The sequence below is a fragment of the Nelumbo lutea genome, chromosome 1, assembly GCF_056320005.1.
Source record: "Nelumbo lutea isolate HS-2025 chromosome 1, American lotus-T2T, whole genome shotgun sequence".
Classification (NCBI taxonomy): Eukaryota; Viridiplantae; Streptophyta; class Magnoliopsida; order Proteales; family Nelumbonaceae; genus Nelumbo; species Nelumbo lutea.
The window spans coordinates 30,821,129-30,893,217 of record NC_142684.1 but is presented as its reverse complement, the minus strand read 5'-3'; the positions used below and the strand labels follow the sequence as shown (position 1 = coordinate 30,893,217).

Sequence of the window (72,089 nt, the reverse complement as noted above, 5' to 3'; positions counted from 1 at the left end):
TCATCGTGAAGATATAACCAAATGTATACTTTCTATCATTTGGGTCTGACTGGAAATCGGCATCAGTATACCCTAGGATCTATACTGAACTATAATCGAATACTAGATAAAACTCTTTTGTCCTTTGAATGTATTTTAGTATGTTTTTCATAGCGGTCCAGTGCTCCTGCCCTATGTTAGATGGGTATCTACTTACCACACTTACTACTTGACCAATGTCAGGACAAGTGCACAGCAAGGCATACATGATGTTCCCAACGGCTGAGGCATAGGAAACCTCTTTCATGCCCTCAATCTCTTTGGGAGTCTTGGAAGACATACCCTTAGAGATAGTGACTTCATGCCTGAAAGGAACATTTCCTTTCTTGGAGTTCTCCATATTATATATTTTGATAATCTTGTCAATGTAAGTCGACTGGGATAATAATATTATCCTCTTCGGTCTATCTATATAGAGTCGAAGTCCTAAGATGTAGGAGGCTTCTCCAAGATCTTTCATGGAGAATTGCTGTGAAAGCCACACTTTCACCGTAGTAAGCATTCTTACATCATTCCCAATGAATAGAATGCCATCTACAAACAGAACAAAAAATATAATCTTATCCCCACTTGTCTTCCTATAAACATAAGGCCCATCCGGATTCTGCTCAAACCAGATGTTCCAACTCCTAGAATATTGCTTATGTCCATATATGGATCGACTCAGTTTATATACCATGTGTTCCCGACCTACAACAATGAATCATTGTGGTTGCTGCATGTAGATATCTTCAATAAGATTTCCATTCAGGAACGCAGTTTTGACATCCATTTGCGAAATTTCGTAGTCATGGTATGCTACTACAACTAGCAGGATCCTAATGGATTTAAGAATGGCCATGGGTGAAAAGGTTTCCTCATAGTCGATTCCCTCTTTTTGAATGTACCCTTTCACCACAAGATGAGCCTTGTAGGTCTCAACCTTACCATCGGGGTCCTTCTTCCTCTTATAGATCCATTTGCAACCAATTGTTTTTACCCCAGGGGGATCTAAAAGAGTCCAGACTCAAGTAGTCTTCATGGAGTCCATCTTGACTCTCATGGCATCTATCCACTTTAAGGAATCTATGTCCAACATAGCTTCTGTATAAGTCACGGGATTCTCCTCATTGGTCGTGGCTTCCACCAAGTAACTTTCTTGGTCATAATCGTAACGAACTGGATGCCTAGATACCCAGGTAGATCTTCTTGGTTGGTTATTTCTAGAGCTTGTGGGACATCACCCATTACCCATGGGCTCTTCTCATCAAGAACAACTTCCTGATGAAGATTATCCAAGATGTAATCTTTCTTTAGGAAGTAAGCATTTTGACCGCAAAACACCTTTTGCTCTTTTGGATCATAGAATAAGTAACCTACAAAGCCTTTTGGGTAACCTACAAATAGGCAACGGTTGGTCTTGGATTCCAATATTCAACACTAGTTCTTTTAACATGTGTTGGACAACCCCAAATCTTCAAGTGTCTTATACTTAGTTTCTTACCGGTCCCTAGCTCATATAGAGTCTTAGAAATGGATTTGGTTGGAACCCGATTTAGTACATAAATCACAATCTGTAGTGCATAACCCCAAAATGATATAGGTAACTCTGAGGGGACAAGAAGTGAATGGACCATATCTAATAGAGTCTGATTTCTCCTTTCCAATACACCGATTAGTTGTGGTATAGCAAGAGGAGCCAGTTGTGATATAATCCTGTTTTTCATTAAGTAGTCCCTGAATTCGTTGGAGAGATATTCGCCTCCTCGATCTGATTGAAGGGCCTTTATGTGTCTCCCCAACTGTTTATCGACCTCTTATCTGAACTCTTTGAACTTTTCAAATGATTTAAACTTATGTTTCATTAGGTACATGTAACCATACCATGAAAATCATCAGTGAATGTTATAAAATAAATGGGTTGGTTACGTGTCATAACATTCATGGGTGACGGGTTTGTCGAATCCCTCAAAATTAGTACTAGTCCCATAATAAAATATTTGCAGTAAAAGTGGTTCTAGGTCGAATCCCACAGGGAGCAAATCAGTAATCTATTAGCTGAATGGATAAAGTAATTGTGTGGGAAAATTAAATAACTAAAATTAAAAGAATAACAAACTAAACAAACAAGAGAAAATCAGTCTTACCGAATTCTGGTTCAAGGGTTTGGGTTGAATCGATTGGCCATCGATCCTAGGTACAATTCAACATTCTTGCAATTCAAGCATTTAACCTTAGATTTATTAGGATAGCCATAATAAACCTTGTGTTTTCCTAATTCAGTTGACCAAACCCAGCATTCGATCAACACTTATCACCACTCAACTAGGTACGATAGCGTTCCATGTTAAACAATGATAGCATTAAGGTTTGCGAAAACAGTTAAACCAAAATAACAATAATTGAGATAGCTGCAATTACTGAATTTTGTTCCATCGATTCTTTTAGGTTGAACCATGTTAAAACATTGGTCAAAGGCTGTCATGAACAATTGAACCAAAAAGATATCAACCTAATTGCTACTCGTACCATTATTCGTGACAATTACGGATCACCGAAATCATGGATAGCAGTAGGAAAATCAACATTAATTCAGTTTGTCAGATTAATTAACATTAACATCCAATAAAAATGTGCACAAGAACCAATGAATACTTGAATTAAAAAAAAAGAAAATAAAGTAACTACAAAACCTCACAATGACACAATCGAACCTCCCCCATTGAACCAGAAAAAGAAGCTTAGCTGCTCATGATCTGCGCAATCTCCATGCTTTGCTTCTCCATGGCCGAACTGATCTTCTTGAGTTGTTTGATGCTTGATTGCTGGATGATTGAGTGATTGTTAGAGATGGTTCGCCTCCCTCTTTATATAGCCAAAGGAGAGGCAGTTTCCTAACTCCTTCTAGGAGATCATCTTATCCTTAGGGAGTCTTGATCTTATCTTCTTTGAACTAATTCTATCATATCTCTTATCTAATGCTCTAATCTCAATCTTCTTATCTCTCTAGGATTACATTCAAGAATTTAGATATGATAAAACTCTCTCATTGGAGATTACATTCAAAATTCGGACTCTTAACCCTTGAGTTCGAGTTGGGCTGCTTTAAAACTTGGGCTGCTTAAAGGTACTTCTGCGAGTTGGGCTTAAATTGTGAAATGGGCCTGGCTGCGAACTTGCTCCGACTTCGGGCTCAATTTCGTATTTGATGCAAGCTGAATCTGTCAAAACCCGAAACATAAAAGTTGTGGGCCTTCCTTTCATCTTTCTAATGCTTCTTTAATTGTCCAATTCGGTGTCAGGAATTGAGAGTTAGGCCCAGATTACTGACTGTCGCCGAAACTGTGCAAAATCACCCGATTTGCCCTGTTTTCTTCAAATTGCCTTCTTTATTGCCCTGAATCGAAATACAAGAGTAATGAGTCCATTTAAGTGCTAAATAAATGTAAAAGAGTGAATATTAGGGGATAAAATTAGGGTTCATTTGGTCTCATCAAATCCCCCCACACTTAAACTTTGCCCGTTCTCGGGCAAGGCAAAAACTCAAGTAACACAAGAGAGACTAACTATTGATTTTTAATCTTTCTTTTTCTCTACATGAGGCCTGGTTCATTTCATGCTTTAGTTCAGACTTGGTAACCTTTCCCTTTTCATCTCTTTCTCCCCTATTTCTTGTCCAAGAGTGATCGCAAATCACTATTCCTCATGGTCCCAAGTTAAATCGATAGTCAAGGAGACAAGCCTTCCAGGGCTGAAACTCCTTGGACTGCACGGGTGCTCATTGCTTTTAACAAACCAATTCAGCCAGATGCAATTACTTTCATTTGAATCAAAACAAGGTGTGCTTATTGCCATAAGCTTGCTATGTATCACATCTTCACCACTTAGTGTGAATTCCTAGGATCTGAAGGTGAGAATGGGGTTGGGGTTCTAGGGTGAGTGCATTTTATGCTCCATCTCACCTTTGCCTTCTTTTCAAGATGTGAGTGCATTTTATGCTCCATCTCACCCTTGCCTTCTTTTCAAGATGTGAGTGCATTTTATGCTCCATCTGAAGGTGAGAATGTGGTGATGCATGATTCACTTTGTATCCCTCACTTGCTTAATACCAATCTAACGGCCCAGATGTTTCATATAGCTTCTTTATGTTATTTACCAATCAAATTCAAATCCAACTTTCAAAATTGTTCATATAACAATCCGGTTGCTCTGAAAAGCATCCTATTATTTCTAGGGGTTTTTATTATTCAGTTCATCCTTAAAAATCCGGTTGCTCTGAAAAGCATCCTATTATTCAGTTCGACCCCACAGTTGGGGTAGGTGTCAATTCAGAATTGATACCAACTTACGGGCAAGTGTAAATGTTATAGGTGGAGGTATTAATTATTTTGAATAATTATGGGTCTGCAATTGAACTCAGAATTCTGAAATAACATATAGTGACTTTTTGATGACGAATTTGTGCATTCTTAGCACTGCCATAGCCATTAAAGTTGCAGTCTTGAAGAAAACTTCATTCATATTTCCTATTCATTCTCTTAATCATCTCCTCCTTCAATCCCAACTTGTATGAATTTTTTACTGATACGAATGATGGTGTTTCTGAGTGTGTTCACTCCCCAAGAAAACCAAACCAATCCAAAACCGAACCCCACATGTTCAAGAACTTGGATGCACAAAAGGGAACTCTCCCTCCAACAACCTCATAGAAAACAGAGGAGAGAATAGCAAGACCAGTCCCAACAATTCCAATAGAAACCTGGTTCAGAAGCTGAGGTAGTTCAGGGCCAGATTTCTTGAGTGATTGGATTACCATCTTCCTCTGCCTTTTGTTTAGGATAAGGGATGGAAGGCTCTCACATACATAGAAATGGTGTCTCCTGTAGAGATCCCTTTCTCTCCCTGTCTTTCTACCTTGCTTTTTCTTTGGTGACGACTTCAGCTTGATTTTCTCACACTGGGAGCAATTACTTGTGACTCTCTTAATTGAAAAACTCATCATCCCTCATATCTACAGGAATCCGCCTAGGGTAAGTGAAGTGTGAAGTGGCTTCAATGTCTCAGGATAATTCTTCTAACTTGATGAGGCCCCTTACAAATGATGAGAGTTTTCCTTTCATATGATTAAATCAGTACAATGGATGGTGAAGATTGAAAAATGTCCAAATATCTAGTGGTTATAAACCTTTTGGAGTTCTTTATTCATCCATCCATGCTCATCCTTTAAAACTCCTTAGAAATTTTCCTCACAAGTGCTTTATAGAAACATTTTATTTATCTGTCCTAGCTATAAAGGGCCATAACAAACTATACTGCATTACTAATATTTTTGTAGCCTAGTTATGGTTCACAAACCTGACATTTGTATGAAACACATACAAATAATGTGCTAGGTAGAGGGGCATAGCTTTCTAGGTCTAGCAATCCCTGTGGGAGTTTTGTTTTGAACTTGGCTGTCGCATCTTGACAGTCCTTGTGCAAAAAAAAAATTATTGATTCAAATAGAAACTCTTCCTTTTAAAATTTAGTAGTTAAAATGACAGGTGGATCTTTGAACTAGAGGATTCCTGCTGTTAGTATTGCACACAAAATAGAAATCTTCTTGCTAAGGATGTAGAACCCAAGTAATCATAGAATGAACTCCATCTTGCTAAGGATGTACAAATGCATATTTGTATTTGTACAAATATGTACAATGCAAAACCTCTCTCGAATTTTTTTCTCTAGGAATCCATTTATTCTTTACTGTCAAGCTTGGCAAAATTATCTAGACCTCATTTAGATGATACTCTAGTCACCACAGACCATTTCCCTCCATTTGAGGCCATCTAAAAATGTTTCCCAATCTCATTATAAATAAGGGATTTTGGGTTTTAGTTAGCTATTAGTAATTCAAGATGGGCATAATATCAACCACCTAAATTTAATGCCTAACTAACCTAAGAATCCTTGTAACAAAGTATCCATTGGTACTTGCTTATGGATGGATTATTTTAAATTACATTTAATTTAATAGTTCTATGGTGCTTGTTGCTTGCAAATGACAAAATTTCAATAAACTACAGAGGTTTAAAATGCAAATCCAGAGGTCATAGAGGAGTGATTTAGAATCTAGAAATTTCATGGTAGAAAATGGAGGAATACAACGGTGTCAACAAGTATGCAGTAAGCTTACTAGGTTCAAGCTAGAAAGCCTTCTATGTTTTACTAAAGGAGGAAATGAAGGGATGGGAGATTCATCACTTTGATGGTCGATCTTTATAGGAAGATTGGGCGAAATTTCAAAAATTTCTTTCTCTCCCATCTAGGAATTGTATTCCCTAATTTAGAAAATTGCATTTTCAATGTTCATTCTTGAATGAAAATTAGACCAGATCTGAAACCAAAAGGGAAGAAAGGGATATACTTGATACAAAGTAGCAATAACTCCAAACATAGGTGTTCACACCCAAACAAAAGACCAAAACCCGCCTCCACTGAAGATAACATAGTGTATGGTGAGGCATGATCATCATGATGGTTCTTCAGCAAGAACCTGATTTCTTCAATAAGAATCGAACAAGGGTTGGTGAGCACGACTTCGGATTGTTCCTTCTAGCAAGAAACAATATCAAGAACCTTTCTTGATCAGCTCCACAGGTGGAAATCAAACTGGGTATGGGTGGCAAGAACTAGGGAGAATTTTGTAGGTTGCTAAATGTGTGTAAACTAAGGAATTCACTCCCTATTTATAGCATTCTTTGGATCAGATTCCTAATCCAATTAGGAGAGAGTTTCTTGATCCAAATCTGATATTTGAATCTACACTCTTAAATGGATAAGACTTATCTTATATTTCAACTAATCCTGATCAGGTTATAAATTAGATTTCGCCCCCTTTTAATTAACTAACTTAAGCCTAGTTTGAAATGGGCTTTAGGCCCATTAAATCATATAGCTCATTTACCCTTTAATATGCTAGCTAACATGGCTCTCTTTATATGGTATGGGACCCTGGCATTGATCTACACATCGGCCACATGGGTTTAACCCAACCCCTGTTACAAGGCCTGGCCGAATTCACTGTAGGACACAATGAACCCCTGAGTCCATTACCATGGGCTCTTAATGGGCCCAACATTTACACTAAATGGTCCTTGGGTGCAGTCATCTTATGAAGGCCCAAGGACTGTGGGCATATGCAAGATTAGCCCATCAAATATTGCCCTCAATGGTTTTACACTTAACCTCTCAGCCCTTAATGATCAAACACTGCCCGACAAGAGAGAACCTTTCCCTCAGCTGCAAGGTACAATATTGCACTCTCTACTTACATGAATCCCGGGAATTAAAACATTTTGCAAACAATTTGAAACCATAGCATACATATATATATATATATATATATATATATATATATATGTATGTATGTATGTATATGCATATATCTATATAAATATATTTTGCAAAAAACAAATTTCAAACACATTTGAAATCCACTACCAACAGTTTAGGTTTCCATTAGAGAGATTGCCCTGCCCGATCATTCACTTTGTCCGACAAAGGGGTTGATCATGTCACTATGATCACCCACTTAGGTGAATTCTCGAACCGTCCCAACATACCAAGGTTTTGACCCCCTCTAAGGATCTTATTGATTGGTATATCAAAAACAATCCAATCCGACACATAGTGCATTACCATAATCGAGTTTAGGGGTCGGGTGTAATATTTCAGTTTTGTCCATCTATCTCCAAGGTCCAGGGCAATAATAGAATTTGGTTCGGTTCAGGCTTTCAAGAAAACCCATACTGCATGTACCTCAGGTCTCACCCTGGTAGTTGAGACAAGCCACCCCAACTAATTTGGTGGCACATCAGTGTCAGCCTTGGTAGGATAAATCTCCCAAGATCTATCCAACGACTGTGAAGATTCTAAAATAACACGAGTCACATAAGTGTCAGGTTTAATGGTATTACATAGAAACACACCAAATCACATGAATCAATTATGCACTTTTATTCATTTATAATGAATGTTATCAAGTACATTATTCTGATTGAAGCTAAGGGAATACACTGTCTAACAGCTCCCACTTAGGTCCAATCAGGTACAAGCCGAAGTCCCAAGCTGTCAATGTGTTTCTCAAACACTTTCTTTGTCAGTGGCTTAGTCAATGGGTCTGCCACATTCTCCGCTGATGCTACCTTTTAACAACAACCTCATATAGATCTAGTGTTGCCACATAATAGTGCTATGAACCCCTGTTTGCTTATTTTCCAACTTACTGCACATGATCCCATCGTGAAGATATAACCAAATGTATACTTTCTATCATTTGGGTCTGATTGGAAATTGGCATCAGTATACCCTAGGATCTATACTGAACTATAATCAAATACTAGATAAAACTCTTTTGTCCTTTGAATGTATTTTAGTATGTTTTTCATAGCGGTCCAGTGCTCCTGCCCTATGTTAGATGGGAATCTACTTACCACACTTACTACTTGACCAATGTCAGGACAAGTGCACAGCAAGGCATACATGATGTTCCCAACGGTTGAGGCATAGGAAATCTCTTTCAAGCCCTCAATCTCTTTGGGAGTCTTGGGAGACATACCCTTAGAGATAGTGACTTCGTGCCTGAAATGAACATTTCCTTTCTTGGAGTTCTCCATATTATATATTTTGACAATCTTGTCAATGTAAGTCGACTGGGATAATCCTATTATCCTTTTCGGTCTATCTCTATAGAGTCGAAGTCCTAAGATGTAGGAGGCTTCTCCAAGATCTTTCATGGAGAATTGCTGCGAAAGCCACACTTTCACCATAGTAAGCATTCTTACATCATTCCCAATGAATATAATGCCATCTACATACAGAACAAAAAATATAACCTTATCCCCACTTGTCTTCCTATAAACATAAGGCCCATCTGGATTCTGCTCAAAGTTAAACTGTTTGATGGTAGAGTCAAACCAGATGTTCCAACTCCTAGAATATTGCTTATGTCCATATATGGATCGACTAAGTTTACATACCATGTGTTCCTGACCTACAACAATGAATCCTTGTGGTTGCTGCATGTAGATATTTTCAATAAGATTTCCATTCAAGAACGCAGTTTTGACATCCATTTGCGAAATTTCGTAGTCATGGTATGCTACTACAACTAGCAGGATCCTAATGGATTTAAGAATGGTCATGGGTGAAAAGGTTTCCTCATAGTCGATTCCCTCTTTTTGAATATACCCTTTCACCACAAGATGAGCCTTGTAGGTCTCAACCTTATAATCGGGGCCCTTCTTCCTCTTATAGATCCATTTGCAACCAATTGTTTTTACCCCAGGACGATCTACAAGAGTCTAGACTCCATTAGTCTTCGTGGAGTCCATCTTGACTCTCATGGCATCTACTCACTTTAAGGAATCTATGTCCAACATAGCTTCTGTATAAGTCACGGGATTCTCCTCATTGGTCGTGGCTTCCACCAAGTAAATTTCTTGGTCATAGCCGTAACGAACTGGAGGCCTGGATACCCGGGTAGATCTTCTAGGTTGGTTATTTTCTAAAGCTTGTGGGACATCACCCATTACCCATGGGATCTCCTCATCAAGAACAACTTCCTGATGAAGATTGTCCAAGATGTAATCTTCCTTTAAGAAGTAAGCATTTTGACCGCAAAACATCTTTTGCTCTTTTGGATCATAGAATAAGTAACCTACAAAGCCTTTTGGGTAACCTACAAATAGGCAACGGTTGGTCTTGGATTCCAATTTGTCAACACTAGTTCTTTTAACATGTGTTGGACAACCCCAAATCTTCAAGTGTCTTATATTTGGTTTCTTACCGGTCCATAGCTCATATGGAGTCTTAGAAATGGATTTGGTTGGAACCCGATTTAGCACATAAATCACAATCTCTAGTGCGTAACCCCAAAAGGATATAGGTAACTTTGAGAGGACAAGAAGTGAATGGACCATATCTAATAGAGTTTGATTTCTCCTTTCCAATACACCGATTAGTTGTGGTATAGCAAGAGGAGCCAGTTGTGATACAATCCTGTTTTTCATTAAGTAGTCCCTGAATTCGTTGGAAAGATATTCGCCTCCTCGATCTGATTGAAGGGCCTTAATGTGTCTCCCCAACTGTTTCTCGACCTCTTATCTGAACTCTTTGAACTTTTCAAATGATTCAAACTTATGTTTCATTAAGTACATGTAATCATACCATGAAAATCATCGGTGAATGTTATAAAATAAACGGGTTGGTTACGTGTCCTAACATTCATGGGACCTCATACATCAGTATGTATAAGGTCAAGCATGCCTATGGATCTTTTAGGCTTTCCTGTAAATGGCCATTTCGTAATCTTATACTGAAGGCAAGGTTCACAGGTTGGAAGATCGTTTACAGCTAGAAAATCAAAAGGACCATTCTTTACCAGCCTTGTGATAAGATCTATATTAATGTAGCCAAGTTAGTAAGGCCATAGGCACATGAGATTAATTGTATCACGATTTCTCTTATTGGGTATTATTTCCAACGTAGTTTTGGTTATGTTTGTTTCCAGAGAATGATGGAGAACATAGATACCGTTCTCAAGTTCTCCGTATGCGAGGAATTTGTTATTTCATTTAATAGTAATCATATTACTAAATAAGAAAGAATAACCATCCAAACACAATTTTGAGATAGAAATCAAATTTCTTCTTAAATTAGGTACAAAAATACAATGTTTAAGTACAATTGTTCCTTCTTTATAAACTAGTTTTATAGTACCTATAGCTGTGTTGCAACTAGTGTAGAAGTCCCCAAGTAGAGTGTTACTTCTCCATCACTCAATCTTCTACTTGTCTTGAATCCCTACAATGTGTTATATGCATGAGTTAAAGCCTCGGAGTCAATCCACCAAGAAGCAAAAGTGGCCAACAAATTGGTCTCTATGATAAAAGATTCAAAATTACCTTGCTTCTTAATCTCTAGATACTGATGACAATTCCTCTTCTAGTGGCCAGTCTACTTGCAAAAGCGATAGGCATCTAATGCTTTGTCCTTCTGTTTTCTTTAAGGCTTGCTAACATTTTTCTAAGGCTTTTTCTTTGCCCCCCCCCCCTTCTTCTTACCCAAATTGCTACCTTCAACAAGCATGACTATCGGTTTGTCATTCTCTATTAGTTTTAGCCCTCTACAACATATTGCTGAGTTCTTGAAGGCCAACATTTAGTTTATTCATATTGTAATTCATGATAAACTGATTAAAGGAGGGAGGCAAAGAGTTTATGATGGCATCAACTTTGGTGACATGATCTAGCCCTGGCCCGAGTGCCTCTAATTTATTAATGTAATCCATCATCTTAAGACAATGGTCATGAACCATCTGGCTCTCGGTCATTTTAGTAGTCATAAGCAGCTTTAAGACCTTTTTCCTAGTCGAACAATTATGCTCTTCGTACATGGTCCTCAGACTATCTAGGATATCCTTGGACACTTTTATCTGATCAAATTGTCTCTGTATCAGATTATCGATGGAGCTTATGATGTAGCACTGGGCAAGAGAGTTCTTCTCTTTCCATTATTGATACTCTTTCCTACATGCCTCAGAAGCCCTATCACCCAGACGACCTAGAGAGGGGTTCTTAGCAACCTTGTCCAATTTCTCGGACATTAATACCAACATAAGGTTACAGAACTAGTCAACATAGTTTGGGCCCTTAAGTTTGTTATTGTCCAACAGCTTGGCGAGTTGTTCATTTGCCATTTCTGATAAAAGGCAAGGCAGATTATTAGTCCACAACCTAAATTGATTCATGTTTACTACATAAATATGGCAATTAATCTATGTTCTATTTCCATTTGTTCATCTCTGAGATTTTCCTCCTATATCGGTGACGGAGACTACGAAATATGTCTCTGAAAATGTGAGAAATCACATACAGTGCATGGAGCCAACTGCTTCAGCTGTATAACCCCACAACTTTCTATGAATGATCATATCTACTCATCTTATGAGCTTTCCCTTTGGCCTCTATAAAACAAGGTTCATTGTCATTTTAGGTTAAACATTTCTATCCAACAAATGCTTACCCATCATATTTGTAAACACCAAGGTATCATGAGAAAGTCTTCCATTTTAGGATAGGCCCCTCCCACATCAGTCTATGATGCCCCTATCATCTTATGAAACAATCCAACAGACCCAACAACAAATGGATAGCCCAATTTTATGGTGCATCTCCTCATTACTGAAGGACTCATCTTCATGCTAATAATGAAAGGCCTTTAGAGAGTTCATCATATGAATCTCCCTATCACATTCACTTATATTTTGCTGGAGGGAATGAATAATTACGCCCTAGTTCTTATTTAGGTCAAACCAAAGTGGCTCCCACTTACTTTTTAAAATTAGATTCAGATGTGCCCTAAACGGCTAGGGTTCCGCACGGTTCCTCTTGGGGAGGAAGTTGAAGTGGGGCCCATCAAGAAGAAAGATCATCCAATGATCTTAAGGACACCATGGCAATGATGTGCAATCAGCCATGGTGTGTGTAAGAGCCACTGTTGAATTAACATAGGCCAAGTGCTTATGACCCATGTACATAGCACATCACACATCATACTTCATATGCATGAAATAAAACCACAATTGATCCAACCAATTTAATCATTTGCAAAACCCTAAAATAGTTAGGTTAAATTAGTATCAGCCAATTCGAGCCCATAACATTATCATATAACATTATCTAGGTACATAGGTTGAATTGCAAAAAACAATTCGGCCCATATAGTTGAATTAGGGCTGATGCAATTTTAACTTAACAATATTGGGTTTTATAGATTGGACCGAATTGCATCTTGCAATCAGCCATCAAACCCTTGGCCATATAAAATTTTTAGGGTTGTGAACAGTCCCTATTGAGCCACAAATTTGGTCCAACCATCTTGGTCAAATTTGGGTTGAATGGGTCTAGGTTTGGTGTCTAATTCAAGATCCAATTCAAGAAGATGATCTGAAATTAATCATGCTGATAAAAGACAATCACCAATCAGCAATTAAACATAACAGTGGGTTGTTTGTGTGGCTGCAAACATGCAAGAAAGAGGTTAGTTACAGTTTGTAGATTTGTTTTCTACAAATCGCAAATTGCATATTTTCTATCTGTGCAAATGTCTTCTTCTTCCCCATGTGAACCAGCTTCTCTTCCAATGAAAAAAATAGAAAAAGACTTAATTTCTCTATTAATTTACATCAGAATAAATCCTATACATTTCGTCTAAAAATAAAAAATATATATATATTTCTAGACTGAATTGAATAGAATGATACAACAAGATGCGTAAATTCTTAGCACCAATAAAGATTTTGATCTCTACCAAACGAACAACCCATAATTCAAGAAATAAATATAGAACATTTCTATAAATATTGCAAATAATTAAAAAATTAATTTCAGATCATTCGCCCATAACAAAGAACCAAATTCTTAGGGAAAACCCTAATTTGCGCAAATCGAGTAGAACCGATTCTGCCTATTTGCATAGATTCAAATCAGGTCTGATTTTGGTTCAAGAATATGAACCTGGCTCTGATACCACTGAAGGGATGAAAGATCCATCATATGGATGGCTGAGCCCTACAGGAAGGTTAGTTGAAATTTCAAAAATTTCTTTCTCTCCCATCTAGGAATCATATTCCCTAATTTAAAAGACAACATTTTTAAGAGTCGTTCTTGAATCAAAACTGGACCAAATCTGAAACCTAAAGGGAAGAAAGGAATATACCTGATACGAAGTAGCAGTAACTCCCAACATAGGTATTCACGCCCAAAGAAAAGACCAAAACCCGCCCCCACTGAAGATGACATAGTGTACGGTGAGGTAGGATCAATAGGATGGTTTTTTAGTAAGAATCCGATTTCTTCAGTAAGAATCGAGTAAGGGCAGGTTAGCTCTACTTCAGATTGTTTCTTCTAGCAAGAAACAATATCAAGAACCTTTCTTGATTAGCTCCACAGGTGGAAATCAAACTGGGTGTGGGTGGCAAGAACTAGGGAGAATTCTACAGGTTGTTGAGTGTGTGTAAATTATGGAACTTGCCCCTTATTTATAGCCTTCTTTGGATCAACATCCTAATCCAATTAGGAGAGAGTTTCTTGATCCAAATCTGATATTTGGATCTTGACTCTTAAATGGATAAGACTTATCTTATCCTTCAACTAATCCTGGTCAGGTTATAAATCAGATTTCACCCCCTTTTAATTAACTGACTTAAGCCTAGTTCAAAATGGGCTTTAGGCCCATTAAGTCACATAGCTCACTTACCCTTTAATATGCTGGCTAACTTGGCTCTCTTTGTATGGCGTGGGACCCTAGCATTGATCTACACATCAGCCACATGGGTTCAACCCAGCCCCTGTTACAAGGCCTGGCCGAGTTCACTATAGAACATAGTGAACCCCTGAGTCTATCACCATGGGCTCTTAATGGGCCCTACATTTACACTAAGTGGTCCTTGGATCCAGCCATATTATGAACGCCTAAGGACTGTAGGCAGATACAAGATTAGGCCATCAAGTATTACCCTCAATGGTCTTACACTTAACCTCTCAGCCCTTAATGATCAAACACTGCCTAACAAGAGATGACATCTCCCTCGACTGCAAGGTATAGTGTTGCACTCTCTACTCACATGGATCCCAAGAATTAAAACCTTTTGCAAATAATTTGAAACCATAATATATATATATATATATAAATATTTTGCAAAAAAAATAAATTTCAAACACATTTGAAATCTACTACCAGTAGTTTAGGTTTCCATCAAAGAGAGTGCATTCCCTAATCATTCACTTTGTCCGACAAAAGGGCAAATCATGTCACTATGATTACCCACTCAAAAACAACCTACTAATTGGTATATCAAAGACAACCCAATCCGACACCTAATGTAGTATCATAATCGAGTCTAGGGGATCGGGTGTAATATTTCAGTTTTGCCCATCTATCTCTAAGGTCCAGGGCAATACTGGAATTTGGTCTGGTTCAGGGTTTGAAGAAAACCCACACTGCATGTACCTCAGTCCTCACCCTGTTAGCTGAAACAAACCACCCCAACCAACTGGCGGCACAAAAGTGTCAGCCTTGGTAGGACAAATCTCCCCAAATCTATCCAACAACTATGAAGATTCTAAACTACCATGAGTCTCATAAGTATCTAGTTTAATGATATTACACAGAAACACACCAAATCAAATGAATCAATTATGCACTTTTATTCATTTACATTAAATGTTATCAAGTACATCATTCTGATTTGAGCTAAGGACATACACTGTCTATCGGGAATTAGAAATTTTTTTATGCAACATTAGTGTTTAAATGGCTAAAGCAAATGTTGTGTAACCATGTTTATGTAAAGCCTTACTGATTGAATTTTCTAAATAATCAAAGTCGCTTCATTAAGTAATTCATTCTCTAGGTTCAAACTATACATGAATATTTAGATTTTTCAATTTGTATCACCCATAACTTTATCAACCTTTGCAAACCGGCAAAGCTTGATTTCATATTGCTACTCATGGATTATTAATTGTAGTTTCTAAAGATTGGCTAGAGTTTTGTTTTGAACTTGACTGTCAATCAGAATAAAAGGTTAACTGTTACTGGTTTGTTTGTTCTTTCGTCCCATATTATTCTTCTTATTCTTTTTGCCTTGTAGTTTATTAGACTAGGAACTGGTGGATCTTTTCATGTCTATAATTTCATCTTTCACACATGAAAAAGAACATAAGACTAGTACCCTAATAGAGAGAACATAACAAATCAAATCCTTTCAAACATCTTATACTCACAAAGCTGTTGCAACTTATAGAGAGGCTTCACAAAGTGGATTATGATTTATGCCTTCCTCATATGAGAAGGTTTCAATGGTCAATTTGGTGGATTGTCATCTTAGTTGATGGTAACTCAAGGTAGTCGGTTCCAAAGCATAGGAGTCCTAAGGTTAGTGACTCAAGGTAGCCGGTTCTAGGTTATGAATACACTTGGGAATAGTTTCCTAGGTTTCAAGTTATATATATATATATATATATAGGTTTATGTACATTCAGATTTAATGATTTCCCAGAGTTGGCATTTTGGATTTACACCAACATTTCATTCAAACATTTTTTTTTCTTTCTATTATTTACTTCGGTTTTTCTTTTGTATTTTTTGATGCATTTTATTTTGGTGAGTAGAGGGGATCTATTTTCACATCATACATGCCTTGGATTCTCCCTATTGTACTCAGTCATATAATTGCACCTTTTATATTTTTATTGTTAACTTATTAGAGAATTCTATTAATATTGAATCACATTAGTAAACTACAGAAAAGAGAGCCAACATATTAGACAATTTTATTAATGCCAAACCAAAGAATAGCGAAGTACAGCTAGATGAAAATCAATTGACCCTCCCCAAACAGATCAAATGAGAACTGAGTCTACTCCTACCCTCCTCACAAGATGGCATATCTGTAGAAGAAGAAATACACTCTGAACTGGGGGTTTGATCCCCAAGATAACTATCAAGTCATGTCATCCCTAGAAAGAGCATTAGATAAAACATTTGTTGATTGAACCACCTAACCAAGTAAGAGTTCAGACTCAAAGCAAAAGATCTTGCCTTAACATAATTTTGAAGTTGCCAAGGACTCTCAGTCCTCATCCAGCTAATTATCATTTGTGAATCCCTTTCCACCACCAGATTCCATCAACCAATTAAGAACCCCAATCTCAAGGTTTTTCCTTTATGCTTTCCAAATGCACCAACCACTTATATTTAAGTTTCTTTTGTTAAAAAGAATTTCTAATCATATATTTTTTCTTAAAAGGATGATTCCTATTACATTAACTCTTTAGGATAACAATGGAGACATTGATGATGATACATTACATCAAATAGAAAATGACTATGTTGTCTTGATTAACTCAACAGTTAAGGTCACTTCATATCTTGATAAACAAAATACTCTCTACACCATAGTTTTCAAGGCATCTAGGCAATTCTGGGTGACACTGGGGTGCCTAGTCGCCTAGGCGAGTGCCTAAGCGATAAAAATTTTATAATATGAAAAACTGACTTTTGGCTAGGTTCCTACTTTTATATACCATTCAGCATGTATGTTAATTGAAAAATAACAATTCTCTTTATTAAGAACATTAAATTTTCTCTAAAAATGTGGTAAATCATCACTTCTAAAAGATAAAAATCTTTTACATATATTAATTTCACTATTTTCAAAAATAATACTACTATAATAAGTATTTAAAAGAGCAAATTCATATTAATTAACAGCTAAAGAAGGTTATTAACTTTATATGATAAATATTCAAGATGGAAAATGTTGCTACTCGGGTTAGCTAAGGGCAACGAGGTAAATTCACACCCAAGTTCCGAAGGTAGGCCAAAGACTTTGAGGACTCTAAAGAGGGAAAGTCGAGGCTGAAGATTGTAGGCTGAGGCGAGATGCTCCCTTCTGAGTATGATAGAAGACAAGGACTATAGGTCGTCTTCTCGAAAGAGAAGTTCCTAGAATTCTAAGGTGCTGCAAAATAGGAAACGTCAGAGGCCTCGGGTGGAAGCTCCGACGCTCAAGTTAGTACAAGGCGTAAAGTAGGAGAAGGTACAGACGGGGTCTCAATGGGGGTCCTCGAGTGCATTGGGTCCCCAGGAGTAAATGCCCAGGGAGTGGGGTAGGTGCTGGAAGTAAATGAGAGAGCTGTGTCAGAATTCTAGGATCTAGATCCCCTGTCCAGGGAGAGTTACCTCATAGTTATACTTGAGCGAGCTGGAGATAGGTGGAGATGAACGCGCTAAATGAGGGCCGTACGAAGCCAGGTGACAGGTCCTCACGGGTACGCCTAACTGCTCAACGGTTGGCTCCGTACAAAGGCAGCAGGGCTTCCCCCTACTGTGGCTGGCACTGTTAGGCGTTCGTGGGCTGGGCCTCCTAGCCCATAATGAGCTAGGTCTGGATAGCCCACATCAGAAAGTAAAATAGAAAAAAAAAAAACAAAGATTGAGTTTTTATTTTATTTAAATAGAGAGAGAACAGAAAAAAAAAAGAATTTTATTATTCTATTGTTACTTTCCCCTTTCTTTTCTTTCCTTTTCTATTCTTTCTTTCTTTCTTTCTTTCTTTTTCTATTCTCAAATTCCTTTGATCTTTTAAATTTCAATAATAAAACATTAAAACAAAACATAATTGATATATATAGCATATAATAAAATGTATTAACACATACATTAATAAGATACACAATATAAATGATATTATAAAAGGCACTCGCCTTGTCATTTTTGTCGCCTAGACCTAGTTGCTAAAAGTCAAATTCCTAGGCGACGCCTTGACAACCATGCTCTACACAATAATCTCTTTAATTGTTCAAAAATGAATTATCTTCATTATAAATCTATTTTCATTTTGTATATCTCAGGTTTATTTCTTTCAACCCTTAAATACAGTAAGATTATTTGAAACCCAAAGATTCATGAAGCAGGAGAACTCTATGCATGGTAGTATCCACTTCAACTCATTTTTTTTTATAATATGAAAACAATACTATATATTTGATGTCATTTTGACTAATAAGTTCATTTGTAAAGAGCCAAACAAAAGGAAACCTTGAAAAGTACAATACAACACTATAGAAACATCATATTGTCTTCTCATCAAGTAGGATCAGCAAAGCCAGTTACTGTTGTTGAATTCAATAATCTAACAGCTCCAAGTGGAACGGGTATCTCTTCTATAGTACAACCGGTATGTCAACTACACATAATAGAAAAATAGTTAAAGATATAAATCTATGCATATACTCATCTTTATGTAAATAAATGTAGCAATATCGACTTACTAGATATGTTACAAATATTGAGATGGACCAAAGATTTTGGTATGAGGCATGTTGTAAGAAGAAAGTTGTATGCAACAATTGCAACCTTCCAGTTGTTTCCACAATTCCTAGGTAATTTATATAAGTTTCTATTGACCATGTTGTTCAAGGCCTTAAAAATGTTTTTTGGCTTCTAGAAACAAGCTTTTAATTCAATTTCAAGATCAAACTGCTAGAAAGACATTTACTTTATTTGACAAACAAGCTGAATATATTATCAGGAAACCTGTTTCAGAATTGAAAGATTTGATTTCTTAAGTAATTATAATTATTTTGGTTTTTAAACATGTACATAGAGGTTCAAAAAAATTATCAATTTAATATATCTACTTACTTCATAATAAATAATTTTAAGAGAATAGTACCAATTATCTAAGCAACTTGGTTCGATCATGTACTTGAAAACCATACACTATAATTGTTGAGCTTCCTAAGCAATTTTCTCCTGTCATCATTTCTATATCAAATGTCGATAGGAAAGGTGAAAGTGGAAGATTATTATTTGAGATTGAAAAGATGTTGGCAGATTCAAGTAATTAACACAACATTTACAATTAACAACTCATGCTTTTGGAAGGCTACAATATTTATGCTAATAATATATCCAATAGATACACAAGCTATTTTAAGACTAACATTGATTGTTATTATTACAGGTCCTCGTAGGAAGTTCTATGCTGGAGAAAGTAGTTCGAGAAGCAAACTCGTCAAACCTTAGCACCAAGAAATTATCTACAATCCAAAACTTTTATTTTTATTTTTTTGCACTCATCTACAACTCAATGCTATCTCAACTGAATACTTTGTTTATTTTTATTGACAATTATGACAATTAATTTGTGTCTTGTTATTCAAATAATGCAAATGATAATTCACTTTTGTACTGAAAGCATGATGCATTATTTGCAACTGGATCGCTATAAAACCTTTACACTTAAGACATTAATTAAGTTATCCAAGAACATGCTCTTTGTAAAAAGAGAAATCCAATTGATTTTTAAACCACCTTTGTTATTTTCTTCTTAACTTTTTGCTCTCACATCAATTCGATATTCATCGCCTATGCTTAATTCGCTAGTAAGTGTAAGTGGTTAAAATAAGTAAGGGATTCTAGCCGATAAAGGCATATTTTCGGCTTTAATAGCAATTAACATTACATACTTCATATAATAACTAAAAGAATGCAACTATTTTGAACAAATATAAAAAAACTGTAGTTGTATAGGAAAGGGGAGTATCGTATGAGATACAATTCGCATCTCCTTTTCTTAGCACAAAATTGCCCCTTTATTAAGTTTAACAAAATCTACCCATGTTCTTTCTCTCTTGCAAATGTTTTCTTTTCTCTCTCTCTCGAGTATCCATCCCTTCTCTACTCTCTAATCGCTCAAATCTCCCTGCATCTCTCGTTCTCTCGAGTCTCCAATCTTCTCTCCTCTGTAATCACTCGACTCTCCCTACACTGTTCTTAGTTCGTTAGAGTGAATTTTTACTTCTCTCTGCGTCTTTTAGTTCTTTCTTGCTCGTTCGTGTGAAGGTCTGCACACTTGGGTTCTCTGCTCAGGTGTTTCTTTTATTCCCTTTTATCAGTTTCTTTTTCTGCCTCTCTTCACTACTTTTATGGATTTATTTTCCTTGCTTTCAACTGCTAGGGTTTTTTCATTCCAATGCATTCAGTAATAATGGTTAAGATAATTGTGACCAAGTCGAGGAATTGTCTCCATTAAAGACTCAAGAGGTTGTTTGCTCCTTTATTTTTTTTTTTCATCTCTAGGGAGATTGAAAACTCTATGAAATAGAATGATATTTGACTGCCTTATTCTTTTATTCGGATCTCCATTATTTAGTTTCAAATGGGTTTACTTTTGAAATTACTGTACATATAATAATACATAAAAATACATATACACAATCGATGAGATCATTCTATTCCCTTTTCTTAATTAGGTTTTATGCCAACTAGGTTTTCTTTAAATTAAACTGTCTCATTTCCTTCTCTTTTCTAACTTGAAAGTTATACAGTGATACTTATAAGGCTAAAACAAGATGGCAAATATTTAGGAAAAAGAGAAAAAAAGAGATTCACAAGATGTAAGTCTTCTCTTCTAAAGTTCAACTCCAAGCGCTTTATCATCAAAATTACCGATAGTGGTAGCTTTACAGCTTTACACATTAGTTTGGTTAAGTTTGCTACATCTAAATCAACTAGCACTCTTCAAATGTTTATAATAATGGTGATAATAATTCTTACAAAGTGTTGCGTAGAGGTACAACCGAGTAACAACAAATAGCTCTTTTAGACACAAAGCACTTTGGGAAGGTAACTATGTTTTTCTTCTCTCCTTCAATCTAGACATATGTTTCAATAACATCTCTCTTTCACAACCAGGGATAATCATATAATTTATTTTCCAAGTTCTTCAAGAATGCTAATATCTCTATTTTTCTCACAATTAGGGCTAATCATATAATTTATTTTTTGAGTTCTTTAATAATGTTGATATCTCTATTTTTCTCAGAACTAGGGCTAATCATATAATTTATTTTTTGAGTTCTTCAAGAATGTCAATATCTCTATTTTTCTCACAGCTAGGGCTAATAATATAATTTATTATTTGAGTGTTCAAGAATGTCAAATACTTTCACTTATTTCTCTAAACTCATTCATAACTTTTTAGGTGTTTTGATAAAACTATTGGGAGAAATAGTGAATAAGTTGCTTTAAAGGGGGGGTATTGCTTAGTTCTCATAGTTTAGGTAGCCTAACATGATGGCAGTGCATAGATTTAAGATGGTGAAAAGAATATTTTGATGGGAGCACTATTGACATTAGGGTACATTAAAAGTGATGATAGGATAACCAATTAACCATCAGTGTTGCCAATGTTGATTGGGAGAGGAAGTAAATAGTGGTTACTGAAAAACCACTAAGGGATTGGAGGAGAATTGCAGATGGTGTGATAAAAGCCTCAAGGTTGAAATCCACCATGATATTAGCCCTTTTCGAGAAGTGGCTAATATTAAATCCTTCCGGGTTTTTGTTCCATTGCTTTCTATATGCAAGGCTTAATTGGATGGTTTCTTCATGAAAGTCTTGCACAAACTAATAAGGAGAGGGATTTGCTACTTGCAAGGCTTAATTGGATGGTTTCTTCGTGAAAGTCTTGCACTCACTAACAAGGAGAGCGATTTGGCTACCAACAAGGCTTAATTGGATGGTTTCTTCGTGAAAGTCTTGCACTCACTAACAAAGAGAGAGATTTGGCTACCGCCTGTGATCGTACTTTTAATAGAAATTGGGTCAGTGCGTTATGTTTTTTTTTCACAGTTTTTCATTAATGATATAGGGAGGAATTGGACATTAGCTGCAAAAAGTTCTACTTGGAGGGATTAGCATGCAGTATATTGGAGGTCCCATGAAGAAGGTTTTACCAAGTTAAACCTTGATAGGTGCAACTTAGTTAATCTGGAGCCATTTGATATTGCCTTGTGTTTATAAATGCAGGTTTGATTCCTGCTTTACCCTCGACCCCCCTTGGAGTGGGGGATGTTGTTAATATCGAAGTCCATACATTCTAAATGGGGACAGATATTTCTATAGAGATAGGTTTTAATGTAATACTAATTGTTGCATACACAACCAATAGGAGTGGGGAGAAATGTAAAGTATTCACAAGCTTTTCAATTGAAGGAGGTTATAGGTGCATATTCTCTTTAAACAAGTTTCCCATAAAAAAACCAATTTCTAGTAGGGATGTTACTACACAAGCTATTGCTTAGATTAAGATTTGGGAACCTTTCTTGGTTTTTGAAAACCAAAAAAAGTTAACAAACCCAGATTAGTAACCAAAACACAAATAAAGAAACTCTTACTTGGCCCCTACATCTTTACATTTAGGGTTTAGAACATTTCTTGGTTTTTAAAAACCTAGAAAATTTACTAAACCCAAATGTGGCCATATTAGAAAAAAAATTATCTCATTGGCCATTAGTGTCAAAGTATGCATTATATGTATTATTAACCCAATTCAATAGAGAGAAATTGTCACTTGTCCCATAGATCTTGGGTTTAAGGCTAAGAACCTTTCTCGGTTTATGGAAACCAAGAAAATTTACGAAACCAATATGAGGCCAAGTTAGACTATTTTTCATCAATCTGGACACCGGTGTTGAAGTTTACATGACTCGAATTAGTAACCAAAGCACAAAGAAAGAAACTCTTACTTGGCCCCTACATCTTTGGATTTAGGGTTCAGAACCTTTTGTTTTTGAAAACCTAGAAAAGTTACTAAACCCAAATGTTGTCATATTAGAAAAAAATCGTCTCCTTGGCCATTAGTATCAAGGTATGCATTATATGTATTATTAAACCAAATGAGTACAGAGAAATTGTCACCTATCCCCTAGATCTTGGGTTTAGGGCTGAGAACCTTTCTCACTTTATAAAAACCAAGAAAATTTATAAAACCGATATGAGACCAAGTTAGACTGATTTTTCATCAATCTAGCCACGAAGTTTAAATGACCCAGATTAGTAACCAAAGCACAAAGAAAAATACTCACACTTGGCCCCTACATCTTAGGATTTAGGGCTAAAAACCTTTCTTGGTTTTTGAAAACCAAGAAAAGTTACTGAACCCAAATGTGACCAAATTAGAAAAAAAATTGTCACCTTGGCCATTAGTGTCAAGGTATGCATCATATGGATTTTTAACCCAAAAGAGTAGAGAGAATTTGTCACTTGTCCCCTGTATCTTTGGTTTAGGGCTGAGAACTTTTGTTGGTTTTTGAAAACCAAGAAAATTTATGGAACCCATATGAGGCCAAGTTAGACTAACTTTTCATCAATCTGGCCACTAGTGTTGAAGTTTATATGACTCGAATTAGAAACCAAAGCACAAAGAAAGAAACTCTCACTTGCCCTTACATCTTTGGATTTAGGATTCAGAACCTTTCTTGGTTTCTATTGAACCAAAATGTTGCCATATTAGAAAAACAAATTGTCTTCTTGGCCATTAGTGTCAACATATGCTTTATATGTATTATTAACCCAAATGAGTATAGAGAAATTGTCACTTGTCCACTAAATCTTGGGTTTAGTGCAGAAAACTTTTCTCAGTTTCTGAAAACCAAGAAAATTTACAAAAATGATATGAGGCCAAGTTAGACTAATTTTTCATCAATCTAACCACCGGTGTCGAACTTTATATGACTCGGATTACTAACGAAAGCACAAACAAAGAAACTCTGACTTAATGCATACCTTGACCCAATATCTAGGGGACAAGTGAGAATTTCTATCTACTTTTGGGTTAAAAATCCATATGATACACACCTTGACACTAATGGACAAGGTGATAATTTTTTTTTCCTAATTTGGTCACATTTGGGTTAAGTAACTTTTCTTGGTTTTCAAAAATCAAGAAAGGTTCTTGATGTTACCGTTTTCGGCCATGTACCAATGTTTTGTGATGTAAAATTTTTTGGCTAAGTACCTCGTTATTTGACCCGGTGGTGGCATACCTTAGTGATGAGCTACTTGGTGGCGAACTCCCTGGGGGAGAACTGCTTGGTGGCGAACTGCCCGGTGGCGAACCCCCTGGTGGAGAGCTACTTGGTGACAAACTGCCGGGTGGCGAACTGCCTGGTGGCGAACTACCTGGGGGCGAACTGCCTGGTTGTGAACTCCCTGGTGGCGAACTGCCTGGTGGCGAACTGCCTGGTGGTGAACTGCCTGGTGGAACTACCTGGTGGCGAACTACCTGGTGGCGAACTTCCTGGTGGCGAAATGCCTGGTGGCGAACTGCCTGGTGGTGAGCTGCCTGGTGGCGAACTGCCTGGTGGTTCTCCCTGGTGGCGAACTGCCTGGGGGCGAACTGCCTGGTGGCGAACTGCCTGATGGCGAACTGCCTGGTGGCGAGCTGCCTACTAGGCGGCCGATGCCTTAGAGAATGCTGGAGCTCTCTGGTGCGGCGCAATCCGACTACCCTCAGCATGAGGTGGTCTTCTTTCCTTTGTAGGCTGCGGGAGATGAGGGACCTGCAAGAACATCTTTTCCTCCTCTTTGTAGGTGGCGGGAGCTGAGAGACATGCGAGAACTCCATCTTTTCCTCCTCTTTGTAGGCGGCGGGAGCTGAAGAACCTGCGAGAACTGAATCAAAGGTCCTGGGGGTATTTTCCCGGTGGGGGCTCTCCGACGCTTAAGTTAGCACTCTTATTGTAGAGAGCTTTGAAGATAATATGAGAGAGCTAGAGAGCAGGGGTTACTTCCCTTTTTTCATCCCTCTCCCCTTTGGGGGGTGAGGTCTTTATATACCGGAGTCCTCGCGGGTTAGGTGGGTGAAAAGCCTCCAAACGGTAAGACTCGTCGCATCCTGTCAGAACCGGGGTACAGTGGTGAACTCCTCGAGGTCGCCATGTTGGCGCTTGTGTCAAGCGGCCAGGTTGGCACCTGGGCTGGGTTGTCAGAGGGGTGCCTGCGTCAGTCAGCGGGTCAGTGTCTAGGCCAGGTCGTCAGGTCGGCGCCTGTGTCAGTCGGCGGGTCAATGTCTAGGCCAGGTCGTCAGGTCAGCGCCTGTGTTAGTCGGCGGGTCAGTGTCTAGACCAGGTCATCAAGCTGGCGCCTGTGTCAGTCGGCGGGTCAGTGTCTAGGCCAGGTTCGTCGGTGGGCACCCTGGCTGGATCATGCGCTAGGCTGGTCCATGTCGGCCAGGTCGCGCTGGCCGCACGCCGCACGCAGCTCGCGCAAGCCGTGCGCAGTTCGGCCATGCCGCGCGCTAGGCTGCGCGCAGTTCGCACAGGCCGCGCGCGCCGCGCAGTTCGCGCATGCCGTGCGCAGTTTGTGCAGGCCGCAAGTCTCGCGTGCCATGCGCAGTTCGCGTAGGCCCCGCGCGCGCCGCGCAGGTCGCGTGTGTCGCGCACAGGTCGCGCAGGCGCGCGTCAGGCCGCGCGCAGGTCATGCCAGGCCGGCCAGACTAGTGCCCGGGTGGGTCACCAACTTCGTAAGTTTGTTGGCTGGGTGTTTTCCTAGTTGTCACGAGGTGCCACGTGTCACAATTTCACTGGAGGGCCAAATCTGCCCTCATCAATAGCCCCCCACTCCCGAGCTAATAGTAACTCAGCGAAGGGAGTAGATTTCTTTTGGCCCGTAAGTCGATGAGCTAGTAAGTGCTGATCCAATTACTAGTGTGGCTCGTAGGCTTTGGGAGCGACTCGTACTCTACTCTTTTTTGACTTTGCCCGTGCCGGAGAGGCGACCGGGTTTTAAGCAGTAATGTGGCCCGTAGGCTTTTGGGAGCGACTCGTAGTCTACTCTTTTATAATTTTTGCCCACGTTGGAGAGGCGACCGGGTCTTAAGTAGTAATGTGGCCCGTAGGCTTTTGGGAGTGACTCGTAGTCTACTCTTTTTTTACTTTTGCCCGTGCCAGAGAGGCGACCAGGTCTTAAGCAGTAATGTGGCCCGTAGGCTTGGCCTGCATCAACTTCGTAATGCCGGTCACCTACTCCTACAAGAAGCTACTAGGGGCTCGACCTTCGGGGGCAGCACTACTAACTTTAGGTTGCCAGCTCACACGGGAGCCTTGGAAGGCTCGACTAGTAAGGGCGCCTATGTAGTTAGTTGGCCGCCAACTCCCGCGGAAGCCACGAAGAGCTCATCTTTGTAGGGGGGACCTTGTGGAGAGGACTGATGTGGCATTATATGAATTGAAAGTAAGGTTGGTAGAGCTACTTAGTCCGTTAGCTCCTTGCATAGTCTCTGAGTTCATAAAAAATGTAAACTATAAAGCGATAGCTTCAATTTCTAATAAGTGAGGACTTAGTTTTGGCAAGATGAGAACTTAGCTTTTGTAGGATGAGAACTTAGCTTTTTGTAGCGTGTTCCCACAGACGGCGCCAATTGATGTAACCGTTTTCGGCCACGTACCAATGTTTTGTGATGTAAAATTTTTTGGCTAAGTACCTCGTTATTTGACCCGGTGGTGGCGTGCCTTAGTGATGAGCTACTTGGTGGCGAACTCCCTGGGGGAGAACTGCTTGGTGATGAACTGGTTGGTGGCGAACTGCCCGGTGGCGAGCCCCCTGGTGGAGAGCTACTTGGTGACAAACTGCCGGGTGGCGAACTGCCTAGTGGTGCTCCCTGGTGGCGAACTGCTTGGTGGTGCTCCCTGGTGGTGAACTGCCTGGGGGCAAACTGCCTGGTGGTGAACTGCTTGGTGGCGAACTGCCTGGTGGCGAACTCCCTGGTGGCGAACTGCCTGGTGGCGAGCTGCCTGGTGGTGAACTGCCTGGTGGTTCTCCCTGGTGGCGAACTGCCTGGGGGCGAACTGCCTGGTGGTGAACTGCCTGGTGGCGAACTGCCTGGTGGCGAACTGCCTGGTGGCGAACTGCCTGGTGGCAAACTGCCCGATGGCGAACTGCCTGGTGGCGAGCTGCCTACTAGGCGACCGATGCCTTAGAGAATGCTGGAGCTCTCTGGTGCGGTGCAATCCGACTGCCCTCAGCATGAGGTGGTCTTCTTTCCTTTGTAGGTTGCAGGAGATAAGGGACCTGCGAGAACTTCATCTTTTCCTCCTCTTTGTAGATGGAGGGAGCTGAGAGACATGCGAGAACTCCATCTTTTCCTCCTCTTTGTAGGCAGCGGGAGCTGAAGGACCTGCGAGAACTGAATCAGAGGTCCCGGGGGTATTTTCCCGGTGTGGGCTCTCCGACGCTTAAGTTAGCACTCTTATTGTAGAGAGCTTTGAAGATAATATGAGAGAGCTAGAGAGCAGGGGTTACTTCCCTTTTTTCATCCCTCTCCCCTTTGGAGGGTGAGGTCTTTATATACCGGAGTCCTCGCGGGTTAGGTGGGTGAAAAGCCTCCAAACGGTAAGACTCGTTGCATCCTATCAGAACCGGGGTACGGTGGTGAACTCCTCGAGGTCGTCAGGCTGGCGCTTGTGTCAGGCGGCCAGGTCGGCGCCTGGGCCGGGTTGTCAGAGGGGTGCCTGCATCAGTCGGCGGGTCAGTGTCTAGACCAGGTCGTCAAGCTGGCGCCTGTGTCAGTCGGCGGGTCAATGTCTAGACCAGGTCGTCAAGCTGGCGCCTGTGTCAGTCGGTAGGTCAGTGTCTAGGCCAGGTTCGTCGGTGGGCGCCCTGGCCGGATCATGCGCTAGGCTGGTCCAGGTCGCGCAAGCCGCACGCCGCACGCAGCTCGCGTAGGCCGTGTGCAGTTCGCACAGGTTGCGCGTGCGCCGCGCAGTTCGTGCAGGCTACGTGTGCGCCGCGCAGTTCGCGCGTGCTGTGCGCAGTTCGCGCAGGTCGCGCAAGCGCGCGTCAGGTCGCGCGCAGGTCGTGCCAGGCCGGCTAGACTGGTGCCCGGGTGGGTCACCAACTTCGTAAGTTTGTTGGCTGGGTGTTTTCCTAGTTGTCACGAGGTGCCACGTGTCACAATTTCATTGGAGGGCCAAATCTGCCCTCATCAGTTCTGAACCCTAAATCCAAAGATGTAGGGGCTAAGTGAGAGTTTCTTTCTTTGTGCATTGGTTACTAATCCGAATCATGTAAAATTCGACACTAGTGGCCAAATTGATGAAAAATTAGTCTAACTTGGCCTCATATGGGTTCCGTAAATTTTTTAGGTTTTCAGAAACCGAGAAAAGTTCCCAGCCCTAAACCCAAGTTCTAGGTGACAAGTGACAATTTATCTCTACTCATTTTGGTTAATAATCCATATGATGCATACATTGACACTAATGGCCAAGGTGACAATTTCTTTTGTTCTAATTTGGTCACATTTGGATTCAATAACTTTTCTAGGTTTTTAGAAACCAAGAAAGGTTTTGAACCCTAAACCCAAAGATGTAAGGGTCATGTGTGAGTTTCCTTCTTTGTGCTTTGGTTACTAATCTGAATCTTGTAAACTTCGACACTAGTGGCCGGATTGATGAAAAATTAGTCTAACTTGGCCTCATTTGGGTTCCGTAAATTTTCTAGGTTTTCAAAAACCGTGAAAAGTTCTCAATCTTAACCATAAGATCTAGGGGACAAGTGACAATTTCTCTCACTCATTTGGGTTAATAATCCATATGATCGATACCTTGACACTAGTGGCAAAGGTGACAATTTTTTTGTTCTAATTTGGTCATATCCGGGTTTAGTATCAAAACCAAGAAAGGTTTTGAGCCCTCAATCCTAAGGTGTAGGGACCAAGTGAGAGTTTCTTTCTTTGTGCTTGGGTTACTAATCCGGGTCATTTAATTTCCGACACCGATGGCCAGATTGATGAAAAATTAGTCTAACTTGGCTTCATATCTATTCTTTAAATTTTCTTGGTTTTCAGAAACCGAGAAAACTTCTTAGCTCTAAACCCAAGATTAGGAGACAAGTGACAAATTCTCTCTACTTATTTGGGTTAATAATACATATAATGCAAACCTTGACACTAATGGCCAAGGAGACAATTTTTTTCCAATATGGCCACATTTGGATTCAGTAACTTTTCTTGGTTTCAAAAACCAAGAAAGGTTCTAAACCCTAAATCCAAAGATGTAAGTGCCATGTAAGAGTTTCTTTCTTTGTGCTTTGGTTACTAATCTGAGTCATGTAAACTTTGACACCAATGGTTAGATTGATGAAAAATTAGTCTAACTTGGCCTCATATCGGTTCTATAAATTTTATTGGTTTTTAGAAACCGAGAAAGGTTCTCAGCCCTAAACCCATGATCTATGGGACAAGTGACAATTTCTCTCTACACATTTGGGTTAATAATACATATAATGTATACCTTGACAATAATGGCCAAGGAGACAATTTTATTTTCTAATATGGCCACATTTGGGGTCGGTAACTTTTTTAGGTTTTCAGAAACCAAGAAAGGTTTTGAGCCCTAAATCCTAAAATGTAGGGGGTCAAGTGAGAGTTTCTTTCTTTGTGCTTTGGTTACTAATCCGAGTCATTTAAACTTCGACACCAGTGGCCAGATTGATAATAAACTAGTCTAATTTGACCTCATATTGGTTTTATAAATTTTCTTGGTTTTCAGAAATCGAGAAAAGTTCTCAGCCCTAACCACAAGATGCCAGGGACAAGTGATATTTTCTCTATACTAATTTGGGTTAATAATCCATATGGTGCATACATTGACATAATGGCCAAGGGGACAATTTTTTTTCTAATTTGGCCAAATTTTGGTTCACTAACTTTTCTTGGTTTTAAGAAACTGAGAAAGGTTATGAACCCTAAATCCTAAGGCGTAGGGGTCAAGTGACAGTTTCTTTCTTTGTGCTTGGATTACTAGCCCAAGTGATGTACAATTGGACACTAGTGGCCAAAATGATAAAAAATGACTCAAATTTGGCATCATATGGGTTCCGTAAATTTTCTCGGTTTTCAAAAACTGAGAAAGGTTCTGAGCCCTAACCATAAGATCTAGGGAACAAGTAATAATTTCTCTCTACTCATTTGGGTTACTAAACCATATGATGCATAATTCGACACTAATGGTTAATGTGATAATATTTTTTTTTCTAATTTGGCAACATTTGGGTTCAGTGACTCTTTTTGGTTTTCAGAAATCGAGAAATATTCTGAACCCTAATCCTAATATGTAGGGGCCAAGTGATAGTTTCTTTCTTTGTGCTTGGGTTACTAATCTGAGTGATGTAAACTTGGACATTGGTGGCCAGATTGATGAAAAATTAGTATAATTTGGCCTAATGAGGGTTCCGTAAATTTTCTTGGTTTTCAGATACAAGAAAGGTTCTTAGCCCTAACCATAAGATATAGGGGACATGTGATAATTTCTCTCTACTTATTTGGGTGAATAATCCATATGATGCATACCTTCACACTAATGGTAAATGTGACACTTTTTCTTTCTAATTTAGCCGCATATGGGTTCAACAACTTTTCTTGGTTTTAAAAAATCGAGAAATGTTCTGAACCCTAAATCTTAAGATGTAGGGGCCAAGTGACAGTTTCTTTCTTTGTGCTTGGGACTTCAAAATCCATTCACAAGTGTCAAGAGCTGAGAAACAATCCACCCTTCCACTTCTCCATTTGTTTTATTTCATTTAGGAGCTATGGAATAAATTTCATCAATAAAGATAATAGAGGGTGCATTCTTTTCAGCTCCTTCAAATGCCTTTCTAAGATTACTTTCACTCTGTCCAGCTAATTTTGACATAATTTCTAGTCCATTAATACACGAGGAGAAAGCACCAGTCTCAAAGGAAGTTCCACTAGTTCTCGTTTTTGAGCCATCTGCTTTTTGGCTCCACTAACATCACCATAACCTACTTTATCTAACCCATCTTCATCCTTCCCCATTTCTAACTCTTCCTCACAAAAGATGTCAGTGTTTGGAGCTCAATAACCTTAAATCCAATATTCCTCATTTCACCTCTAACAAGGAAAAGATTCCCTTTCCCAATTGGATGATATGCTTCCAAGAAATAAGCTACAAATGCAACCCCTCAAATCAGAAGAGAAAATAAAGTTTCTTGTTCAATTTGAAGAGACAAGTAAACTAGAAAAATCCTTTATTTTTTTTCTTTGTGACAAAGCATAACAAGATAGGAGCATTATGTTTATGGTTGTTCTCAAGAGAGACGTGAATACAGACTAAGCACTAAAATGGTTATGAAGAGAAAGCTTCCTATCAACAACTTCTATTATTATTTTTTTTATGATTGTCAATATCTAATATAATAATCAAGGATAGCAAGAAACTAAACTATCTATTTCCAAATATAAATTAACTACTGAATAAAAGTCACCACACCATGAAAATTGTTAAATCCTAATTATAGAGATTCAGTGGGCAACTTGAAAACCGAACTAGTTATGTTTACTCATTGCCCAACACTTTATTTCACGTAGCAATATTAGTCATATGACTGCCTTATAAAAGTCTCATTGGTAACATGCTAGTAATACATCATACAGTCTCATTTGTAAAATTAATTATACTAATTTTAGATGCTATCAATTAAGTCACTTTTAGTAGTAGAGTACCTAAATAATGCATGTACTAGCATTTCTCCTACCATATACGGGACATTGCATGTAATACTTAGTACTTTTCAACAAATATTGTATAAATAATCTGGTTTAGGTGTAAATCCTTCTTTACATATCCAAGGACATATGACCTCTTTCATGCAAATGGTGTTTTCATCTTATACAAGGACAAGATTTTAGATTAATGAACTTAGGACTCTCCTAGTCTCATCTTGATAATGTTTCTAGACTAAGAAAAAGAAATCAGAAAAGAAAGACTAAAAGAGTTACGGAAGCACAAAAGACCCTCCATGGTGACATTGGAATGGAAACACAGTTTCTTAGTTGAAAGCAATGCAAAACCCTCCATCGATAACTCTTCTTGGTTTTGGAATGGAAAAAAGCGTAGTAATTGAAAGCAAGGCAAAGAAACCAAAAAAAGTAGCAAAAGAGAGGCAGAGAAAGAAATTGATAAAAAGGAATAAACGAAATGTGCAAACCTTCCCTCAAACGAGCGAGTATGAACTAAAAGACGTAGAGCTGAAGATAAACTCTAGAAACTCCTGGGCTGAAGAGAAACTCCAGGAACTTCCGAACTGAAGAGAAGGAGAGAACTAAAAGATGCAGACTCCAGAAACTTCCGAACTAAAGAGAAGGAGAGAACTAAAAGATGCAGAACTGAAGAGAAACTCCAGAATCTCTCGAGCTGAAGCTTCTCTATAATCACTCAAGTGATTACATAGAATAAGAAAAAGATGTTCGTAAGAGATACAATATGATGCTCCCCTTTCGTATACACAGCTGCCTTTTTTAGTTATTACCCGAAAAGCTACCTTTATGGGCTAGAATCCCAATAAATAATACCAAACAGGAACTTATTTTAAACGCCGGACGCGAGTTATGGCTGTGTGATATTACCTACCTGTTCATGTAAACTTCTTGGCTCAATTACTTGCTGACCTTATTCTCCAGAGTCAGATTGACGTCCCCCTGAGAACCCGGCGAGCTCGGCTCCGGCCGTTTCCGTAGATATGCTACAGATAGCACTCGATCCGCTCTTCGTCCAGGATCTAAACGCATTCAACTCCAGCGCTCTCGACGCTCAGACCCCAAAACTATGGAACTCTAGAAACAAGAATCCAGAAAATGGAATAAACAGACTCTAAATATTGAGGGGAAAATCGAAGTTGCAGATGCATTCGGAGGTGCTGGAGTGAGGAACAGAGAGAGTGTAGCAGCTCCGCCGGTGCTTGAGTAGCCATTTCTGATTTCTTCTCTCTCTCTGGTTCGCTGTCTCATTCTCTTCCCGCCAGCTGCAGCCCATGGAAGTTAAAACCGTTAGGACTGGCAGTATCTTTGGCCGGGCTGGGCTCTGGATCCTGTGTAGCGAATGAGGATCACTTTTGCTATGACTAAGTTGTAGCTTAAGGTACAATGCATCAATGAAAATCATCCACGTCACGCACGAACTCTCCGAACCGCGGACCTGAGAAAAGATAGCTCAATCTGAATTGGGAACCTATTGGGGTACAGACAATAGAAGAGACGAGAAGAACAAGGGTTTGAAATTTGAAGTTTGAACTCCACTGCTTCAAATTGATTTAGCAGAGAAAAAGAGAGAAATAGAAATCTTTCCGAATCCTAGTGAAGGTAAGAAGTTCGTCTCTGTTTCTTTTCTTTTCTTTTTTCGTCCTTTCTTTTTTAGCTTTTCATGATCATCCGAATGAATTGCTTTCCTTCTGTCTCTTGATGTAGGTTGAGAGTGGGATTTTCTTTTTTTTTTTTTTTCTTTCTGTTCGGGTAGAGAAGAGACCTGAAGAGGGTTGGCGACCCTCCCGTTGCAGAGAGGTCATTTGTTTAATTTTTAATTTATTATTAGTTTTTGCTCTCAATTTCATTTCATTTGCCTGTCTTTTTTTACTCTCTAGGTTAGAATAAAAGGAATTCGTGATTTGTTGTGTGTCCTTGGTTCCTTTTAGTGATTTACAGTGTGCTGTTTCTTTTATTTTCCTTGAACTGAAGTACCTTTGTTTTGTTGTGATTTGGGCTGTTTTTTGCATTAAAATTTGTGTCTTTGCATTACTGTTATTTTATTCATGTATACCATAGGCCAGACAAATACTGGTTAATGTCCAAGTGTTTATGTATGCATACTTGTAACTTTCTGATTAAAACTTGATGGGGGTATAACTATGTTTTCCTATCTTTTTACAGGAATGGAAACATTCCCTCTTCAAATGGATGGTGAACACTGTCTAAGGTTAAACAATCAAAATGAAGGGGGTCTAGAGGTGGAGTGTAGCACTGCACATAGACCAGGGTCATTGAATGTCGTGGAGCTAAATGCTCCTGTAGAAGAAGCAGACCCAAAAGAAGGGGAGCCATGTAGATCAGACTTATGGAATGACTCAGACTGATGCTTCTGTAGAAGATGTGGGCCAAAATGATGGGGAACCTAGTGAACCAGACTTATCAAATGACTTGCAGACAAGTGCTCCCATAGAAGATATAGGCCAAAAAGACAGGGAGTCAGATAGACCAAACTTGTTGAATGTCTCACAGCCAAATGCTAATTTAGAAATAGTGGGTGGAGAAGGTAGGGAGCCAGAAGTCGGGATGAAATTTGATACATGGAATGATGCATATGTTTTCTACAGTCAATATGCTAAATATGTAGGTTTCACTGTCCGAATACAAGGGGGGTACAGAACAAAATGTGGTGTTTACAAAAACAGAATATTTGTTTGTTCGTTTGAAGGTCATCGTTCTCATGATAAACGGCGACTACATGTGAAGTTTTGTCGAGACCTTAGAAGAACTGGTTGTAAAGCACAAATGACCATTTTGTTGCAAGACAATGGAAAGTATTGTGTGACTAAGTTTGAAGGAACTCATAATCATCCAGTTTTATCTCTAAAACTATCAAATGTGCTAAGGTTGCATGAAGAAATGAAAGTAGCACATGCTGCGCAGGCTAGTCTCGCCAATAAACCAAGGAAATACCCAAGGGTATATCCAAGGATATATCCAAAACCAAGTTTGGAATTTATGGGGCAGGCTAGAGGAATTCAAAATCTTGGGTTTGTTCATGCTGATTACAGCAACTATTTGCATGCAAAGATGAAGAGAAATAATTATAACAGTTCTTTGAGTGTAAAGAGGAAGAAGAAAATGGAAAAGGGAAGTGCAGGAGTTATATTGAAGCACTTTGAGAATTTGCAAGATGAGAACATGTTATCCTTCCACTCAATTCAACTTGATGCAGGAGATCAAATAACTAACATCTTTTGGGCAGATGTAAAGATGGTCGCTGACTACAGTTATTTTGGTGGTGTTGTTTGTTTTGATACAACTTTCAGAATAAATGATGATGAGTGGCTATTTGCAACTCTTATTGGAGTTAACCATCATAAGAAAATTGTTATTTTTGGAGCTGCACTACTTTATGATGAGAGCATTGAGTCTTTCACATGGGTTTTTCAATCTTTTTTGAAGGCAATGTCTGGGAAACAACCAAAGACAATTCTTATTGGCCAAGATTCAACAATGGAAAATGCAATAAAGCAAGTGTTTCCTTAAGCATATCATCGCTTTTGCTTATGTCATATATATCAAAGTGCAGCTAAGCATTTGAAAGATACTTTTGCTACTTCTTCTTTTGAGAAAGATTTAAGTAGATGTATCTATGAGTACAAGGAAGAGGATGAGTTTCTTACTGCTTGGAATGAGATGCTTTCAAAGTATAATTTGACAGAAAATATTTGGTTGCAAGAATTATTTAAAGTGAAAGAGAAATGGGCTTTAGTTTATGGACGAAATCATTTTTGTGCCGACATAGAAAGCACACAGAGGGAGAGTATGAATAGTTCATTGAGAGGATATTTGAAGTCAATTATTGAATTGTCTGAGTTTTTTAAGCAGTTTGAAAGGCTTGTGGCAAATTGTCGTATACAAGAATTGGAGATGGATGTCAAAATGAGCCAAAGCACCCCCCACTTGCCTTTTCCAATACAAATGTTGAAAGACGCCATATCTATATACACTCCAACAGTATATAAGGTGTTTGAAAAGGAGTATTCAGAATTTCTTGATTGTATTATTCTAACTAAAGTAGAAATTGGAACAAAGATTGAGTATAAAGTAAAGTATTGCAATAGACCTCATGAGCATACTGTTACATTTTGACTTATCGAATGTATCACTTGTATGCAGTTGTAGGAAGTTTGAGTTTGTGGGAATTGTTTGTGCTCATGCATTATATGTTCTTCTAGAAAGACAAATAAAACAGCTTCCACCACAATACATTTTAAAGAGATGGACAAGAGAGGCAAAAGATGGATTTATAACCCATCATTGTGGGCATACAATTGAACCTATTCCTAACACGGGATTCACCACAATGTTTGCAGAGTTACAGAGAATATCTAGAGAGATATCTGTACGTGCTGCGGAGGACAAAAAAGCATATTTGCTTTGATTAGATGTGTATAAGAATGCACGCCAAGCAGTAGAAGAAATTTTAAAGAAAAGAGGCTCTACAGAATTTGGGTTAGACTTGTCATTTTCTTATTGATTTGCTGCTAGATATAGTCACGACTAAACTTTGTCAGAAGGAATTTTGACAGAGTTGTTAGCTGGAACCTTTTCATGTATTTTAGTACTTATCAAGTATCTGGTAAGACAATACGCTTGGGTTTGGATGGTTTTGGTTTTTATTTGTTTATTTTTTTTCGGTAGGTAAGCTAATTGGATGTTTTGCTCTCTGTACTTTGGGTTCCTTTTTTGTTTTTTTTTTTTTAAGAGTAATGGTGGCACCATAAATCTATAACAACAAGATGTTACCCATTTTCTGGATGCTTGGGATTAATTGAAAAAAAAAAGTTGTTCATTGATCAATGTTGGACAGACTACAGAGTTGTAGCTAATGTCAAATTTGTATACAATGAAACTGAGATTGTTTCATTGAACTATTTTATATGCATATGCATGCAGCCCAATGCCCTGTAGTGCAATAGATCTCTTTATAGACAGGGATCAAGTGGTTAATAGGCAGTATTTCTCTTTACTGTGATAGATTTGAAATGTTGCACCATTTCTATTTATCCTTCCTTTTAAGGTTCATGCTACCTATGAACTAACAAGATCTCTTTTAGCATCTGCAGCTACTTTATTGCAGAAGTATAATCTCCTAATTTATTGTCTTTTCTGGAGGATGCTACTGCTACAATTCTAGCAGTGGAACCAAAGCATATACTACTATTCAAAAATTGATTCTCAGGCTGCTAGAAACATGTAAATAACTCTCAGGTGTACCTGTTTCATTTTAGTTTATTTGATTGTATATGTCCAGATATATGCAAAAGGAGCCAATCTGATAATTACCATACTCACTATCTACTTCTTCCACTAAAGAATGAATCCTATACTGCCAATGCCTAACAGATGAAGAGTTTCCAGATCCCTTGCGCTAACCTCAATTGCTCCATCTCTCCTGTCATAGATAGAGTATAATCACCTGTCCACAATAGACACCTGCCTGACCACCAAAGGCATTTGATAAGTTGGAACCCTCTCTCTCACCTACCTGATTTCCAGCGAGAGACCCTACCAATATTGAATGATTTTTCTCACATTGCTCCCTTATCTACCAACACCTTCACTGCTTTGATCTCCCATTCACCATCCAAAGGGTCCAACGCCAATGAATTTTGGGGTGGATTAAGGGCAAATACTAAGGCTATGTTTGGTTTGACAGAAAATAGGAGAGAAACCAAAAGTTCAGGACTTAATGGTTTTGGGAACCCTGCTTGGTTTTTCTGTATGGTGCAAATACTTTTCCAACTTTTTGTGTGGGCTTTCTTTTTTTTTTCTTTTTTGTTTTTTATCTCATGTTCATCCTTCCTTTTTCTTTTGAATGAAAGTTACTTTTCTCAGAAAAAAAATACAAACAGAATGTTTAGGACCGCTAGTGGGAATTTGGATTAGCTGAACATGATGGCTGTTCAGTGGGTTGTGGAACCAATGGTGAGGTTCCACACCAGTAATAAATTCATGGGCCCCACTGTGAAAGGTGTGAGTCCCATGTATTTTATTACTGGTGTGGAACCTTATCATTGGTTCCACAGCCCACTGAACAGCTATCATGTTCAGCTTATCCTTGCTCCACTAGTGGAGGGTAGAGGAGGACACTGACTCAAGGGAGACTATCGCCTGGAAAACAGAGATGATGAGAGATCTTCAACTCTTGGGAGTGATTAATGATTCCTTCAAAGAAAATGTCACCTTTCTACCTTTTTTCACTACCTTCAACCTTTTAAAATCCCCTTCAAGTCCCAGTCCCTTAGAGCTTCTTAGACTTTTCACCTATGAAAAATGGTTTCTCAGTTAAGATTAGACACTTTGTGCCTCAAAACTAGAAACTTGACTGGATTGGACGAAGTTTGGGTATAAAAAACTTATCAGAGCTCTACCTTGAATTCATCAGGATTCCTTTCAGTCCAAAAGAAGGAAAATCTTTATTGATTTAAGGTCTTGCTTGACCACCTGTTCATCCTCGTAGAGAAATTCAAGGGCCTCAAATTGTTTAGACTATCATCACATTTTCTTTTTAATATGATTTCTCGATGTACAGCCACAATTATGTCTTTTTTATTCTCTTTTCTCCAATTCTGTGGCTTGATTTCCCTCTGATAATTCTCTGACCATCTAATTTACTTGAGTCATTCCCTTGGTCTGCCGTTGGAATACAAGACAATTCACTAACAAAGTTTGTCTGTTTCTGGGTATTTGACTGTATATCTCTTCCACTTGATATCTATCTTAATCAATGTTGGAGTAATTAGATTAAAGCTACCATTCATCTTTTAACCTTCACCCCAACCACCATTTTTAGGTGGTTTATCTCTGATATTCTTCAGAATCCATATTTATTTCAAAGACTTCTAACTAATGGGCCTTTTCTTTTCTTTCTTTCTTTCTTTCTTTTTTTTTTTTTTTTTTTTTGAGAGAGAGAGAGAAGTTAAAGTATATTTGTATTACAAAGATGCATCATGTACAACAAGATGTATACACAGGAACTATACAAAAGCTGCCCTTGCAGCACTATACCCCAATACCCTGCTTTACATAAAAAAGTTATGTACAAAACGGGAATTATAACCTATACTTTTAAACAGTTTATGTGTAGCTAACCAAGAAAACACTTTTCCAAAAATCTTCTGGAACACTGAGTCCACTGAACTGTTCTTATTTTTAAATATCCTTGCATTTCATTCCTGCCAGATGCACCAAAAAACTACAGCCAGATGGTCTACTGATTCAAAGTGCCCTTCACACAAAATACAGTTGGCTGAATCCAACGCCATTCCTTTATGCAGAAGCTTGTCCATTGTAAGGATTTCACAAGGGACATTTTTTTGTGGGAATATTTTTGCACCATACAAAGGGTGCTATTTTTGTGGGAATATTTTTGAACTAAATAATCTAACAGGGACTGATTGCTCATCTGAAACGTGCTATAAAAAGATTGCACAGTGAAAGTTCCTGCTCTCTCTCACTGCCATACTCTTCTACCAGGGCCATTTCAATCATTCTAACAAAAAGATATAGCAGCAATTGTTCTTACATTTTGTGCATGTTTGAAATGCACAGTATAGTCCTAATTAGTAGAGATGCTCAATTCCTTAAAAGATTTATTTGCTTTAGACTTGATAAACATGTATACAAATATAAACTGTCTTCCTCATGATTTATTGGTTAGTGTCTAACAGAACATCAAAAACTGCTGCCAACTGAATTCTTCTTGTGTAACAAAAGTTAGAGAACTATGATACATTTTAACAGACAAAAGTACTATCAACTTTTCAAGGAAATAATTGGAAATGGGTTATGTATCTTTCTATTCATTAAGATGGTTCCTGTGTGTAATCTGAGTGTCTCAAGACTCAAGAACTGTCCATTTTTTTGGGTTCTGTCATCAATTGTGTGTGTGTGGGGGGGGGGGGGGGGGTGATAATCCTCTCCCTTCATTCCTCAATTAATTTTCAGTCAGCCACCATTCTTAGGTACAGAACACAATCTAGTGCAGATCTAATTCTATAGTCCTGTGCTATGTTCAGTGTTTAGTTTAAATAGATGAACATCTCAATTTAAGAATTTTACACAATTACATAAAGTTTCTTGTATGATTTTATTGCTTATAATTTGGTTATTAATATATTTTTGGGCTCAACTGTAATTATGTGTTAGTAAACATGTACCTTTTGCTTTAGATTCTGTGTTTTAAGAGTTTTATGTGTTTCATGTTTGGAGAGGCGGCAACTCACGCCTTCCCAAGGGATTGATTATGTAATTTCTTTCTGATTTAATGGAAATATGATACTTTATGTATCAAAAAATATATATATTTTTCAACTAACGCTATGTTTTTTATGAGCATGTATATCTATGCAGAACTTGAAAAGTAAAGCCGTCATTTTCTTATCCATGTCCTAATAACAACCCCTTCTCAACTAGCTGTGTCAAGGAAGAAGGGAACATGGCAAGAATTTGCCATTTCTTCTCAAAGCTGGAATTGTCTCTGATATTTACTGATTTCAGAGTTGCATCTGCTGCTGGGGTTACTGGTGCAATGTGGTTATCAGTTGCAGGACTGATAACCACACTTAAGCATTTTGTTACCCATTCTTGTACAGGATTTCTGATACTCTCAAGTTTATTTCACACTTAAGCAATTTGTTATTCTCTCTTCTTTTTCTTTTAATCATTGCATGGTCAAAATAGTAAGCTATTGAGGATAAGTATCTCATCACTGTTAAGGGTCCACAGTTTCAATCTTTGCGTCCAGATCTGCTAGGTCCTTTTAGCTAGTCTTTGCAGGTTGCCCAATAGAGACTTTCCACTGTCCTGACCATGTGTAATCAGCTTCCCATGTGCTATTAGTAGCACAATTTTCTTAATTTTTTTACTCAAACCCTTGCCTATCCATCTTTTCCATTTTTTGTTTCCTTTCTCTCCCTGCCTTTTTTTTTTTTTTTATTATCTCACACAAACCCTTTCCTTCCCTCTTTTGAGGGTCTGTTTGTTTGCTCTGACATCTAATCTCTGAAAGTGCAATAACTACATTAAGAGGTATATTGGTATTGGTGAACTTTTCTTTCCTCTAAACTCTGAATGCAGAGAATGTTGTTCTGGATTCTAAATTCTAAAAATTATCAAATGTCTATTTTAACCCCATATATGAGAATTTTTGTTTGTCTATGTAATTCGATAAAGAAACAATATTAAATATTATTATAATGACATTTTAATATTATATTATAATTAATAATTCATTATTATTATAACATATTATAATTAATATTATAATATTATATTATTAATTTTACTATATTATATTATCATAATATTATTAATAATATTACAGTATTATTAATATTAAAAATATTAATGATTTATTATTTATTCTTATAATTAATAATTAATTCTTGATAACATTATTATAATAATATGAATAATTATTATAATAATATTATGTTAAAATATTATCATAAATATCATATAAATATTATAATATTATTAGTAATTTATTATTTATTAATAATCAATAATTAATTAAATGAATGTAAAATGATTAAAATAATATATTGATAAAAATTATAAATAAGTAGATATTTTTAAAGAACTTAGAATTTAATAATCAACCAATTAATTATTAATAAATAAATAATTATGAATTTTAGATGTTTAAAATAAATAATCAAATCATAATTTAAATAAATATATAATTAGCAATCATTACTATTTTATAATTTATAATTAATTATAAAATAGTTAAATAATTAATTAATTACAAGTAAAAATTAATAAAAATAAGGAAGAAGTGTTTTGTGTTTTGGGGTTATCATTGGAAAACAAAATAAAATTTGCTACTAACAAAAAATTGTAAGATTCCTCGTAAAAGATAAGAGTTAAAGAGGAAACGAACAGGCCATAAGTTTTCTCTTAAATGTAAAATTCCCCTGCTTTCTTTTCTTGTAGCATAGAAGCTTCAAATTGGATCTGTTGCTGAATCCCTCTCTTCTCTAGCACATTAAAATGTTATTTGCTCACTCTCAGGCAAGCAGATGGATATATCTCTCTATCTTCTCTTGTACAACTGTTGGACCAATAATTGGAGAAGCAGGTCTACAAATGGAGCAGGTAGACAAGATGACGAGGAAGTTTATACTTGTGGAAAAATGCAAACAACGGCACCGTTTCTATTATCCAACAGAAAGCATCATTAGTAATTGTCTCTACTCCAGTCTAAAATGTCCAACACATTGAGGTCAATGCCATGCACCCGCCTGCTCAATATGATTGTTGAAATTTGATCCTTCTTAACCCAAGGCAAAAAATCAGAAAGTTCTTCATTGTGCTGCTATGGTGGGAACTGGGAATAATCAATGTTACAAAGCAATTAATCTGCCAAATTTGAAGCATGAATGTCAATTGAAACCTGGTCAATATTTCTGAACTCTAAGGAGGTAGAACGTAATTCTTCTTCTAATATCAAGTCACCCACCTCAGAAATCTGAAATTTAAAGACAAACTAAAGAACATGACAAAGACTGCACACAGAAGGGAGAACTGTCCATCTCGTCTAAACTTGACAAAGACTGCACTCCACATAAGAAGTGATTTGTTATGGGCAAGGGGTGATTTGACCATGGTGGTTAACTCTTTGTCATGATCAAATCACCCCTTGCCCTTTTCAGGTAAGAAGTGATTTGTTACAAGTTAAAGGGCTAAAAGGGATATGGATAAAAATGATAAGAAATGATTTAAGCACTAATAATTTAACAATGGATGACATTAAACAGAATTATGTTCTTACTATACATATACACCAAGTGTATTATGCTTTGGATAAAACCATCATGCCATCATCCAATAAAATCCAGTCAGCTAAGATGAGACCACCCATAAAACACTCTCGCTAACTTGGCATGCCAAATCATCAATTAACATTATTTTAATCATTCACTAAAAGAGGCATCAACAACATCTCTAACATCATCTATTTTTCCTTAGGCTGCGTTTGGTAGAGGTGTAAATACAAAATTACACCGATGTATTTGAAAAACGGCTCATCAGATTAGCGTAAAAGATGAACCGGTCATGTAAAAGTTTTACGTAATGTTTGTTTGGAAGACTGCGAGCATTACTTGCCGGTCATGTATGAGGATGAGAACGAAACAGAGCACCGCGAGCATGTATGAGGATGATAACTGGTCATGTAAGAGGTTATCTTTTGCACTCACCAGGTGTAACACTTAGAATGTATGAGGATGACAACGAAGAAGAAACAGAGCACCGCGAGGGTTACTTGCCGATCAGCCAAGAAACAGAGCACTCCTCCTCTCTCTTTTCCACTGCAATCGAGAGATTGTAGTACTTGCCGGTTGGCCAAGAAATAGAGCACCTGAGTGGCATATCAGACCCATAAACTGGTGACTGGGTGTTGCAACAGGAGAGGCTCTCATATGTGAGTGCCTCTCAGTTCTCATTCTCGTCGGGTGTTGCAGTCCTTGCCGGGTGTTACAACCGCCTCTCTGTTCTCGTTCTAGTTGCAGGTCATGATTTCGTCGGAGGAAGAGAGAAGGAGAAGAGAGAGAGAGAGAGAGAGAGCGAAAGCTTCCAGAGATCGCCGCCTCTCTGTTCTCGTCGGAGGAAAAGAGGAGGAGAGAGAGATGTAATAAATACATAAAAAATTCCGATGTATTTATTACACCGATTATCAATGTAATTAAAAGATAAAATGTAATTTTACATTAACTTTGGGTGTAAAATTACTTGTCTACCAAATGTATGCAAAATTGAACCCAGGTACAAAGTTTACCCCGGTTCGAATTTACACCTTTACCAAACGCAGCCTTTGAGGGTGAAAATGGCCCTTTTGAATTTTAGTGTCAAAAGTGGGCCTTTTTGTAAAGTCCAAGAGTTGTCAAAGCCAAAATCCCCTAAAGTAAAATGGATTTTATTTTTGAAATTTTAAGATTCTTTGATTCTTTTTCCATTTCCCAAAACTTATTAAGTGTATCTCGATGTAATATATGCTTTTTATGCCTTTATACCCAAGGTTTACATTATATATCACAGATATTGTACTATACTTATTGATTTTCAGGGTTGCCAATACTCTATTTTTAAAGAGACGAGGCCATTTATAACTTGTATTTATTAGTATCCATACCACAAGTTATCAAAACCAGGAGAAAAAATAGCATTGAGCCTTTTACCTTCTCTATACCAATTCTTCAATATCCAAGTATATCGATACTTTGAAGCTTGTTCATACCTTACCTTATCAATGGTAATTTGTACTTTTTGATTTTATGTCATCAGTGTATTTGTGGAATTTCTAAATTCCTCTGTTATTTCCATATGTATCCATGTCATTATCCAAAGCTATCCATCCCGATACATATATTAAAATTATCTGTCGAGTATTCTTTGCGATACTGATACTTCACTTCAGACCACTTATAAATGGCGGTTGGTTGGGTGGATCCATACCAACCATTCCATAAAGAAATGGACGGAATATGGCCAAATGCCTTGTTAGATATTTTTTAAACCCTAAATTGCCCTTTTCTTGAATTTTAAGATCATGCCACCTCTTTCATTAATATTGTTTAAACTGATCTTTCAACCAAATATCTAAACCATCGAGCCTCCAAACCAGTCAAGTTATTTTACACACTCAAGTGATGTGCAAGTTTCTAATAATCTTAACCCTGGAAGTGGTCTATATATTGATCATTCAAATGAGATGGGATGAGAGGTGAGAGCATAACATACATGGAAAATCACTTCTTAGACTTAACGTCCATGGTCAAATCACCCCTTGCCCATCTCATCTAAACATGACAAAGACAAACCACTTCTTAGATGACAGTCTTTATCATCTAAACATGGTCAAATCACCCCTTGACCTTTTCCACTCGTCCATCTCATCTAAACATTTCTGTTCCATACAACAAAACTGCCCCAACTCTTTGCCATATTTAATATCCCATCTTAAAAAAAATTAATGGTTCCTGTTATTAATGCATTTGTGGGATTTGTGTATTCTCTTGAATGCATCAATGCCTGTCCTAATCATTCCACCATATGCAACGTTAATACGTATCCTAGAACATGCCTTTTTGATATGTTTTGCATTACCAATGCTGTATCTGCTGGTCTCGAAAATGGAACCCACATGGTCCCATATCTGGGCCCTGGTTGTTGGTTCACATGTATGTCCATCCAGAAGTGGGGCCCACCTGTTCTAAAAGCAAGCAAAACTTCCCTTCTTCAGGTAACATCTTCCTTCCCAAACCGAGTAAATTGGTTGATCTTCCTTCCTTCCCATATTACTTCGAATCAAGTAGAAGCGTGGAAACTTTGAGATTGGTGTAATAGTAAAACATCAAACTGACGAGCATGAGAATGTGGACCTTTCTCTAATTTAAACTTGAAGGTAATCTTCTCTGATACCTTCCTACAAAATCCCCAATTCCCCATCAAGATATTCTGAATATAATGTAAGACTTGGATGCAATAGTCAGCTCTGGAAAGCTTTCATGTCACGGCAATCTCTCTTTTATGAACCATATATTTTGTTGGGTATGTAGACTAAAAAATCTTTCTAATGATATATAACACCCACCACTTAATGAAGAAAACTCAAACAAAATCACAATTCATGCAAAGTTTCTAGTCTGCAAAAGTTCTTGGTATAACATTAAGTCGTGCAGGATGAGCTCACTTTTTTGGATTGGTGGACAAGCCCACTTCAATAACAACTAAATTGGAGATGGGGGTCCGTTAAACTTACAATAGGGACTTGATACAGGCTGAGGTACAACATGATTTGCAGTGTGTGGAAAGGATAATCTCAGGAATCACTTGGCAGGGAGAAAATGAATCACCTGACATGTCTAATCAGGTTATCGGTCAACCTGGCCGAGCTGCAAACTTGATTAACAGGGGAGTCACTCAACTCAATGGAAAGCAAGAAACTTCACAAAATAATAAATTCAAAAGCAGTTTTGCATGCCTCTTTATCATAAATTCCACGACTTAAGACTTTAACTTCTCCTACATCACTATCTGTACTTACGTGATAGTGACCGGCAAGAGAGATGCAATAATCGGCTCTCACAAGTTTTCATATTTTGGCTAGAGCTCCATATATAAATCTTTGACCTATGAACCATTTATTCTGTTGGAAAGTAGACTCAAAAAACTTTCCAACGATGTTTAACATACCCTACTTTAATGGAAAAATATTAATCAAGATTCTACCAAAATTCATCCCATATTTTTAATTTGCAAAAAAAAGCTAGGTATAACAAGAAATCAATGCAGGACAATCCTGCTTTAATAGTGTAAAATACAGAGACCCTACCCTATACTTTGGGGGTAGTGACATCTAGATCTTTGAACTTTCATTTGCTAAAGAGAGCTACCTTGTACTTTCACATTTCAACACTCTGCTCCACCCATTGGCATTCCTTCAGTTTTGAACTTTATGAGACCATTTTCCCCTTTCCTTTATGGCATATCCAAAACCTAAGCAGTTGTTGCAGCTACTCCTTACATGATGAAGCACTTCAGCTTTCCGCAGACCCTTTACAAATCAATAAACAAAATGTGTACAACATTTCTGTGGAGAGTCAAGAATGAGGATAGGAAAAATTCAAAACTTGGGTTTTGGAGATTCAATAAAAAAGAGGGCAAAATGGTCTCATAATGATAGGAAAAGCTACTCCTTACATGATGAGGCACTCAACCTCCCCAACCCTTTGCAAATCAATAAACAAAAACTGTACAGAATTTATGTGGGGAGAATGAGGATAGGAAAATTTCAAAACTTGGGTTTTGGAGATGTAATAACAAAGAACGCAACATGGTAGAATGCTAATGGCAGGAACAGAGTGTTGGAATCTAAAAGTATTGGATAGCTCTCTATCACAAACAAAAGTTTGGGAGCGTCAGTGTCACTATCCCCAAAGCACACGGTAGTTCTCTGTATTTTATCCTTAAATAATGACTTGATACAAGTTGTACATTGGGGTCAATTAACCCACAATATGGATTTAATAGAGGACAAATTACAACTTAATGACCAGTATGTGGAAAGGATAACCTCAGGAATCATTTGACCATGTGAGACAGAACCACTTGACGTCTCTAATCAGGTTATAGTCAACTCTAGGCAACTCGCATGCTTCATCAGTAAAGGAATCACTCAAGTAAATGGAAAGCTAGAAGTTTAATAGAAAAAGAACTCAAAAGACTATCGATCATCGTCATGGACAAGCAACCTTCAATCAATTTTCATGTGCACCCTGTTCCTTTATTATTATTATTTTCTTTTTTTTTTTTTGAGATATCTCATTGGTTCCTGGCCAACCACAATCTTTTTCTGGTAAAATAAGTTTGGAGTGGAATAGTGCCAAAGAAAATCAGGGCTTTTTGTTTGGAGGCTGATGGGATACTGCCCACTGCAGAGGTCTCTTCGAGGGAGACCTAACCTCCTACTGAGAAAAGAGAAAGAAAATGCAATAAACCAGGTCTGCCCTACTCGTTTATTCTCAGATATTTATAAAGTTTAGAAGGAGATCACGACATGTGCATGGGAATGTTCATGGCTGACGTGTCTTCCTTATGTACAGAAAATGAATGGGCGGGCGGTTCTTTCTTCATCATGCTGTGCTCCTTGTGGGCTTCTACTGGCACTGTGGGCTGGCCCCCAGGCTGGTTAGGGGTATGGGCCTGAGGTGCCATTTGGGCTGGCGCCTCAACAACTCGCCCCTCCTTCAAAACAACCTTGTCCTCAAGGTTGAAGCCTGGAAACATCTTCTTGAGATTGTCAGTCTTCCCAGGATGCATCCTCCTCGGCAGGTGCTTCCAAACCACCAAAGCTTTCTTGTGAATTGTTTTACCCCTTTTTACCCACCTTAGATCTCAAACCACCATCGGCTAAGGCTGCAGGCATCCGTCCTCATCAAACTCAGGTAATGTGGGGCTAGCATCCATCTGAGATCCTATGCTCTTCTTTAGTAGGGAGACATGAAAAACGGGGTGGATGCGAGAGGAGGGAGGAAGGTCCAATCTGTACGCCACCTCCCCTACTCGGCCCATTATTCGAAAAGGCCCAAAAAACCGAGGTGCAAATTTAGGCCACTTCCGATGGGCTACTGACACTTGGCGGTAGAGCTGCAGTTTCAGAAACACAAACTCCCCTTCCTGGTAGGTCACCGGCCTGTGCTTCTTGGCATGCTGGGCCTTCATCTGTTGCTGGGCCCGGGTCAAATGCTCCTTCAGAGACTTCAGGACTTCATCTCTCTGTTGTAGTTTTTCTTCAACCTCCACCACTGCTGTAGAACCAATTTCATAGGGTGCCTTAAATGGGCTCATCACCAGCGACGAATGATAAGTGGTATTGTACCACAGCTTGTCCCATGATAGCCAAAGCATCCACTGTTTAGCCCTTTCCCCTGTGAAGCACCTCAAATAAGTTTCCAAACTCCTATTAACAACTTCAGACTGACTGTCGGCTTGTGGGTGGTAACTGGTGGTGTGGTTCAGCTGAGTCCCCTAGGCTTTGAAATATTCAGTCCAGAAGCGGCTCATTAAGGCCGGGTCCCTATCCGTCACAATGGACCGGGGGGTTCCATGAAGTCGGGTCACCTCCTTCACAAAGGTGTGTGCTACCTGGGCCACTGTTTATGGGTGCGCCAGCCCAACAAAATGGCTGTATTTGGTTAATCTGTCCACTACTACCATGATCACTGATTTACCCATGGATATTGGGAGTCCTGTGATGAAATCCATGGCGATATCTTCCCATCCCTGTGCTGAAATTGGAAGGGGCTGTGCTACAAACTGCTGGATGGCCTTCTTCATCCCTGACCAAAACAAGTGCTGGCTTACCCTGCAGTAGGTCCGGAATATTCCTGAATGGCCACCCAAGGTAGAGCAGTGAAATAACTGGAGTAACTCAGGGAGAAACTTTGATTGGGCTGCAATCACTAGGCGCCCTTTAAAGAACAGATCTGGCCCCACTAAGTAGAACCCTGGGACTGTAGATCTGCTTTAGGTCTCTAAACAAGCTTCTGAATTGTTTCGTCCAGGTGGGCTTCTTCCCTGAGCCTAGCCAAGATAGGAAAATTGGGATGGTAGAGGCCCAACATGGACACTTCATGGCTGCGGGACAGAGCATCCGCTGCCTTGTTCATTGCGCCGGGCTTGTACTCCACCTGGTAGAAACCCCAACAACTTATACAACCACTTCTGCTGATCTGGGTTGTGCACTGGTTGTTCTAACAAGTGCTTGAGGTTTTGGTGATCAGTACGGATGACGAAGGAGTAACCCAACAGATAAGATCGCCACTTTAATACCAAGAGAACAACCGCCATCAACTCTTTATCATAGGTAGACTTCAGCTGGGCTTGGATAGACAACGCTTTACTGAAGTAGGCAATGGGTCTTCCCTGTTGCATAAGGGCTGCTCCCACCCCGGACTTAGATGCATCACACTCTACTACGAACTCTTGAGAAAAATCCGGTAAGGCGAGAATGGGTGGTGTGGACAGGGCCTGTTTGAGAGCCTGGAATGCGGCTTGGACCTGGCCATCCCAAAGAAATGCATTCTTTTTGAGTAGCTGGGTCAGTGGACCGGCTATCAGGCCGTAGTTCTTTATAAGCCGTCTATAGTAACTGGTTAGGCCCAAGAACCCCCTGAGGGCCCGTATAGAATCTAGAATGGGCCAGTTAACCACGGCTGCAATCTTATCAGGGTCAGCTCTAACCTGGCCTTGAGAGACAATATGGCCCAAGTAGTGCACCTCCGTCTGGCTGAATAGGCATTTGTCTTTCTTGGCGTAAAGCCGATGCTGCCTCAAGACCCCCGAAGTAATTTTCAGATGAACCGCCTGAGGTAGGGCCGAAATATATCATTCATTAGAGCTTGAAAAGTGGACGGAGCATTGGTTAGTCCGAAGGACATAACCAGGAATTCATAGTGCCCGTCGTAAGTCCGGAATGCCGTTTTCGGTACATCCTCCCGGTGAACCCGGATCTGGTGGTACCCAGCCATCAAGTCTAATTTGGAAAACACCTAATTCATCCAACAACTTGTCGATAACTGGTATGGGAAATTTGTCTTTTACCGTAATACGGTTCAAGGCCCGATAGTCAACACAAAATCTCCATATGCCGTCTTCCTTTTTTACTAACAGGACGGGTGAGGAAAATGGGCTGGAACTAGGCTGTATCATTCCCTTTTTCTTCAAATCAGCTACAATGTCCTCAGTTTCAGACTTCTGAAAATGGAGATAACGGTACGGTTTTACATTGGCCGGACTTGCCCCTGGCAAGAGGGAAATCTTATGGTCTTGGTTCCGTTTCGGAGGGAGGTCCATGGGTTCTTGGAAAACATCTTGGTAAGCCTGCAGTAGTATGGATAACTCTATGGGATTCCCTCCTGGGCCTACTGAACCTGTTGGATGGTTGAGTGTAGGCCCCACTGGGTTGCCTCCCAAATAGAGAATGACAGGTGGGGAGGAATGGTGGCTTGGTTTGATTGTTAAGTTGAATTCTTCTTGCAATGGGGGCCCCGAATCGAAGCCTTGGAGAGTGCAACTTTGCCCGTCTACTGTGAAAGTCATGGTCAGACGGGCCCAATCACAAGTTATTGGCCCAACTGTCGAAGCCACTGGATGCCCAAAATCACATCGGGCCCCCTTAACTCCAACGGGTGAAGGTCGGCTTGGAGTATGTGCCCTTGCACCTTCATCACAACTGATTTTGTGTCCATTGGCTACATGGACAGAGAAAGACGGTACGGGCTCCACCGCTAAGTGGAGCTGGTCAGCTAGCTGCTTTGCCACAAAATTTAAAGAGCTCCCGCTATCCACCAATATAGCCACCGGGCTGCCTCCAATCACTGCTCTGAGCCTCATGATTCGAGGTAAGGAAGAGCCAGGCAGGGCATGGAGGGAGGTCTCTAGCCCCTACTCTATAGACTCCTCATCGACTTCCGGGATCCCATCTACAACTGCGAGACCCTCCTCAAGATCCTCCGACTCTAATAGGAGAAGTTGGGGTTTCTTGCAATGGTGCCTGGGTCCGAATTTTTCATCACAGTTATAGCAGAGTCCACGTTCGCGACGTGACTGCATCTCCGCCCAAGAGAGATGCCTAAGGGGTAAATCATTTGGTCCAACCGGCCTAGTTGGACCCGGTTCAGTTTTGATCAAAGGATTCTTGAGGATTGGTTCGGCCAAGGCTGGTTTAGTTACCCGTCTAAGCTTGTTCAGTCTTTCTTCATGCAAGCGGACTAAGTGGACCGCCGCATTAACGGTGACCGGTTGCAGGGCCTTTACTTCATACCGGATCTCATCCTTCAAACCCCCTAAGAAGGCTCCCACCAACGCCGATTCAGGCAACCCGTAAACCCGAGAAGCCAACCTCTCAAACTCGTCCTAGTACTCCCCACTGTCCCCATTTGTTTTAGTCTCGACAGAGCCTCATCAAAGTTCTCAAACCTTGATGGTCCGAAACAGTGACAGATGGCCTCTGTAAATTCCGTCCACCCAATCTGAGGGTTAGAACGTCGATACCACTGGAGCCACTAGATGGCCTCCCCTTCCAAATGGATCGAAGCCATCGGTACACGTGGGAAACACCAACTTGGCCATCCTTTCGAATCCGGAACTTGCGTGCGAGTGGCTAGAGTGACTAGAGACTTCGTTATCACCTTCGCACAGGTTGGATTGGGACAAACTCTAGAACTGGCTGGCTGCCACCAAAATGGAATCCTTCAAATCCCTCATCTCCCCGAACACCTTGTGAAGCTCTTCTTCAACCTTGTTGATTCGACCCTCCATTGCTGAGGATCTCGTGTTCGTCATCTCTCTCCCAGGTCTGCCCTACTCGTTTATTCTCAGATATTTAGAAAGTTTACAAGGAGATCACGACACGTGCATGGGAATGTTCATGGCTGACGTGTCTTCCTTGTGTACAGAAAACGAATGGTTAAGCGGTTGTCTTTCTTCATCATGCTATGCTCCTCGTGGGCTTCTACTGGTAGTGTGGGCTGGTTAGTGGTATGGGCCTGAGGTGCCACTTGGGCTGGGGCCTCAACAGAGGCTCTTAGTGTGAAAACAGCTACTTGTGCAACTCTTTAAAAGAAAAGACCAAATTGGTGTTGATCCCCACATATTTCCCCCCCTCCCCCCTTTTGATAATGGAAGAGTAAAGAACCTACTTATCATTTACTAATCTCCTATTCCTTTAATTGAATTGATGTGAAGGTAGCTTATCGAGTAAAACTTGGGAATCAGTAGCAATCAATTGAAGGGGTGGAGCTGTTCAAGTTTCCCACCAAGGGTTAACCAAATAAAATTAAATTATGATGGATGTAGCATGAGGAACTCAGGACCTTAAGGCATTGGTGGGGCATATAGGGATGGGCATGGATCCATATTAGCAACATACTCCAAGCTAGTTTGGTCATGGGTTTCCTAAAAGGGCTGAACTGCTAGCAGCATTACAAGGACTAAGGGTGACCAGATCACTTAGCCTTAAAAGCATAATTGTGGATAAGGACTCAAAGGTGGTAATGGATTGGTTGAGAGGAAATACCCAAGGTCTATGGCAGAATCAACACGTCATCAGAGAGATAAGACACCTGGCATGGGAGATGGGGGTTCAAAGGCGCAGCAAATAGCTTGGACAATGGCTTAGCCAAACAAGGGGTAAAATGGATTATTTGGGCTCAATTGTAATATAAATAGAAAACTGGGTTAGGTGGCTACTTGCCAGCCCACAAATATGGATACTTGGTATGTTTTTTTGATGAATATGGATGCTTGGCATGTTGTACATATATTATTCTTTCTTGAATCTAATAAAGTTCAACAGTTACCTATCTGGAAAAAGACTCATCTACATGCCTCTTCTTCATTATCATATACAAGAACTACATTGGATGGACAAAGAAACGCAAATGTGTATATTGGCTCATAAAAGAGCAAGACTTGAGACTTCTGTGCCACTCTCTCTATCTATATAGCAGTAACCCAGCCCAAGAGAAAATTAAATAAAAGACTCAAAATCCAAAGTAGACTTAGAGGTTGTTTGGTACCATTGTTGTTTCTACCTGAAACATTTTGGGTTGATCAATATAAATTGGCATACAACTGTTACCTGTGGCTGTTTATAGCTGTTTGAAGAAATGTCAAATTTTTGTTCCTTGCTCCAGGCAGGGGGGAGTCTAAAGATTCTGGCTGAAGTGACTCTCATGTGTGATGTGACAACACATATCTCTCACTAATTTGTATTATTCATCAACCCAAAATGTTTTAGGTAGAAACAGCAACGGTACCAAATAACATCTTAATTAAAAGGACAATAAAGAAAAGAACATTTATAGATCTTCTTATATTTATCTTTATGCTTGAAGAGCATTGTATATGAAAAAGCAGGTGATACAATTATACACATACATGGGTTACTTGGAAAATAACATAGACAGTGAAGCCATCAAAAGGAGATAAATATTTGTTTATCAGATGGAGATAACTATTTGCCTCACAAATTAAGACCATTGGAAAATTTTCATGTACCAAATGTCTATAACTTTATGTTTAAGGACTGCACATTTTGTCATTGATCAACTACTTGAACAATACCATTTACAGCCAGGACAGTCACTGGCAGGATTTTGAGGCATGGATGTGCAAGAAGAAATAACACATGGTATTCAACATTTGTGAAAATAGAGAATATAATTGGTTACAAATAAGAGTTCAGGCTGCCCAAGATAACAATGGAAAATGATCTGGAGATGCCACCATGAGTTTGAAAGCATATTCAACCAAAAATAAATAAATAAGTTATTTCAAGTACCCGTCAGATTCCAAATTCACATGCCCTCATCAAGGGAAAAAGCATATACACTATTGAGTCAGGATAGAAATAATCTACAGAACCTAGTTATGAACATCCATCAAAACGAAAGACACTTAATTTAATAAAACAATTTAATCCATATATTACTAAAAATTAATATTGAGCAGTAACCCAAACAAATTAAGGAACTAGAAACACAACCCGGTTCTCAACGAGGGGCCTTCTTCTTTCCTGCAATAGCGACCCTCTTACCCTTCAGCGTTCGGCAGTTGTTCTTCGTGTGTTGTCCTCTGCAAGGCAATCCCTTTTGATGTCTTGTCCCTCTATAGCATTGAATCTCTATCAACCTCCTGATTCTGAGTGCATTAAAACGCCTCTGGAACTCAAAACCCAGAAACCCACTTAATAATAATAATAATAAACCAAAGAGTGGGAGTAGACAACAGAGATGAAATAGAGAGGGGGGAAGGGGGAGAATTAGAATTACCAGGTCACCTTCAATCTCGTACTTGGAGACTTCTTCACGAAGGGTTGTGAGTTCCTCTTCGGACAAGTTTTTGGTGATCTTGTTCTCCATGTTGAGGTCGCAGAGGATCTGACGAGCTCTGGTGCGGCCAATACCGTAAATATACTGGAGAGAATACTCGATTCGCTTGTTGTTTGGGATCTCAACTCCTCCAACACGAGCGCATTGGATGCTCAGACCACGATACTACAAAAATTTAAAGAAAAAGACGAAAAAAACGAACAAACAAACCAGAACTGAGGAAGAAGAAGAAGAGGAAATGGGTACCTTTGGGGGTGTTGAATTGGGGAAATAGATAGCGCTGCAGTGTGAATTAGATGGGCTCCCTCCCTTACAGAGCATCGAAAGTGAAGGTACAACAGGCATAGCCAGAGCTTGAGCCATTTCTTCTTGTGCTTGCAGTCTATTGCTTGATTGCTTCTATCGCTGTGTGGGTGAGTAAAGGGGCGCTCTTCGACCGCTCTATTCCAGCTTATCCTTTGTTTTGAAGGTGATCACAGACCCGCCCCAGTCGGACAATGACAATGTACTTACCCCATGCTCGGACCCGGACTAACGTGATTCCGTGAATCTCGGCATGAAATGGAAGTCCCCCACACATACTTTGGAATTGGGATCTGCCCCTCATATATCGCATCGCACACCAGAATTCAGATCCCCCCCCCAACGTCCACACATCCCTGCCGTATATTGAAATCTCCCGATGATATATCAGAAATGATAATAACATAATAGGAGATGTTTCCGATACACGGCAGGAAAATGTGGACATTGTGGGGCGCCCTCCTGTGGGATGGAGATGTGAATTCTTCACACCAACCTCAAGGCACATTTCACTGTTCATTGGGAACATTTCCCATGAATAATAATATAAAAGTTGGTAAGATGTTCCCCATACATGATGGGATGTGCCTATGAGGTAAAAATCAAAACTTCATAATTTGAGTTGGGATCTCCTACAGATCCCCACCTGTGCAAGCATGGGAATGGAGTCCCACCTTGAAAATATCTCTTTATTAATTTAACATATATGAGAGATATTCTGATGGATAACTAGATGCTATGTGAGCAGAATTTTTGCTTGTAGGAGATCCTAACTCCATAAATTATTGAATAAAATATGCATTACTGCCATGCATTTTAGGTATTACTCCTAAACTTTCATTTGCAACAAAGACCCCAGTTAACCTTGAAAAATCCAAGATCCTCCCAAAGTCCATAGTTTTTAGTCACCAGACACCATCTAACAAATTTATGTGCTAGTCCATCGATATGTCTTTTAAAATGTAAACAGGACATTTGGCCATGTGACCCAATAATATTGTTGGCATCATTCAACATATGCCTCCATCTCCAAGGTGAATGTGGCATTAAACCTTATATGTGTCTAAGGGTGTCAATGGACCAATTTTGGATTGGATCAGTTCAGTTCAAAATCAATTTGGACAAACTGGATGGACCAACAAGACATATTAGATTGGACCTGGTCCGTCCGTAACAAATTTATATTAGATTGGGTTGGATTAAGCTAATATCTAATCCATTAACATAAGATATGAATATATGTCAATGGATCGGGTTTGGGTTGAAATCAATCTAAATCAAAATAAATTTAAACAGATTGGGCAGTCCAAACATTGAATTGAACCGGTCCAAATTGATCCAAAACATTCATTGGATTGGATTGGACCTGGTCCATTTATAATGGACTCACATTGGACTGGATCGGATTGGACCAAATCCAGTTCAACTGACACCCCTACATGTGTCTAACGACCAACAAGCAATCACCTTGAACCTGAATATATAGTTGTGATCTCCACTGCCAAAAGTAAAGCTCGCATTTCTATTGTTTCTGGGTGCAACATTTCAATGCAACGATCTCTTGCAAATGAGAAATTTCCCTTGATTATCAATGGCCACATAGACCATTGCTCCAAGCCCCAACTAAAAAGCACCTAGACATCCACTCCGTGTGTCACCATTGGCGGAAGATCTTGTGCAGCAACATGATTTGTGACAGTAGGATCGCCCCAAAATTGCAAATCTTTCATGGATCTAAAGCACTAGTGCACTTACACACAGCAAATGAACTCCAGTTTGGTCCTTAAAGTTAGTAGATATGATCAAGGTTCAAAATATCGATACGCCCTACCAGTGTATCGGGTGATTCGATACCTTTTTTTTTACTTGTTTTATTTTCTTTCAAAACCGGTTCAAGGGGGCCGGTTTAGGACTTCTCCACCCCCTGAACTGGTCAGACCCTGATACATCCACTGTAGGGGCGTATCGGAGGGGTCCCAGAACAATATGTATCGGCCGATATGGGTCAATACATGTTGATACTTTGAAACTTGGATATGATCAAATATTTTTGCCAAGTGCACTGTTAGAATGAGTTGTCCTTTGTAAATATGGTAGTTAGTTTCGTGATTATAGGAATCTGATTAGTTGACCAAATCTTGTATATTAATATTTGTATAGTTGCCTTAGAATAAGATTATTTCCTATGTAAGATGTAATTACACCTATATATTTCCTCCAAAAAAGAGAATAATATAATACAAGAGAAAAACTTTTGTTTGTAAATGCCATTGTTGTGCAACATGGTATCAGAGCGTTGCTAATAGAATTTGCTCGAACATGAATCTCGTATTTCTTTCTTTTGAAACTAGTAAACAATGGCTAGTCAAATATCAAGCCCCCAAACAACTACCTCCATCATCCCAACTTCATCTTACAAACAAACACCACCGATTATTATCCGCCAAGACAATTTTGTATTTCCTACCAGTATCATACTAAATGAAACCAATTACCCGTTATGGTCTCAACTTATGGAGATGCACATTGGAGCTCGCAACAAATCTGGATATCTTACCGAAGAAGTGAAAAAACCCAAGGTTGAAGATCCTACCTTCACAACCTGGATTATTGAAAATCAAACAGTAAAAAGTTGCCTTATTGACTCCATGAGTCCCTTGATGATGCAGCGATTCATTTGACTTTCCACAGCCAAGGAAATTTGGGAGGCTCTGTCAAAAACCTTCTATGATGGATCAGACAAAACTCGCCTTTTTGAGTTAAATCAAAAATCTTTCTCTACCAAACAAGATGGTAGACCCTTGTCAACGTATTACAATGAACTTATTGCTATCTTTCAGGAGATTGATCATAGAACTGCCTCTCAAGAAGGAACAGTTGAAGGAGTAGTACAATTGCATTCAGCCATGACTAGGCTTTGAGTTCATAGTTTTCTAAGTGGACTTGATTCTAAATTTAATCAAGTTCGTGGAGAAATCTTACGAAAAGATCCAAAACTTGACTTGGAGAGTGTGTATGCATATGTGAGGTGGGAGCATCAACAAAGACAGACAATGGGGGGCTCTCGCTCAATTTCTGAACATTCTACCATGCTGGCTTGTCAAACCCAACAAGGATCATCTAGATCAACGAAGAATCGTAATAATAAATCAGATGGAAAATCTAACAATTTTGTTTGTGATCATTGTGATGAATCAGGTCACTCAAAACAAAGATGTTATGAAATTATTGGCTATCCTGAGTGGTGGGATTTTTCAAAAAAGCCAAGGAAGAAGATTACAGGAAAAGCTATGGTGACAGCTATGAATGAAGTTTAGTCTACCATTGAAGACAAATAGCAACCCACAACTAATGCCACTACAGCTAATGTTGCTCACCCAAGTATTGTTGGTAAGGCAAATATATTCTCTACAACTTCTATGAATGGTACTTGGATTATTGATACAGGTGCATCCGATCATATGATTAGAGACTCTAGTCATCTACAATACATTAGTTCACCTTCCCAATCCTTTATATCTACAACTAATGGTAGTACATCTCCTATTACTAGAGTCGGATTTGTCGTCTTGTCTAACACTCTCACATTGAATTCAGTTCTGGTTGTACCAAGTCTTGAATGAAATCTTTTGCCGGTCGGCCAAATTACCTCTGCTCTTAATTGTACTATAACTTTTTGGCCTTCATTTTGTGTTTTCCAAGATATTCTGATGCAGAAGATTCTTGGTTATAGTGTTAAACGTGGTAAATTCTATTACTTGGAATTCACAAAAAATGAAGGACAGAAATTCAGCCATGTATATAAAACTAGAAGTGAAGATAAAGATCGAGCAATCATATGGTTATGGCACCGGCAAGTGGGACATCTTTCTTTTGGATATCTTAAGAAATTACAACCGCATCTTTTTTCAGTTTTAAATGATTCAGATTTTCATTGCAATGTTTGTGAATTGGCCAAAAACCATCATATTTCTTATTTACCAAGTTTGAATAAAAGTTCAGAACCTTTTTTAATTATACACTCTGATGTATGGGGACCTGCTAAAATTCCCTCTCTCAAAAGCTCGTTATTTTGTTATGTTTATAGATGAATGTATGAGAATGACTTGGGTGTCTTTACTTCATAGAAAAAGTGATGTTTTTACAGCATTTTAGGGATGTCATCGTATGGTGGGTACTCAGTATCAGAAACAGATTTGTACATGGCAAACCAATAATGCCATGGAGTTTATAGATACATCTGTTCAAACGTATCTAACTCAATATGGGATTCGACATCAGACTTCTTGTACCTATACTCCACAGCAAAATGTGTTAGCGGAGAAAAGGAATAGACAAATACTGGAAGTGATTCATGCCTCACTATTTGGAATGAACATGCCTAGGTTCTATTGGGGAGAGGCGGTCAAATCTGCTATATACTTAATTAATCGGTCACCCTCTAGAGTGTTGGAATTTCATACACCTCAAAAAAAAAATGCAGTCCTTACTTTCTATTCCACATCTTCCGAATCTTGAACCTAGAGTTTTTGGTTGTACTGTCTATGTTCACATTCCAAAAGTTTTGCAAACTAAATTTGATCCATGTGCAAAACGTTGTGTTTTTGTTGGTTATTCAGATTTTCAGAAAGGATATCGATGCTATGATCCTCAAACCAATAAACTACATATGACTTTGGATGTATCTTTTCGGGAATCTGAACCATATTATTCGGACGAAGTTTCAACATTTTCCCTTCAAGGGGAGAGTTCAAGTGAAGGAAAAGTGTCACAATAAGGTAGCAGAGATGAGTTCTTAGAACTAGAAGCAATACATGAAAGGCTTGAGAGAAGTAACACTCATGAGGAGTTACTAGAGAGTATAGAGTTGCCTATGTTAACACCATTAATTGAAGAATCAACTCAGAATGTTGAACCTCAGGTAATCTCGAATCCCATATCTAATGATTCTTGTGAAATACATGATTCTTGTGAGACACCTGTCATATCTAATGAATCTCTTGCTCCTCAAGAAAACTTAGTTCCAAGATATTCTCAAAGATCAAACAAGGACATTCCAAAGAAACAATATGAACATGATCCCAAAGCCAATGTGAAATATCCAATCAGTAATTATGTCTCTAATCATAGATTGTTTGAATCATATGCACTTACTATTAACCAATTATCCAATGTATCTATTCCCAGTAGTGTGCAAGAAGCTTTGACAGATCCAAATTGGGCCAAGGCAATCAACGAAGAGATGGAAGCTTTGCAGAAGAACTCTACGTGGGAACTTGTCTCACTACCCGAAGGAAAGAAAACAATTGGATGTAGATGGGTGTTTACTGTGAAACTTAATGCAGATGGAAGCATTGATAGATATAAAGCGAGGTTGGTCGCAAAGGGGTATACACAAAGATATAGGGTGGATTATCAAGAGACATTTGCACCAGTAGCCAAACTGGATACAATTCGCATTCTTATATCCATAGCAACAAATCAGGAGTGGCTTCTGCCACAATTTGATGTTAAGAACGCGTTTCTCAATGGGGATTTAGAAGAAGTGTACATGGAGCTGCCATCGGGTGTGAAATGTAGTTCCCTATGTAGAAACAAAGTTTGCAAATTGAAAAAATCGTTATATGGGCTCAAACAATCTCCAAGAGCCTGGTTTGGAAGGTTCACCTCTGTAATGAAGGCATTCGGTTATAAACAAAGTAGTTTAGACCATACTTTATTTATAAAGCATAGGAAGGGAAGGTAACAGTTTTAATCGTGTATGTTGACGATATAGTCTTGACAGGAGATGATCCAGAAGAGACGAAATTGTTACAAGAATATTTGGCTACTGAGTTCGAAATGAAGAGCCTTGGACAACTTAAATATTTCTTAGGAATTGAAATAGCAAGATCAGAACGAGGGATTTTCCTCTCACAACGAAAATATGTGCTAGATCTTTTGATTGAAACCGGAATGCTTGCTTGCAAACCAGCAACAACACTTATAAAAGTGAATCACATGCTCGGAATTTTTCCAGATCAAGTCCCAATAGACGTGGGTTGTTATCAACGGTTAGTTGGTAGATTAATTTATCTATCTCATATGAGACCAGACATAGCCTATGTTGTCAGTGTTGTAAGCCAATTTATGCATGCGCCGAGTGAAGAACATATGAATGCAGTGAACCGAATTCTAAGGTACTTGAAGGGTGCTCCAGGAAAGGGTCTATTATTCTCAAAAAATGATGTCTCAAGCATTGAGGGATACACGAATGTCGATTGGGCAAGAGATTAAACAACCATAAAATCCACATCTGGTTACTTCACTTTCATTGAAGGTAATCTTGTTACTTGGAGAAGCAAAAAGCAAAAGGTAGTTGCAAGGTCGAGTGCAGAAGCTAAATTCCGAGGTATGGCTCATGGTGTTTGCGAGTTATTATGGATTAAGGATGTTCTCAAAGATTTAGGGATTGAATATGCAAAACCGATGAATCTTCACTGTGATAATAAGACATCCATTGAAATTGCACAGAATCCTATACAGCATGACCGCACCAAACATGTTGAGGTTGATCGTCATTTTATCAGAGAGAAGTTAGATCAAAAGCTCATACGGTTTCCGTTTGTCAATTCAGAAAATCAGCTAGCTGATATACTTACAAAAGTTGTATCAAGAAAGGTGTTCCATGAGATAGTTAACAAGTAGGGCATGATAAACATATATGCTCCAAGTTGAGGGGGAGTGTTAGAATGAGCTGTCCTTTGTAAATATGGTAGTTAGTTTCATGATTATAGGAATCTGATTAGTTGACCAAATCTTGTATATTAATATTTGTATAGTTGCCTTAGAATAAGATTATTTCCTATGTAAGATGTAATTACACCTATATATTTCCTCTAAGAAAGAGAAGAATATAATACAAGATGAAGGCTCACCTGTATGTCTTAACCAACTATGATGTAGTTAATCTATATATCCAATTAGTTATTTGTATAGAATTATTGATAAAAAAAAAGTTATCTATATAAAATAATAAAGATAAACCTTTAGCTTTATTATTCAAAGTTTATTTTTTTGTCCTGGACTCTTTGGCTTATAAGTTCAATCATATGCAAAAAAACATATGGAAATAATTCAGCAACAATATCTGAGGGCTCGACTACATAATCTGCAAGTGATTCATAATAGGAAGTTTGCTTCATGGTTTAAGGACCATATGAGTAATAAATTTTATCAACTTCTCCTTGTGCAAACATTTAGTGATATTGGTTTAAAACTATTCCATACATAATATCCTTCTAATCTTGTACAAGTTTTAGAGTTGCATTTGCATAGAAAAGCAAATGAGCAACTACCAAATAGTTTAATTGGTGATCATTGCTCAACAACAAAGAGATACCAAGGAGTTAATATAAATGGCTTCAGGTACCACACCAAGTATCACGATGAAGATAAAAGGACTCAAAATAGTGGTGTGGTTATGATTGCAAAAACATCAAGTTTTTCTAGTACAAGAGATAAAAACCTTGTTTTAGATGTTGCATATTATGGTGTTTTAACATATATCAATGAAATGGATTATTATGAGCAACTAAAGTTGTTGTTGTTTAAATGTGATTGAATTGATATTACTAAAGGTAGAGGATTAAGGGTTGAAGACTTTGGATTCACAAGTGTGAACCTAAGTTGATGGTTGTCTACAGATGAACCATTTGTGTTGGCCACCCAAGCAGAGCAAGTTTTTTACATACAAGATCCCATTGATGAAGATTGACATGTGGTTGTCAAAACAAAACCTAGAGACTTATTTGATATGTGTGGTGAAATTGATGTAGATGATGTTGAATCATTCATACTAAAAATCCTTATAGCAATCACAACTTAGTAGACACCATCTTGCCTGTTGGGGATGGTGTTAGTTAGAACATGGAAGATGCATCAGATATAGAGTTTGACCAACTCTGGGACAAGATCCATAGTCTAGCTCCTAGTTATGATAGAGATGGTGTTGAATTAAGTGATGTTGATGGTGATACTGACCCAAATTTTGATGTTCATTATGATGAATCTTGACCCCCCATCTTTTTGCCTTTTAATAACTCAATATTTAAAGAAGCTAAATCACTAAATTTGAAGTGTTTGTTTTCTTTCTCTATTACTAATGCTTATAAATGAGACTTTATTTAAAGGCATTCGACATAATTACTCAACAATATATCTTTTTTTATTATATTGATATAATTCATATCATGTGATTGTTTTCAGCATCTTTAATTGTATGTTGCACATTTATAGTAAGTAGTATAGTATCATACCATTCTAATTCAATGATTTTATTGCTAAAAATTGTTTGAATCAGCAAAATGAGGATTCCATGTCAAAGAAGTTCAAGTCAAATGGTCAATCTTTCAACCCCAAGCCAAGAACCTCATGAAGATGCTCAACCTAGTCAGCAACCCAAGATTAACATTCCAAAGCCCCAATCTCAGCAAATAGAAGATAAGGCTTCATTACAAAGTACAAGAAGGACCCAGGGTGCTATAATGGCAACAAACGTGTGGAGCCTACCTAGTAATGAGAAGATTGACCTTGAATTTAATGAAGATGGTCAACCCATAAATAAAAATGCAAAGAGGCTAACAAGATTCTAGGGTTTCATGACATGAAATGGTAGTAAGTTGCTAATAGATGTAGAGTCTTAGAAAGATATACCGGTAAAGACAAAAGAAGAGGTTTGGAAAGTTGTTCAGGTATGGATGGAGTTGACTTTCTATTGTTCTTTTTAATATATATGTTGTTTATGAATAAATTAAACCTTTCTCATGTGGTTGTAGACAAAGTTTAAAACAAAAGAAAATGACAAGGATTTTTTATTAAAGTCTTTATCAAAGAAGTGGAGAGATTGGAAGTATAACCTGAAAAAAAAATATATTTTGATTTTGATCATCATAATGTTGATAAAGTACAAATTAGATATTATTGAGTTCATCCCCAATAATGGAAAAACATGGTGCAATATTGAAAATATGAATAAGGGAGAGTGAGTATATTAAGTATTTTAGAATTGAAATTTTTAGTTGATGGTATGATAATTTTTTATTTTATTTTATAAGTGTAGGCACAGTCTGAGACAAATAAGCTTAATTATTCAAAGCAGATAATGGGCACACAACAAACTCAAAAGGCTTTGCGAGGATTTGTGAGGAACTAATAATTAATTATATTATTTACTATTCTTTGTATTGTATTTGATATGTCTTAAATTTTATATGTTAACAAATGTACACTTTTTCACAATGATAGAGGGAAGAAATAGGACATGAGGTGTCTCATACGGAGATATTTTTCATGACACATACGAAGGACATAACTCCTGTAGATGGCAAATCAGCCGATTTGATGGTATATATGTTTAGTTCTTTAATTTGTGGAATTTTTAATTTAATATTATTAATTTTAAAATAATTCTTATAAATACATTCTTTTTGTATTGTATAGAATCAAATGCAAAATTTCACGGATTGAGACTTGGGGAGTTCAAGTGGGGCAATTGGCTCTTGCCTAGAAGATGTTTATGCTTATGTAATGGGAGAAGAACATCATGGTTAAGTACATGGGATTGAGTTGGGTCCAACTCTAACTAGTATTAGAAGTCATGATAAGTATGCGGCATTGTTGAGAGAAGCAAATGAGGCTAGAAGAAAGGTTGAGGAGCAAGCAAGATCATCCAAGGAACATGCAAAGAAGGCCAATATGGAAATGTTTACTTTAAGGGCAAACTTGTCATCCGTGCAAAATCAAATGAATGATTTTATGTCTATGATGCAGAGTAGATAGGTTTCATCTTTCAGCATCTTAGTTTATTGATGTTTCTTATATATATAATGTTATTAATAGTCTTCTTAATTTCTAAATTAGGATCCCATGTATTCATTTCAAATATGAAGACATTATTCATCTACTCCTTTCTCTGAGTTTATTGATCGCTTTTTCAACATTGAATCACAAAATATCCTGGTATATGTTATTTTATATACAACTTTAATAACTAATAAGATGTTATTTTCCATTATATTAACATATAAATGTCTCATCTACAGGAAAGTTCTGAAATTGATTTACTAAGCCTAATTGAAAACCAGAAAATTCTTTTGAAAAAAAGGAATAGTCATTAGCTCAGATCCATCAAAAGTTGTAGGGCCCCAAACGCTTGGCCAAGGATGGTATGAGGTTATGGGCTGTCTCGATATTGGCAGAACAACCAATTGTTCGTTCGTATGGATCAATTAGAATAGTTGGAACAAATATTGGGGCAAATATTCCTTGGCTATCTCTATATGTAATATATAGAATTTTGAATATAATTTTTCCAATGGGTTTTTATGTTATAATTGAGAAATCTATTTTAATTGGTTAAATGTTTTTGTTTGCATATTAAACCAGTACAACATTAAGGATTTAAATGATGGAAAATGTTTCTTAATTTCTTATTTATATAGTTTCTGTTTAATTTTGCTTTACATTCTTTTTTATATTTTCCAAGACAATTTATAATGGATTTTATATTTTCTCAATTTAGTTTGTCTGTTCAATAGATGGATTTGATTTTATTGATTTATTGTGGGTCAAGGAAAAGGAGTTGGAAAAGTTATTTCCTAAATGTTGGAGTTGTATATGAATTGGAATATTAGTACCAGTTGTCTAAATTGTGTTTTGAAGTGATATGTCTTTTATTTTTATTATTCAATGTTTACAGTAAATTTTAGATACAATTGGATGGTGCTCAATGCTCGGAGAGTTAGTCTCACACACTAAAAATCTAATTCTCTATCTTAAATTGGCTTTCGTTGCAACTTTCTTAGATGGTCTACTTCAAGCGTCTCTGTGATTATTAAGGTATGAACTATGCACATTTCTATGAACCACCCAACCATCAGTTATGGTGTCTTCTGTTTTTTATTAGGAATAGATCCATTTTTTATAGTAGTTATTCCTTAGCTTTCCAACTTTTTTTTAACCCACATTTTGGCATAGTGACAATGACAAATGTTCCAGCTGAAGGGGGTGTTAGTAACCCTATTCCAATTGTTGAAATACGACGATAACAAAATGAGATTAAATGACCTTAAGTTTCACTGTTTGTATTTATTATGCATCTTGTTTTCATATAACATATAGAAAAAAATAAATAAAATACCAAAGAGTTGACTGGATGGATTGTTTATAGGTTTTGATTCATAATTGATTTTCTCCCAAAAGAAACTTTAGTTGGGTTAATGGCAGGAGCAGTAGTATTTGTATTTCTGCAACAACTAAAAGGGTTGCTTGGGATTTGTGCACTTCACCGTTATATTGTAGAACAAAGTTGCACTTCACCAATATTAGAGGTGTGCCTCATTTTATTTTTGTAAAATTTTTGTATGTTTATACCTCGTTATGTATTTTATCTATTTTTATTTAATTTATGATCTAATGTTGTGGGTTGATCCATTTGAAGAGAGAAACTATTCTCTTGTGTAAGAAGTCTTGAAGTCCAAAACATTGCATAACTGCAAACCAGAGTTACACAGTAAACTTGCAATTAACAAAAAGATGGTTTATATTTTCAAGGTTCTCAAGGGCTACCTAAGAAACTTAAGGCACTTCTATAAAAGCACTTTTTTAAAAGTACTTTTATGAAAGCACTTCAATAAAAACATTTTTATGAAAGTAATTTTATAAGAGTACTTTTACGAAAGCATTTTTATAAAAGTATTTTTACGAAAGTACTTTTATGAAAACACTTTTACAAATGTACTTTTATAAAAGCACTTTGAAGATCTTTTAGTGTAAAACAAACAAAAGAGTTTTAAAAGACCCTAAACATGTTACATATACTAAACAAAGTGTTTTCTAAACAAATTAAATAATATATAATGTATTGAAAAGTAATGATGGTATTCAACACAACATTTGTGCTAAGAACTTTAGATTGATGAACATATAGAATTCATGTCCTTAACACTAGGCACTACAAGGTGTTAGCCATGAACCTCAAGATTGAGTTGATTAAATTTTCCTTGAACCTTGTCTTGGGGCCAGCCATAAGATGGTAATGTGGATAGAGTTGTCCAATGCTTCAGCCCCTTAAGTGACCAATGCAAGTCCCTTTTTGAATTGAAAATTTTCCACCAAACCCAACTTAAGGTCTTAAGATGCTAGCCTAACCAACCTAAAGTTAGGGATGAGCAGTCAATTCAGGGTCTTGTTGAACCAAGTGGATTTGTAGTTACTTCAAGATGAATTCATTTTATTCATAGGTTTTGGTATTGTTTTTTATTTTCAAATCAAACTCATGAGATTAAGTACTATTAAAAAATATACATTGAGAAAGTCTTATGACCATTATATAATGATTACTTCTACTAGGGCAACCTCATTTCCATCATCTTCTATTTTTTCTTTCACAGGTTCCAGTTATACAACTTCTACTAGGGAAACTTGGTTTAGTTTTAAGAGACCAAATGCTATCCATTTGGAGATACATTATAGTTGGTGTTGTTGTGGCAGTTGTAGTAAAAAACAAGGAGCCAGTAGTAGCTATCTTGAAAGAAAATCAAGCAAATATTAATTCTAGAGCAAAAGAATTGTCCATGGCTTTCTACCTAACATTTGCATGGAAAAACACCAGAGATCAATAAAGTGTATTTGAACAATTTGTTTTTGATATTATAATGATTAATATTTATATTAATATATTGAGTTTTAGATTGCATCTTTTGTTTAAGTTTTCATGTATCAATTTTCAAGTGTATTAAGTAGGTATTAAAGTGGTGGATCAATAAAGTCAGTTATAAAAAAATGTGGAAGATAACATATAAAAAAATAAAAAGAGAGATCTAAGCCAATGATCACCTCATTGTAGGCATAGCCATACATAAGGCCTAATTGGAAACTAGATATGATCTAAGCCGGCAATTCAGACTACCACTTGAAGGATCAGGGCATTTTTTGTAAAACTTGAGTCAACGGTTCAAACCACTGGCTAAAGGAGTAGGCAATTTTTTAGCAAAACCTACACAGCAAGCCAGCCTTTACGTGTACTGACCGTTCATAATTATGGTATTTATAATATATTTCAAAAATATTTATTTAATTTTTTACTTTTCCCGATGGTTTAGGGCTGCCAGTATTATAAAGGATGGTTGACAGTTCTGGAAAACCGCCGGTGGTGGCTTAAATTAATGGTCGAATTAGTATCACCTTCACTGGAAGTTTTGTATAATTGTTGTGACAGTCATGATTTTTCCTGACAATGGCTATATCAGGAAAGAAAGATCATTGGTAGAATGCTAGCAGTTTGCATCGGTGGACTCCAACCGCCGGTAAAAACATGTTATTTTAGCAATTTGACCTATTCAAAATTATCTGATTGTCAAACTAGTGACCAATCACTCTAAATGGAAAACTAAATCAATCTCCCATATTTGGTTTTAAAACACTAGAGTTTGTGCGATTTTTGGTTTGCTTGTTCTAGGTTTTGCTTTTGTTTTATTTGTTTTTGAAGTAAAATAAAATTAAAGCAAAAGGCAACAAGGGGGTGTTTAACAACATGGTTGGTTTTGTTTTTGTTCACTCCATGCATTTGAATTAATGCAAATAAAATTGCATTGCATAAACAAAGTAACTAGGAACAAAAGTTTCTTCTTGGTATGCACATGTTTTTTCACTCTAATGCACTAGGTAACCTTACTTTAGCTAAAACCCACTTGAGAATTGATGTCAAAGTCACTACAAGAAAAAAGGGTTATAGTGACAAACCAAATTCATCATTATAGATTGGAATTCCGTCACTATAAATCTATAGTGATGAACAAATGACGAAATTTCATTTGTCACTACAAGTGGCGTTACTATAAACTATAGTGATGTCACTAATGTTACGCTTATAGTGATGATTACATTCATCACTATAAATTCCTCTTATAGTAACAAATAACATATAACCATCACAATAGATATTTACCTATAATGACAAATTTTAAATCCGTCACCAATGTTAGGCCTATAGTGACAGTTACATTTGTCACTATAAATTCTTGTTACAATAACAAACAACATATGACTGTCATTATAGGTAAATGTTAGGCCTATAATAACGGTTACATTCGTCACTATAAAATCATGTTATGGTAATAAACAACATATTACCATCACTATAAACATTTACCTATAGGGACGGATTTCAAAACTTGTTACTAATTTTAGACTTATAGAGATAATTACATTTGTCACTATAAAATTTTTCTATAGCAACAAGCATGACTGTACTATCATTATAGATATTTATAGTGACAATACTCTCTATCAATATATTGTGTTTTGGATCTCTATAATAACAATCTTATTGTCACTATGGCTGCATTTGGTTGCAATGCAAATTATATTTGCACTAATGCAAATGCAAATCTGCTTTAATTTTGCATTGGCATTTGCACTTGTCTTGTTTGGTTGAAGGTGGTGCAATTAATAAAATTCGCTTGCATATGCATATGTACTGTCGACAAGATATGATTTGCGAAAAATTAAGAAAAATATGATTTGCTGCAAATTTAGAAAGATTTGATTTGATTGATTACATATTTGAATAAATTTAGGAAAGATTAGATTTGATTGATTACATATTTGAATAAATTTAGGAAAGATTAGATTTGAATAAATTTAGGAAAGATTAGATTTGAATAAAATTAGGAAAGTCATATCCTAGGATTAAGGGAAGGATTTAATCAATCCCTAATTGAGAGAGATTCTAGGAGTTTGTCTCTCCTATCTTTTCTTATTTAAGTTGTATGCTCAACATGTTTTATCAACACATTATCAATACAAAAGTTTTTTTTTTCTTCTCTCCCTCTTCATTTCTTCTTCTCTTCCTCTTTATTTTTTCACATGGTATTAGAGATTTAGGGTCTGATCATGAATTTTAAGGCCGCCATGGTTGGCTCTGATTCAACCTCTTCGGAAGCTACCAGTGGTGTGATGTCTTCGGAGGAAGGTATTCAATCAGCGACCATTTCTCTTTCTGAGAATTCTCTTCAAATTACCATTTACAAATTGAATGGAAAAAATTATCTTGATTGGTCTTAGTCCATGCGGTTGGTGATCGACGGCAAAGGGAAACCCGACTATTTGAATGGTGAAGTGAAGTAACTGCTTATTATAATGAGATGATGGTTGTTTGGCAGGAGCTAGACTTATTTGAAGAAGAATGGGAAAGTCCGAGTGACAGTGCTCGGTACAAAAAGAAGATAGAAAGAGGTTGGGTCTTTGTCTTCTTGGCCGGTTTGAATAAAGAATGAGGTTCAGGGACATATCTTAGGCTAAAAGCTCTTGCCTACTATAAGAGAAGTTTTTTCAGAAGTGCGTAGAGAAGAAGCAAGGCAGCAAGTGATGTTGAAGAATGTTAATGAAACAAAAACTGAGAATGAAGGGTCCGCTCTTGTGGCCCGAGGTACAGACGTAGACGGAGATAAACAAGGAGGAAAGCAAAGCCTTGGTGTGATCATTGTAAAAAGCCATGGCATACTTGGGAAACCTGTTAGAAGCTGCACAGAAAACCAGCAGGTTGGAAGAAAAAATCAGACAGTAACAACAAGTTAGGGGGAGATGTCCGTGTGCTTCAAGTAAGCAATTCGGATCCAAGGCAGCAATCATCCTCAAAGTCTCTTCCTTTCACAAAGGAACAAATAGAACACTTATATAAAATGTTTCAATCTCAATCGTTATGAAATTCTAACCCATCCTGCTCTCTAGCCCAGCTAGGCAATTTTTTCACTACAGCCATTGCTTATACCAAATCTAATGGCTCCTGGATATTAGATTCAGGTGCCACTGATCATATGACTGACACTTCACAATTCTTCTCTTCATATACACCCTGTGCAAGGAATCAAAATGTTAAAATTGCAAATTGTTCATTTGCTACTGTTGCTGGGAAAGGAACTGTGTCTATTTCTCCTTCTCTAAACCTTAAAGATGTTCTATATGTTCCTAACATATCATACAATCTCTTATCTGTCAACAAACTAACCCTTGATCACAATTGTCGGGTTAACTTTTTGTCTTCTTGTTGTGAATTTCAGGATTTAACATCGGGAAAGATGATTGGGGGTGCTAAACAGGATGGTGGTCTCTACCTCTTTAATAAAATCAACCTTTGGAAGACAAGACCGACAGACTTGTTTCAGCTCTATCTCTGTTTCTAGTGACAGTGAAGTTTTGTTATAGCATTATCGATTAAGACATCCTAACTTTCAATATTTAAAGCATCTATTTCCCAAGTTATTCATGAATAAAAATCATTCGGTTTTCAAGTGTGAATCTTGTGAATTAGCAAAACATCATCGTGTTGTTTTTCTGTCTCAACCATATAAAAAATCAAAACCATTTACAATGATTCACAATGATGTTTGGGGTCCTTTTAGAGTAACAATTCTTTCTAGAAAGCGTTGGTTCATTACTTATATTGATGATCATATTAGGGTCACTTGGGTTTTCCTTTTAAAAGAGAAATTTGATGCTGAAACTGTGTTTAAAACTTTCTATAACATGGTTCAAACACAATTTCAAACTCAGATTAAAATCTTTCAAAGTGATAATAGAAATGAATTTTTTAACAATGTGTTAGGGAATTTTTTGCTGAGAAAGGAATTGAACACCAAAGTTCGTGTAATAATACACCTCAACAAAATGGGGTGCCTGAAAGGAAAAGCAAACATCTCCTAGAAGTTGTTAGAGCCCTAAGTTTTCAAATAAGGTTCCTAAGTATCTTTGGGGAGAAGCCGTTTTAACAGCCACTTATTTGATTAACATACTGCCTACACGAATTTTGGATTTTAAAACACCCATATAGGTTTTCATTGACTGTTTTCTAAACTCTCAGCTAGTGACAAGCATTCCCTTAAAAATTTTTTGAAGTGTGGCCTTTGTTCATAACCATGATCCTAAACGTTCAAAACTTGATCCAAAAGCACATAAATGTATTTTTGTAGGCTACCCACTAATCAGAGAGGTTACAAATGCTTTAATCCAGTTTTGAAAATGATGTTTGTGACTATGGATGTCACATTCTTTGAAGGAACCACATACTACAAACACTCCCATCTTTAGGGGGAGAGCAACACTAGTGAAGATGGTCTTTTAGATGGTTATGATTTAATGGTTGAATTTGTCCATAATGATGTTCCTCACAACCAGTCACCGAAACAAAGTGAGGCAAAAAATACAAAATCAGTGGAAACAAATGAATTAAATATTGAAAATGAACAACCTTTGGTGATGCCATCTCAAAATGAAAAATCTGAAACAACAAAGATGCGTGTGAAACAGTATAAAGGCCTTATATATTT

General features: G+C 37.9%; 1 protein-coding gene, 1 long non-coding RNA gene and 1 pseudogene across 3 annotated transcripts; 1 reads left to right on the top strand and 2 right to left on the bottom strand.

Moving 5' to 3' along the window:
- Window positions 1-18,552: 18,552 nt before the first annotated feature.
- On the bottom strand, window positions 18,553-43,644 carry LOC148874148 (uncharacterized). Its single transcript, XR_016105844.1, has 3 exons — window positions 43,225-43,644; window positions 32,844-33,407; window positions 18,553-18,814 (listed from the first exon to the last, which is right to left on the bottom strand). It is a non-coding gene; the product is annotated as an uncharacterized LOC148874148 (long non-coding RNA).
- Window positions 33,444-36,608, top strand: LOC148874149 (protein FAR1-RELATED SEQUENCE 5-like; annotated as a pseudogene). The gene is made up of 3 exons (XR_016105843.1): window positions 33,444-33,571; window positions 33,677-33,769; window positions 34,136-36,608. The product of XR_016105843.1 is annotated as a protein FAR1-RELATED SEQUENCE 5-like (transcript).
- A 10,346-nt stretch (window positions 43,645-53,990) lies between the features above and the next one.
- On the bottom strand, window positions 53,991-55,096 carry LOC148874147 (small ribosomal subunit protein uS13c-like). Its single transcript, XM_088966649.1, has 3 exons — window positions 54,667-55,096; window positions 54,361-54,585; window positions 53,991-54,249 (listed from the first exon to the last, which is right to left on the bottom strand). Exons 1-3 carry the CDS (start codon window positions 54,781-54,783, stop codon window positions 54,082-54,084), a joined length of 510 nt encoding a protein of 169 aa, XP_088822775.1. The 5' UTR covers window positions 54,784-55,096; the 3' UTR covers window positions 53,991-54,081.
- Between the last annotated feature and the right edge of the window lie 16,993 nt (window positions 55,097-72,089).

Bases quoted from the DNA above. Each gene is read 5' to 3' on its own strand.
- LOC148874147 (XM_088966649.1), bottom strand. From the start codon at position 54,783: ATGGCTCAAGCTCTGGCTATGCCTGTTGTACCTTCACTTTCGATGCTC. The intron at 54,586-54,666 runs GTACCCATTTCC...AAATTTTTGTAG, and splicing joins CCAATTCAACACCCCCAAAG to TATCGTGGTCTGAGCATCCA. The intron at 54,250-54,360 runs GTAATTCTAATT...TTTGAGTTCCAG, and splicing joins ACGAGATTGAAGGTGACCTG to AGGCGTTTTAATGCACTCAG.